The sequence below is a fragment of the Pongo pygmaeus genome, chromosome 23, assembly GCF_028885625.2.
Source record: "Pongo pygmaeus isolate AG05252 chromosome 23, NHGRI_mPonPyg2-v2.0_pri, whole genome shotgun sequence".
In the NCBI taxonomy this organism is placed as follows: domain Eukaryota; kingdom Metazoa; phylum Chordata; class Mammalia; order Primates; family Hominidae; genus Pongo; species Pongo pygmaeus.
The window spans coordinates 26,426,490-26,498,578 of NC_085931.1; the positions used below are offsets into that span (position 1 = coordinate 26,426,490).

A 72,089-nucleotide genomic window follows, 5' to 3' on the forward strand; every position below is an offset into this window, starting at 1 on the left:
CAACTATAATAAATTCTATTTTTTTTTTTGAGAAGGAGTCTCACTCTGTCGCCCAGGCTGGAGTGTAGTGGTGCCATCAGGGCTCACTGCAAGCTCTGCCTCCCGGGTTTATGCCATTCTCCTGCCTCAGCCTCCCGAGTAGCCGCTACCACACCCGGCTAATTTTTTGTATTTTTAATAGAGACGGGGTTTCACCGTGTTAGCCAGGATGCTCTCAATCTCCTGACCTTGTGATCCACCTGCCTCAGCTTCCCAAAGTGCTGGGATTACAGGCACGAGCAATAATTCTATTTTTAAACCAACACTATTTTTTCCATTAATTTTTGTTTAAATTAACATTTTATAATGATGTTTATTTCTCTATTAACATGGTATTTAATTCCCTTTTTATAAATATTGTATAGTTACCATAAGATTTACAATAAAAATTGTATGTAATTAGATTCTAATGTAAATCCTGTGATGGCCTTGATATGAAGAACAGTGTAACTGTGCTTTGAATTCCTCCTTCTTGCCACTTTTTCTTGTTTATTCTGTTTGCACTTACATATGCTGTAAAATACAATATGTAATTTTTTATTGCTTTATACAGTTATATCTTATAGCAATTACAAATGTTAAAAACTACAATTCATCTTGATTTTTCCATTTTTACAACCTTTATTTCTTTGTAGAGATTTCTATTTTGAGTGTATATCACATGGCTACTTGCAGAGAATCTTTGTAAAATGTGCCCTGAAACATGAGTGTGCTGACAACACATTTTCTCCAGATCTTTTTTCCTGACAGAATTTTATTTGCATTCACCTTTAATGAAATTGTAATGCATGTAGAATTTCAGTTTGCATTTCACCTGTAATTTATTTTCTTGTAATTATTATTATTTTTTCCTGGAGATGATAACACATTACATTCTGCTGAGCCTTTATTAACCACGTTTCTGCGAACCTAGTCAGGCTTGGGTTTCAAGTGTATGGTTGCCATGGCTATCAGAGTTGAAATCAGCTTCTCCTGTTCACAAAAAACTTCAGGTTCCTCCAGTGATACCTGTGTTTGTGTCCCTGTTTGGCTTTGGGTCTTCACATTTCATTCTCCCCAGAGAAAGGCTGTCTCTTTCAGCTGCGGCAGGTGCATCCTGCTGACACATTTACTTGGTGATTGTTTGTGGGGTGAAGGGGCTCGGACACAGGGGCACATTTTCCAACCTTCTGACTGAGCCTCCTTCTTAGCTATGGGTGGTGACACTGGCTCTGATGCATGATCTTCCAAGCGTTCCTGTTCCTTCCCTTCTCCAGTGTCACAGTGTCTCTTCCTAGTCATGCTGTTTTTTCATCAGTGTCCTCAGCTTCTGACCCACTGTCCTTACCCCACAGATTCCGGATTTCATTCCTCAGGAAACAGACGGGAGGTGATTCTGGGTAGAGTTTCCTTGATGTCCTCTGATTCGTTGTATTGCAGTTGATTCTACCAGTGCCCACAGGACACAAGATTTAATAAATGTCTCCCACATATAATGAAGGGGGATGCAGCATTGAACGGAGCTACTGTTTTTCTCCCCAGTCAACACCACAGGCCAGCAGGTGGGTGAGTTGTCTGGGGATTTCCCCAATTCTGTAGGAAAAGCCTGCAAGTGCCAGGAGTTTCACACTCTCACACCATTAGCACATACATCCTCAAGCAACGCATTAAACATTTCCAGGTTAGCTTTTTCCTATCTTCAATACCATGCCATGAGCGGCACCTGCCCCAGGTACTCTAATAAATGGGCCCTAGTTCTCTCTGCAGGACCCTATTTTCTCAGATTTCAGATATTTTTTTTCTCTGTGACATCAACTCAGATATGGTGAGGGGTTTATTTTTTGTAGTTCTTCATGTTTTTTGTTAACGAGGTCAGAATAATATCATTTTCTCAATTTTTACATTCTAACACTTAGTATCTGATTTCTAAATAAAATTCAGAAACTAAGACAACAAATGAAGTATCCATTATTTGGTGCATTGTTAAACAATTTGAGAAATATTCATGTACTGAAATACAATGAACCACTGAAATCAAGGCATGCCTCATTCACATAAGAACATGAGGACATTATCAAATAATTTTGCTGAGTGGAGGAAGCTAAAGAATTCACCGTCAATTTCATGTGATTTCATTTGTATAAATTGTAGAATATGCAATATTCTAAATTAACATAGAGAAGATCTGAATTTCTCTGAAAATAGGGTGGGGAGAGTAACAATGTGGTGAAATAAAATTACAGACAAGTGAGATAAAAAAATTAGAGGCTAACTTAATTGCTAAAACATGATTGAAGTGCTGATTCAATGACTGCACACATATATCAACATTTTCCAAATGCTGCACTATCAATTTGATTTCATTATTGACTTTTTTTAATAAGGCAGTAACAGAAATGAATATATTGGCTGAGAAAGAGCAAGAAATGGATAAATATTGACACTTGAATAATCAAGGACTCCTGAAAATACACACATGTGAACACTGATTGTAGACTTCAGGTAAACACTAGAAAAGGCAAAATTACATAAAGTTGTTATGACAGGAGGCACATCCTGAAAACCTCACTAAACATGTCCCACACCGCCCTGGAGTTGTCTCAGAGGAGCAGTCTCCTCCAGTGTTTACAGGCACAGGCACAGATAATAGGGCTAAGTCTGGCCAGATGTGTGATATTGGACACATTGCACAACTGCTCTGTTCTGTATGTAATTTATCTTCTCTACAAATGTAACATTGATGGTTGCATTAAATATATTCTGCAAATATGTAAAAGTTAAATAAGCTGATGTCTGCTAAATGATTACCAAGGCACAATCACATAATCTGAAGTGATATTTTCCAGAGTGATAGGATTACCTCCAGTGTTTTCCAGGACACTCTCATCTGCTCCGGGCACTGCCTTCTCCTCAGCCGTCCCACCCCTGAGCTTGCTGTATAGTAGGAGACATGGAAATAGGGCCCACCCTTTGCTGATAAAAACCAGCCCAGCCCTGACCCTGCAGCTCTGGGAGTGGAGCCCAGCCCCCGAATTCCCAGGTGTTTTCACTCGGTGATCAGCACCGAACACAGAGGACTCACCATGGAGTTTGTGCTGAGCTGGGTTTTCCTTGTTGCTATTTTAAAAGGTGATCTATAGAGAACTAGAGATATTGAGTGTGAGTGGACATGAGTGAGAGAAACAGTGGATATGTGTGGCAGTTTCTGACCCGGGTGTCTCTGTGTTTGCAGGTATCCAGTGTGAGATGCAGCTGGTGGAGTCCGGGGGAGGCTTGGCAAACCCTGCGCGGTCCCTGAGACTCTCCTGTGCAGCCTCTCGATTCACCTTCAGTAGCTACTACATGAACTGTGTCCGCCAGGCTCCAGGGAATAGGCTGGAGTTGGTTGGACAAGTTAATCCTAGTGGGGGAAGCACATACCTCACAGACTCCGGGAAGGGCCGATTCACTACCTCCAGAGATAACGCCAAGAACACACTTTGTCTGCAAATGAACAGCCTGAAAACCGAGGACACGGCCCTGTATTAGTGTACCAGAGACAGTGAGGGGAGGTCAGTGTGAGCCCAGACACAAACCTCCCTGCAGGGCCATGCGGGTGGTTTCCTTTCTCAGCTGCAGGAGGCGGGCTCATTGTTGCAGGACTCTGGAGACTTATTAGGTTGTGATATTTTACTATGGTTATTTATCATGAACTTTTTTATTGGGAATTGTGTTTTATTAATTCTTATTTTATATGTAAGGTTATTTTTTTAAAATACATACCTTCAAGAAATAATTCTTCCTAATAATTTGCACTTGTTCTTTTTAGAGTTTTGTTAACATCTGTTGATATCAGCTACTACATAGCTATAGGGACATTAATTTACATCTATAGACATATGTGTAAATACACAAACTTATACATATATGTGGTCTTGTATATTTAATAATAAAATTATAATATATAACAATTATAAAATATATCCTAAAGAATGAAACAGATAAATTATAGTAATCCATAATTCCTTTCAATCATTGCCTATAGTTTACATAAATTGATGTCTATTTGTAACCTTAAACATAGTGTACTGGTCATTTTCAAACAGCCAAGAACAAATTTCGAATGTCGTTGTCACACACACAAAAATAAAAATTTGAGGATTTGAGGTGATATACATGTCAATCAGCTTGATTCAATTATTCCATATTGCATTCATAAATCATAACATAGCTTTATTCACTATAAATACATACAACCAAAATTTCTCAATTTTCAATGAAATTTTAATTATACATATTTTATCTGTCCTAGATCATGAATGTTTTTCTGTCAGGATGTGATTAGATTGTCCTGAGAAACAAATTCAGCCTCCTGCCTCCTGAAGGCTTCAGGAAGCAGCTCCTAGATGGGGAGAAGCAGGCAACCCGTGTGTGTCCACAGGACCCGGAGCCTCTCTGTCCTTGGATTAGGCCCCCTCCTCAGGATTACAGGGCTCTTCAGTTTTCTCAACATGCTGTTATACCAGAGAAGCACAAAACACTTAATTTCATTATACTTTGCTTCAATTTTTCAAAACAACACAAAGGTAATAATTTTAACAATAAACATATTACAACCTACTATACATGAGACCCTTCCTGTGCTTCAAGGTTTCTTCCCAGGACTTTGTATGTATTACATATTTTCAGTTTTTTTCTGTGATGGAATGTTGACGTCTCCTTATTACAGATTATTCTTTTAATTTGTCTCTTAGAATGATTTTTTCCAGAGCCCCCACCCGCCCGCGCCTGGCGGAATGGAGCAGCGCCAGGGATGAGCCAGGCGCGCAGGGGCCGCTGCATGTGACGTGCGAGGAGCGAAGCCCAGCAGGCCGAGAGCCAGCGCGAGAGGCCGGGTCGGAAGCAGCCGCCAGAGCAGCATCAGAGATGGGAGAACAGCCCATCTTCACCACCCGAGCGCGGGTCTTCCAGATTGACCCCAACACCAAGAACTGGATGCCTGCAAGCAACAAGCGGTCACCATTTCCTGCTTCTATGATGTTGCAAGTAACAGCTATGGGATCATCAGTGTGGACAGAGCCAAGGTGACTATAAACAGCACAGTCACACTGAATATGACCTTCACCAACACGTCACAGCCGTCTGGGCAGTGGGCCGACAGCGAGCCAACACGGTGTTTGGTTTGGGGTTTTCCTCTGAGCAGCTGCTGACAATGTTTGCAGAGAAATTCCAGGAGGTGGAAGAAGCGGCCAATACAGCCAAAGACAAGACCCAGGAGAACATGGAGCCCTCGAGTAATCATCCTGAGAATCAGGGCGTGGAGCCCCATCTTCTACTCCGGCATCCAGTGTCAACGGGACAGACGATGAAAGGCTTCTCAGGCCACTGCAGCCGACACGCACCTGCAGTCTGGGAACCACAAGCTGAAGGCAGCCTCAACGCAGAGTGCTGCCGACGGGAAGAAGTGGGAGATGGAGCTGCAGACCCGGCGGGAGAGCGACGCCCGGCTGACCACGGCGCTGCTGGGGTCGGAGGCCAGTGTGGAGCAGAGGAAGAGGCCGTGAGACCCACAGAGAGAAGGACAAGAATACGCAGCTGAGGAGGAGGATCGAGGAGCTGGAGGTCAAGCTCCGAGAAAAGGAGGCAGAGCTGGAAGATCTCCGAAAACAAAGTGAAACCACACCTCAGCTCAGGTCAGAGTGCGACTGTCTCTGAGAAGATGGAGGCGGCAGAGAGAGGATCAAAACCTCGAAGACAAAGTGCGTTCCATAAAGACAGACACTGAGAAGAGCAAATCCCGACAGCGCCACCTGGAGGTGGAGGTGAAGAGCTTCCTGGAGGCGCTGGACGGGAAGATCCACTACCTGCAGGACTTCTGCCCAGGCCTCCCAAGCTGGGCACCAACAACTAGGGTTGGCCGAGGCCTGGGACCCCCACCGTGAGTCCCAAGCGTGTGTGGGAGACTAGATGGCGCTAGAACGTTCCCTGTGTGCGTTGCTTCTGTAAATGCAGGCGCAGTGTGTCGTGTTTTCAAACCAGTTGTGCCATCCACTCACTCCTTTCCAGAATAGAAATCTCCTCTCGCTTCTCTGGCCTTGTGAGGGTGTGGACAACTGGAAGATTCTGACTCAGGAATCCAGAACTAGGTCTACCTTCAACATTTACATAGTCAGGGCAGGGATGTTTGTATCTTTCATAAGGGTTGTTGGAACCATATGAACTGAAAAAAAGCATTTTCTCATTCAAATATTGATATTCTTTACACCAGACCATCGGGCTCCTTTTATCCAATAGCATTCAGAGTATTTGAAGGTCCTCCAGGCGCCAGCTTTGGGGCGCACAGAGAGAACAACATTCCCCTCCGACAACATTGGGAAGCTTTAAAATAACTGTCTAGTGGAGACTTACCCAGAGATGGAAAACAGGTTTCTGGTGAGTACATTTTCTGGCTTGGGAATCACCTGTATCCCTGATCCTGCCCCCTGCCCCCCAGTTTGTATGGTTGCGACAGTGTTCCATTTCTTGGTTTTAATTTCTGAGCAGATGATTGTGGTGTGAGAACAGCACACAGTGAGGGTGCCTAGCACAACGCCTGGCACAAAGTAGGTGCTTATTAAATATTTGTTCAATTAAAAAAAAGAGGGAGGCTGAGGCAGGAGAATCGCTTGAACCTGGGAGGCGGAGGTTGTGGTGAGCCGAGATGGCGCCACTTCACTCCAGCCTGGCGACAGAGCAAGACTCCGTTTCGAAAAAATACAATAAATAAATAAATAAATAAAATACAAAAACATTTTTTCCAAGCCCCATTCAAAATCATGGTATTGCTAGAGGTGTAATAGTTGGACCAACATTGAAAATACATTCCATTTAGTTCATGTGCGTGCAAATATCCTTTTTTCTTTAAGAATTGTTCTCAGTTGTAATATTACAAAAAATATTGGTAATTTATACTATTCTACATGTTTTATTTATATAAGAAAAAAATTACACATAAGAAAAAATGCATAGACCTGAAATGTATCACCAGAGAGTTTCTGTCAAATGTGAATGCCCTTGTTCCCAACACCTAAGGTAGCCTGAAGAGCAAGTCCTTCCCCTCTCAACCTGCATCTTTTTCTGTGCTTGCAGTCAACTCCTGCATGGGGAAATGTTTTGATTTCTGACACTATAGATCCATTTTTTTTCTGTTTTGAACTTTATATAAATGCAATCAAACATTGTAGACCTTAATTTGGTAAGGGGCTACATTGCTATATTTGAGGTTATTTCATGCTATTTAATGTATTAAATTAGATCAAGATATTATCATTTATTCAAGTAATGGGCTGACTCTGATATGAAACCTCAAAGTTTTCACATATATATGGAGAGAGAGAGGGAGAGAGAGAGAGAGAGAGAGAGAGAGAGAGATGAGGGAGAGAGGTTTTATATCTGAGTCAGTCTGTTAAATAAGTAAGTGACAATATTTTGATTTATTTTCCTGTAAATCGACTTTAAATTTGTTTCCAGTTTATGAATGTCATAAACAAAGCTGTTACAAATGTTTTAGTGTAAGTTTTCCTATGTTGTCTTCTTTTTATTGAGAAAATATGAAGTATGCATTTCTTTATTATAAGTTTAATTTTTTTCAGTTTTATTGAGGTATAATTGAAATATTTTAATAATGTATAGGCTTAAGGTGCCCCACTTGATGTTTTGATGTTGTATTAGTCCATCTCACACTGCTATAAAAAATGCCTGAGACTGAGGGATTTGAGAAAAAAGTATGTTTAATTGGCTCACAGTTCTGCAGGCTGTACAGGAAGTGTAGTGGCTTCTCCTTCTGGGGAGACTCAGAGAAGTTAGGATCATGGCAGAAGACAAAGGGGAGCAGGCGCATCACATGGCCAGAGCAGGAGCCACAGGAAGCGGGGAAGGTCTACACACTGTTAGGCAACTAGATCTTATGAGAACTCACACACTGTCATGAGAACAGCACCAGGAGTTTGTTCTAAACCATTCATGAAGGACCCACCCCATGTCCCAGTCATCTCCCACCAGGTCCCACCTTCACAATTGAGGATTATAATACAACATAAGATTTGGGCCAGGACACAGATCTAAACCACATCAGATACAGATTGTGAAATGCTCATCATGGCCAAGGTAATTTGTATATCCATTTTCTCATGGAGCTCCCATTTTATTCTTTTGAAATGTACTACGTGTGTGTGTATGTGTGTGTGTCTCATGAGAACACCTAAGATCTACCCGTTTAGCAAAAATCACTTTTACAGTACAGTATTAAATACAAAAACATTGCTGTACATTAGATCTGCAGAACTCATTCACCCTGCACAACTGAAACTCTGTACCCTTTGACCAACATCGCCCTATTTCCCTCTCCTCACAGGCCTGTGACCCACTATCCTACTCTCTGCTTTCAAGAGCTTGAATATTTTAGATCCCACACGTAAATGAGATCATTAAGTCTGTCTGCATCTGGCTTATTCCACTTAGCATCATGTCCTTTAGCCCCATACGTGTTGTTGCAAATGTCAGAATTTCCTTCTTTTCAAACCCTAATAAAATTCAGTTTTATGTATACACATTATCTTTATACATTCATGAATCTATGGTCATTAAATTATTTTACAAATCTACACTATTATAAATAATCTTGTAGTGAACATATGTTTGACATAATAATTTTATTTCTTTTGAATATATAACAAGAAGTGGGATCACCAGAGCATATTATAGCTTTATTTTTCAATATAATGAATAACCTAACCTACCACACCATGCTTTTGAAATCTTAGTCATATTTTATTTGCCTAGGCCAGTGTCCCAAAAAATTTCTCCTACATTTTCTTCAGTTTGTACCTTTAAATATTGAATCTATATTCAATTAATTTTTGTCTATGGTGAAAAACTAGAAATCTAGTTTTATTCTTCTACGTGTGGCTGTCCAATTTTTTCAGCACCACTTACTGAGTAGAGGGTTGTTTCTCCATTGTATATTTTTGTCAGTTTTGTCAAAGAACACATGGTTGTAGATACATGTCTTTGTTTCTTGGCTGTCTATTCTGTTACATTATTATTATTATTATTTTTAGTAGCAGTACCATGCTGTCTTTCTTACTATATCTGTGTAGTATAATTTGAAACGAGGGAATGTGGTGCTTTCAGCTTTGGTCTTTTTCCTTAGGATTGCTGTTGCTATTCAGGCTGTTTTTTGATTCCATATATATTTAAGGATTTTTTTAAAACATGTAATCAATTATATTGGTTACTTGATAAAAATTGCATTGAATACGTATCTTGCTTTGGATAGTGTATTAGTCTACTTTGCATTACTATAAATTAATGCCCAAGGCCAAGGGATTTACAAAGAAAAGAGGCTTATTTGACTTCCAATTTTGCAGGCTGTGTGAGAAGCATGGCACCAGCATCTGCTTCTTGTGAGGGCCTCAGGAAGCTTACAGTCACGGTGGAAGGCAAAGGGGAAGCAGACGGTGTCCTATGGTGAGAGGGGGCACAGGAGAGGGAAGGAGGGTCGCTAGACTGTTTTTAACAATCAGATTTCAAATTAGCTAATAAAGAAATAATTCACTAATTACCATGGGGTTGATACCAAGCCGTACCTGAAGGATCTTTCCCCATGATCCAAAAACTCCTGGTAGGACCCACCTCAAATATTTTGGATCATATTTCACCATGAGATTTGGAAGGGACAATCATCTAAAGTATATCATTTCACTCTGGTGTCCCCTGGTCTCAAATAGTTCTAAGATTGCAAAATCATCTGTTTTTTAAATAGTTGCCAAAAGTGTTAATTTGATCAACCTCCAACTGAAAATTACAAAGCCTTGTCGGGGTCTTAAGGCAATTTCCCTCCAGCTGCATGCTGGCAAAATGTTTTAAAGAGTTATGTACTTCCAAGGTGCAATATTGCTACAGGCATTGGGTAAATATTGTCAATACAAAAGGAATAAATTGGCCAAAGGCTCCCCACACACCTAAAGCCTAGTAGGACAGATATTAAATCTTAAAGCTACAAAATAATCTATCTTGACTTTATGTTCTTAGTCAGGGTATACCAGGACAAAGTGGGTCCCAAAATCCTCAGGCATCTCATCCTGATGGCTGGGCACATCCCATGGGGCTAATATCACAGGCCAGAGTCAAGTGCCAGAAGTATTTCCAAGTTGGGAGTTCAAGCTGCTTTTGGATCTGCCATTCTGGGATCTCGAGGGTTGTGGCTGCATTTCCATAGCTCCACTATGAAGTGCCCTAGTGGGGACTCTGAACGGGGCTCCAACCCCATCTTTCCCTATCTTGGGCACTGCCTTAGTAGAGGTTGTTTGTGGTAGGTCCATCCCTGTAGCAGGCTTTCTCCTGGGCACATAGGGTTCTCTGCACATCTTCTGAAATCTAGGTAGAAACTGCCCAGCCTCCTTCACTCTTGTATTCTGCATATCTGCCAGAACCCAGTTATCTCAGCACCATTTACTGAACACAGTGTTTTTTTCCACATTGTTTGTTTTTGTCAGCCTTATCAAGTATCAGATGGTTTAGGTGTGCAGCTTTATTTCTGTTTTCTATTTTGTTCCATTTCTTCTGCATATCTGCTCTGTACCAGTACCAAGCAGTTTTTGTTACCATGTCATTATGGTGTAGCTTAAAGTTGGGTATCATGATGCCTGGCATTGTTCTTTTTGCTTAGCATTGCTTTGGCTATTCAGGGTCTTTTTTGGTTCCATATAAATTTTAGAATAGATTATTTTTTCTAATTCTGTGATGAATGATGCTGATGGTTTTATGTAAATAGTATTGAATCTGTAAATTGCTTTAGACAGTATGATAATTTTTACAATATTCGTTCTTCTAATCCATGAACATGAAATGTTTTCCCATTTATTTGTGTTGTGTATGATTTATTTCTGCTGTGTTTTGTATTCTCCTTGTAGAGATCTTTCACCTTGTTTGTTACCTGTATTTCCAGGCATTTCATTTGTGTGTGTGTGACTATTGTAAGTGGGTTAGGATTGTGTTCTTGATTTCACTCTCAGCTTGGACATAGTTGGGTATAGAAATGTTAGTGATTTTTGAACATTAAGTTTGTATCCTGAGACTTTACCAAAGTTGTTTATCTATTTTAGAATTATTTTGGCAGCGTCTTTAGAATTTTCTAGGTATAGAATTATATCATCAGTTTGGACAGACACATCCACTTCTTTTCCCATTTGGATGTTGTATTAGTCTATTCACACACTATAAAGAAACACCCGAGACTGAGTAATTTATAAAGATTTTTAATTGTCTCATGGTTCTGCAGGCTGTACAGGAAGTATGGCTGGGGAGGCCTCAGGAACCCAACAATCATGACAGAAAGGGAAGCATCATGTCTTACCTGGCTGGAGCAGGAAGAGAGAGGAGGGAGTTGACACATACTTTGAAACCAGATATCCTGAGGGCTTTATCAAGGGAACAGCACAAAAGAGGGCGAAGCATCCCCATGATCTAATCATCTCTCACCAGTCCCCATCTCCAACACTGGGAATAACAATTTGACATGAAATTTGGGTGGGGATGCAAATACAAACCATATCAGCTCCGTTTTATTTTTTCTATTGCCTGGTTGCTCTGACTAGGATTTCCAGTGGTATGCTCAGTAGGAGTGGTGAGAGAGGGGATCCTTGTCTTATTTCGGTTCTCAAGGGGTTTGAGCTTTTGCTCACTCAGTATAATGTTGACTGTAGTTTTGTCATAGATAGCTGTTATTATTTTGAGGTATTTTTTGATGCCTAGTCTTTTGAGAGTTTTTATTATGAGTGAGTGTTGAATCCTATCAAAAGCTTTCTCAGCATCTATTGAGATAATCATATTTTTTTTTGCTTTTATTCTGCTTATATGGTGAATCACAGTTACTGAATTGTGGATGTTGAATGAACCTTGCCTTCCAGGGGTAAAGCCTACTTGATCATGATGTATCACATTTTAAAGTGCTTCTGGATTCTATTTGTTAGTATCTTGTTGAGAACCTTTAGGTCTGTGTTCATCAGGAATATTCATCTGATGTTTTCTTTTTAAATTAAATGTCTTCCTGATTTTGTATCCCAAGAACACACAGTGAAGGATGGACAGTCTCCTCAACAAATGATGTAAAAACTGGACATCCATATGCAAAATAAATAAAATTAGACCTTCTCTAACACCATATGCAAAAATCAACAAAAAATAAACATAATACGAAACCAGAAACTCATAGAGAACATGGAAAAATAATTCATGTCATTGATTCAGAAATGATTTATTTGAAGTTAATCCCAAAAGCAAGCCCAGGAAAAAACTATGTGCAGTTATATATCTGACAAGAAGTTCTATTGAAATGTATAAATAATCCATACAACTCAATAGCAAATATCAAATGACCTCATGAAAAGAGCAAAAACTTGAACATATTTTTTTCAGAAGACACAAACATGAAAAGCAGAGCATAAAAATATTCTCAAGATTACTAATTGTCAGAGGAATTCGAATCAAAAGCACAATGATATGTCACCTCACACCACTTAAAATGGCTATTATCAGCAAGACAAAAGATAACAAATGTTGGCAAGAATGATCCACAGCCATAAAGAGAGCTTTGATTGGCCAAGAGACTGATCTCAGTAACTTTCTCCTGTGAAGAGACCACTGACCATGGACTCGTCCTGGCTAATTTCTGGAGGCTGTGCACTGTGTGTCTTTCTGCCCCTGCACAAAGCCCTTTTGATATGCGGGACCCAACTGCAATTCATTTCATTCTTAATTCCTCACCCCAAAGCAAACCTGAAATGCATGTATCATGTGTGTTTGCTTATTAGACATGAGAGCCTCCACTCCATGTGACTATCCATAGCTCCTTTTATAGCCTGCTGAGTGTGTACACTTGGCCAATCCATTTGCACAAATTCATTTCTTCTCGTTCCCCCTCTTGAAGTGCCTGCTCACAGTCTCTGTGGGAGGCTTTCCTTCCCAGCCTGTTAAGATGGCCTTCCTGCAGCTTCAACCCTTTCTGAGAAATAAAGTCTCCTTTCTAAATTTATAAACTGGGTGATTCTTCCGTTGAAAGCACAAGCTGTTGGGAAGAGTTATATGGCAATTCCATAAATGCCTGGAAGACAAGTGTGGATAAGGTAGGGTAAGAAGTCCTGGGGGCCACACACCCCCCTCTGATGGAATTTCCCTCCAGAAACTTCTGGGTTCTCAAGATGAGAATCCAAAAAGATTCCCTCATGACTCCGTCATCAGGAGAACTATACTCTGATAAATATGCCCAGAACTTCCTCCAGACAGACCCTACAGGGAAAAAATACTTTTCAAGATCTTTATTCTATGTGAGGGGAAGGGATTCTTTTCCATCCCAGAGAGCTTCATCTTAGCCTTCCTGAGTCACGAAAAGGGGTATAATTAATAAAACATCTGGGGTCAGATTCAAGAAAATAATCTGTGGATGCTGCAGCCTGGAGGGGGAGTGGAGACGGAGGAAAATCAGCTGTACCACTGGAGACTCCTTGTAAATGGTGCAGCCTAGAGAAAGAACGGCAAGAAATCATTGGAATTAAATTTCCAGAACATATACTGCTTCCCTCCCCACCACGTCACCTCACCACCAATATGATTAATTGGGATTAAAGAGAAAAGTGTGGAAAGGCACAGACTCCATCTAAGGACTAGAATTTAGGGAAACCAAAGGTGGTGGGAGAGAGCAAGTCAAGGACAGTGAAGTGACTTAAAACCTCTTAGACCAACAGCTTCAGGATCAAGGTCACATCCCCTCCCTCAATGACATTAGATTTACCTCTCATGGGGCATCTGCAGGGTGCGCAGGGGAGAACTGGCAAAGAGAACATGAAGGCACTTTCCAAATCTCCATTAGTACCGAGCTTGCTTTAGCTCTATTTGGAAAAAACAAAACAACAACAAACATAACCAGGACTAGGATCAGTGTTGGAAGCACTTTTCACTGGCAAGACACTAGGAAGGAGCGCAAATTCCAGGCCAGTTACTATGCAAATATGCCACTGTGAGTGTGTGTGTTGGTGAGCTTTGAGACATAGGGTCTGTGCGTAAAGTTATAATCGATATAATATTCAACCACAGAATCCTAAAAAAAAAATTAGCCTCCCTCAAAGTCCCCATCAGTTCCTGGACTCGCTATGTGTCTGGACCGTATCAGTGGATCCAGGGAAGGGGCTCCCTGATGGCTTTTGTGATTCCTTGCTTGCAGTGCTGAGGTCTCCCTGTAGATTATGTTGGGTTTTCTAAGGCCTATTTTCTATTGTAAGAGGTGGTGGGAGAAGCAATTTCTGTCACTGAAAGAGCATTCTGAGCCAGGGCACAGCCCCTTCCTACTGGGCTTGAGATTCTGGGAGGAAAAAGTTCTCTGACAGGAGGAAAAATTTCCCAGACAGGAGCTTCCCTGCAGAGCAGGAGCTGAGCGACAGTGGGCGCTCAGGGAGCACCCAGCACAGGATACAGCTCTGGAGCAGGTGCACAGGAGGCTGGGGCAGGGTTTTCTCTCAGGAATTGAATGTTCCTTATCTCAAAGCAATAATGACCTAACATTTAAATAAGAATTTAGCAAGTACTGATGTGCCTTTAAGTATTTTATTGTATACGCAGCCTATACCTAACCCAATAATTTAATGCAAACCGGATTTAAAAGGAGAAATGTCTAGGTGTTTCAAATGTATTTGTAGTTAGGAATTGAGGGGTGGTTTTAGTAATTCAATGGGTGTTACTGTCCGGAGACACACTCATCCCAGAAGTTAGATGTGCAGAGGGCAAGGCTCAGGAAAAGTTCAGGTAGACGGTGAGCCATATGAACAGGGAATCACGTTGAGGACCATGTCCTGGGAGATTCTGGGTTTCTGTGAGAGGAGTTCTGTCTTCATGGACTTCTGGGCATGTCAGAGGACAAATATCATTAAACAAAGTTCAGGGCAGGGAGCTCAGCACCCCACTGTGGCGTGGTCCACGTGTCACCTATCTTCTTCCTCAGGGTGGCGCGGCCTGAGTTATGAAAAACCTGCGTCATGAATATGCAAATGCAGTCGTGTCTACCGAGGTAAATACAGATTTGTCCTTTCCCAGAAAGCATCACACAACAACCACATCCCTCCCCTACAGAAGCCCCCAGAGCATAGCACCTCACCATGGACTGGACCTGGAGGCTCCTCCTCTTGGTGACAGCAGCTACAGGCAAGAGAATCCTCAGTCCCAGGGCTGATGAGGGGACTGGGTTCAGTTAAGTGGGGTCTCATCCACTCCTCTGTCCTCTCCACAGGCGCCCACGCCAAGGTCCAGCTGGTACAGTCCGGGGCTGAGGCGAAGAAACCTGGGGCCTCAGTGAAGGTCTCCTGCAAGGTTTCTGGATACACCCTCACCAGATTATCCATGCACTGGGTGCGACAGGCTCCTAGAAAAGGGCTTGAGTGGATGGGAGGTTTTTATCCTGTAGATGGTGAAACAATATACGCACAGAAATTCCAGGGCAGAGTCACCATGACTGAGGACACGTCTACAGACACAGCCTACATGGAGATTAGCAGCCTGAGATCTGAGGACACAGCCGTGTATTACTGTGCAACAGACACAGTGTGAAAACCCACATCCTGAGAAAGTCAGAAACCCTGAGGAAGGAAGCAGCTGTGCTGGGGCTAAGGAGATGACGGGATTTATGAGGTTTAAAAGTATTTAGAAAATGGGTTAAGTAATTGAGTAAAACAGCAATGGAAAGATGTGTACACTGTCATTATGTAGGAAATAGTATTTTCAACTGTCACCCTATAAGTAACACTCACACAGTGGGAAAGGCAACAATCAATCAAGCTGATGCAAACATTCCCATGGAGGCTTTGTGGGGACATAAATTTTAAAATTGGATGTATAAATCATTAGAAACAGGAATGCTTGATCTCATGGTAAGACTAAATATAATTCCAAGAAGTGGCTGAAATTTCTTCCAAAATACCTTTGCCCTTCCTTTTACATTGAATTTATTTTAAAGGAGTTTTAGGATCACAGCAAGTTTGAGTAGAAGAAACAGAGTTCCCATGCACTCCTGCCCCCCCACGCTCAGCCTTCTCTGCTATCAACACCCTGCACCAGTGTCATAAATCGGTTACAGCAGATGAATCTCCACAGACACATTAGTTGTTTCCTTTTCTGGTGGTCCCTAGTATAACAAGCCTCAACTATCTTGAAGCACCCCAGTTTCAAGTGGATTCTTCAAGTGGGTTACTGGGAATGATGCCAGGTAGAGGGAAAGTGGGTGGGGCCATTCCTCTTTGCACTCTTTCCTCAAGGATCCATAAAATGTACATTTACATGGAGCTCCTCTTTCTCCTGGTTTTATATGCCCCTTCCCCAAGGGTAAGGTTTCCCAATGTTTACAGCAGGGGTCCCCAGTCCCCAAGCTGTGGATCCGTTAAGGTGTGCAGTGTGTTAGGAACTGGGCCACACAGCTGAAGATGAGTGGGGGTGAGCCAGCATGGCTGCCTGAGCTCCGTCTCCTGTTGGATCAGCTGTGCATTAGATTCTCCTATGAGCTGAATTCATTTTTTTATGTATATACTTTAATTCTAGGGTACATGTGCATAACGTACAGGTTGGTTACATAGGTATACATGTGCCATGCTGGTTTGCTGCACTCATCAAATTCTATTGTGAACTGTGCATGTAAGGGACCTAGGTTGAGCGATCCCTATGAGAATCTAATGCCTGATGACTGCAGGTGGAACAGGTTCATCCCAAAACTACCTGCTGCCATCATCCATGGAAAAATTCTCTTCCACCAAACTGTTCCCTGGTGCCAAAAAGGTTGGGGACACTGGTGTAGAGGCAGGTCTGTTCCTCGGAAAGCCAGCAGCTTCTAGGGAATCCCCTAATTAATGTCCTTTAATGAGAAGTGGAGACTGTGGTCATGAGGGCCTTTGTGAATAATGCCCTGCAGTTGGATTCAAAACAGTATAAGCTCTTGGGGGCTGTTTCTGGATAAAGCCCTTTGTGCAGAAAATGCAGACACATCCATGGGATCCATGCAGGAAAAAAGCTTCCTTTACAAAGTGGTTTGGCACCTGGAAGGAGCTCTCAGGGTTGGGCACTGTACCCTTTGCTGGCTGCACTTTAGCCAGAGGCCTGAGCCTGATTGGTCTTGCAGTGGGAGAGCCTTCCTGGGGTAAAAAGTTACAAAAATGCCTGTCATCTTCCAGCTGAGAAAGCCCATCTGTGTGCTTGTCAGTGTCAAACCCCATGAGGGGTGCACTCTAGAAGATGACAAGATGCACACAAACCTCCTCCCACTGATTATCCACTACCACACACTCAACTGCAACCCATGCTTCAGAAAGGGACAGGGGCCTGCAGGGATAAACAGAATGGAAGTATTTTCTTAACTGGGAAAGACACTGCCAAATGCCACATGTTTCAGGAAGGTTAACTCATAAGTGTTCAGGAAGTGACTGAAGGGCAGTGGTGGGTGAGGTGACGGGACAGCCTCAGGGCTGCACATGAGGAGAGCTCCGTCCCCCATGCAGGCTTTTCCTCCAGGAGCTGCACCAGGAACTCGTAGAGGATCAGGAAGGATTCTGAGAACATTCTTCTGTGGTGCTGCCTAGAGGGGGAAAATAAATTATAAAAAATAAATCAATTCTAAATAAAGTATGACATTTGTTATTAGAAACTATTTCTGGAATCTGTGGGAACCCTGACATAAGCCACCATTCTCTGTGAACAAATATATAAACCCTCCTTCCATGGGGAAGTCAACGAAGTTGGATCGGTTCTTTCATGGATAATATCCCCCAAACTCCTCTCCATTCCCTGCGTATCCCCGGGTCTCTCAGTGACAAGTTCTCCTCAGTGGAATGTGATTGATGTAGTGAGATCTTCAATTTTCCCGTTTTCTGTGTTCTCATGTTCTCCCCTCATCTGAGATTAAGAAACTTGCCTGCATGTAGTACATTACAGTCTAATATCTCTCATGGACAAAATAGTGGCCACACCAACCAACCCTGTGGCTGACAGCAACCACCGGTGTCCACCATCCCCTCCACAGCCTGTGTTGGAACATCATCTGAGAGATTGTATTAGCAACTTTCCTTCAGAATCATCTTAAAACTTTGTGTCCCATTTCACATGGAGATGTCATCTATCCATTTTGTCTTCACAGAGAAATAGAAGGAGAAGAATACCAAATACACTTCCTATCTCCAGATTATTCAAATATAATTGTCCCTTTATCACCTCCTGATTTCTGGTCTTCACAGAATACTCTACGATTTTTCTCACTGGTGTTATACCAAAAGTTGTGAAGCCCCAGATACTGGGATTAATTTAACCAACATTATTATTCTAATAATTCTTAGAATTTAGAATTACAATTATCCTCTTTTCATATATGAATAAACTAACCTATGCCTTTGAAAATAAGCGCTTACATGAGAGTGAAAAGATAAGCCATAGATTTGGAGAATTTCCTTGCAAATCCAATATCTGGGAAAGGGATTTTATCACAAATATACAAATTAACTTACAATTGAATAACAAAATCACAAAATTTATTTTAAAATGGGCAGAGACCTGAATAGAAACCATATCCAAAAAACAAACATAAAAAGTGATCAACTTGATTTTCAGTAGGTGTACTTATGTTTAATATTAAAAAAGTTCTACTAAACTATGAGAATGGGTAAACATTACAAAGTAGACAATATCAGATGGTGATGAGGAAGTTGAAAAACAGGAACTTTAACTCCTTGCTGGTGGGAATGCTGCAATGGCACATAGAAGACTACAGTTAATAATTTATTGTACATTTCAGAATAGCTACAAGATAAGATTTGGAATGTTCGTAACACTAATAAATAATCAGTGACAGAGATGAAGGATATCCTACTTATCCAGATTTGATCACTGCACATAAAATGCTTTTATGAAAATATCACTTGTACCACCTAAATATTTTGAAATGTTGTGTATCTATATAAATCAAACATTAAAAAACATCAATGTCGTGGAATCCAGATAATTGCAGATTCCCATTAGATGGGATGTTCTGCATAATCTGTAAACTAATCAGAATCTGTGGGTTTGTAAAGGACTTTAGAAATCAACTAGGCTGCTTGTTTCTAAAGATAAGTCTCCCAAGTTTAAGTATTTTCCTAATGGTTGGCAATTTTGGACATAGAAGAAATGTTAATATTTGTGTCTGGTAAGTTTTCTTCTTCTCGTGTCATGAGAAGAGGTTTGCAGGGAGGAATCTGGGACCATCTTTCAAGTGATTACCTCAGTAAATATTTTCTGATACCCCGACTAAGAAAAGCATCATATCTGTCCTAGAAACTAAAAGTAGAATTCTAAGCTTCTACCTGACCAGACGGACACTTCCTCTTCACCAAGGAGTTCCAGAGACACTTGAAAACCTACCTCAGGCCGTGTTAGAAATAGAGGATCAGAAATGCCACATTATACCCTCCTCACTTTGGAATTCAAGCACAACTAACCAGCATTTTTATTAAAACAGAGCTTAAGGCTCAGAAAACAGATTATTTGTAGCAGTAAGATATCAAATTCTAACCTTACTCAAGAATATCATCACATGACATAGAGCAGGCATTGAAATGAATCAAAGGCTTTTACCCTAAAATATATTCCTTTGACATATTTTAAAATAGCCCGGCACAGTTATCTATTGTGAGAGAAATTTACACTCTGTAGAGAATCTCCTTCCCTTTCCAGGTCTTTTTCTTATACCGAGGAGATGAGCTGAGAGTCTAGCTTCTTTTAAAGGTCTTAGGAGAAAACATTTCCCATCTATTGCCTCTAAAAGTGGTCACATAAGAGACTTCATCTACATAGTAAGAATCTTGTTCTCCAAAACCCATTATCTTAACCTAGAAACATTTTTCTACCGGTTTCAGGTCTTTAGAAAAAAGCTTAAATCTTTCAATCAATTGTCAATCAGAAAATATTTGAACTCACTATAAGTTGTAATCCCTGCCCCACACTGCCTCACTTCTAGCTGTTTTGTCTTTATGGACCAAATCAACATATATCTCGCATATATTGGTTGGTGACTGTCTCTCTAGTACATCAAATATAAGCTGCCATCAAGCCACTTTGGGCACATGTTCTCAAGATCTTCTGGGGCTGTTCACAGTTCATGGTCCTCACATTTGCCTCAGAATAAATCTCTCTAAATATTTTGCAAGGTTGCTTTTTCATCAATAGTTCTAACAGAACCTACTCTGTGGCTTTTGTTAAAAGCATGATATTAATATAGTATTAGTAATATTAGTATTAGTTATAACACATGTTGGCAAATTCTTTTGAAGTTATACATAGACTAACAATGGGATCAAGTGTAAATGTTTCAAAGTATTTATGCAAGTTATTTCAAAATTTATCTTCTGCAGATACTTCTATGAGATTCATTATATCAGCTAATTACTTGCTTTATGATTTTTGCATTTTATTGTAGATGATCACACCCTATATTTTCTTGGCCTTTATTGTAGAAAATTGTGTGAAACTAGTCAGGGCTACATTTGAAAGTCATTGTTGCAGTGGCTGCCAGAGTCAAAGTGTGTTTCCTCTGCAGCCACCAGACACTCAGATTACTCCAAAGACACCTTAATTTTGTTTACTGCTTGGCTTTGGGCCTTAGTCTTGTCCTATCCAGACAGACTCTGTCTTTCATCTCCCCCAGGTCAGGCCAGAGCGACGTGGACCTGATGATTGTCAATGTGGTGGGAAGGATTGCACTGAACAGACACTCTCTGTCCTTCTGAGGGAGCCAAACTGCAGGCAGACATCACAGTCCTGACTCAGGACACGTCCTTCCAAGTATCCCTGCCCCTCCTGCAGGTGTGATGCTGATCCATGCGTCTTCCTCCCATTCCTGGGTAGAGGGTCTCCTTGTTCTTTCCCCCATCTTCTTCCAGCAGCCACTATGTCTTCCCACTGATGTCTTCAGCTTCCTCTTTTCTGCCCTTCCCAGTAGGATGAGACTGTTATTCCTGAAGGAAGAGAGAGGAGGTGGGAGATGAGGCTGTTATTCCTGAGAGAATGGACAGAGCTTTGGAGCTTTTCTTTCTTCTACCCCAGTTTCTACGAATTCCTCCAGTGCCAGTAACACAGAGATGTTAGTGGCTTTGCCCCTGCATGTTAATTCTTTGGTAATGTAGTGGTGGTGAGGGAGGTGGGTCTGGATGCATTTCAGCCACAGCTGCTGTTCCGCTTCCCCACACAGAACCATCTCTGGAGGAAGAGGGTGGAGATTTTTGTGATGTGTCCTCAATCCTGGGAGAAAAGTTTTCAATAGCAATAGGAATCTCTCAGTTGGATGTCCGCTGAGAATTTAAACAATAACTTCTCTATTATACTCAATTTTAAACAATCCAATAAATATGTCTAATTTAATTTTGCATTAGCTTATATGACATTTGCTGGCCTCTCCCCCAGATAAGGTCATATTCTCTTCCTGTTTGTTCCTTCAAGTCACTGACTTTCACAAGATGTAAGGTCTCTTGATTTTACTATAACATCAATAATCTGGTGTACTAAAGAAAATGTGCTAATTTGCAGCTTACTAAAGTTAGTTGTTTTAGTAAAAATAATATATTTTTATGGCATGCCTACATCTCCAGGCTGAGTAGAAGCTTTATTTGTAATACTCAGAAACTGCAAATAACACAAATATTAAGGAGCTTTCTAAATAAATACTGTGGGTGCATTCTTTAACTGGAATACTGTTCCTCATTAGAATCAACACATTCTTTATACACAACCAAATTACTGACTCACAAGTAATTATGCTGAGCAAGAAGCCACACAAATGAAATTGAAAATATAAGATTCCACTTTAACAAAATCTTGAAAAATAGATCTGAATTAACAAAGATGAGAGGTTGACTCAGTATGGTAAGAGGGAAATAATAGGGAGGCAGGAATGAGAGGAACACAGGGAGGCTTTTAACTGTAATCATCGTTATCTCGATTGTTATTTTGGATGCACAGGTGATCACATGAGAAATTACATTCTTTTTTTTCCTTTGGAGACAGGTTCTTGCTTTGTTATCCAGGCTGGAGCTCAGTGGTGAGATCATAGCTCTCTGCAGCCTCAGACCCTGGGTCTCCAGCAATCCCTCTCCCTCTGCCCTATGTAGCTGGGACTACAGGTGTGCACCACCATGCTCGGCTTCAGTGCTTATTCAACTGCACACTTTAATTATGCAATATTTATTACACAGCAACAATGCCTCAATAAGGGTATTGTAAATAAGTGGATAGATGATTTGTTAAAGATTGATGGAAAGATAGATACCAACATGAGAAATGTATGACACTCAAGAAAATAAAACTGTAGGAAACTTGCTTTTCTTTATATTTGTTAGGTAATCACAACAGTGCACACACATCACACCATGTTCCCATTACAGAGAAAAAGTTCTGCAAACCTCACTAGCTGCGACCCCTGTGTGCTGGTCTTAGTTCAGGGAGAAGTCAGGTCCAGTGGTGAGAAGCACAGGTTCAGATAACCAGGCTCACTCTGACCAAATGTGAGCTCTGGGGACATTATAAAACCCACCTGTGCTTTTGCTGATAATTTTTCATCTTTAACATGGAAATAATATTGATACTGCATACCATGGTTTCTCTGCATATGTAAAAATAAAAGATGATTGATGCTAACTTTAAAAATATGCAGTTTATGTAGATCTATTGTACCTCAATAAAACTGTTTTAAAATAAAAATTACAAAATTATAAGATTTTTAGGTTTTAAGGTTAAAGTTTATCACAAAACAAACTGACAATAAGAAACCAGAATTTCCAAATGCTATCAATGTCACAAATCTCCCCCAGGACACTCTCACATGCTCTGAGCTGCATTCTCTCCTCAGACCTCTCACCCCAGAACTTCCTATATAGTAGGAGACATGCAAATAGAGCCCTCCCTCTGCTGATGAAAACCAGCCCAGCCCTGACCCTGCATCTCTGGGAGAGGAGCCCCAGCCCTGGGATTTTCAGGTGTTTTCATTTGGTGATCAGGGCTGAACATAGAGGACTCACCATGGAGCCATGGCTGAGCTGGGTTTTTCTTGTTGCTATTTTAAAAGGTAATTCATGAAGAAATAGAAAAATTGAGTGTGAATGGATAAGAGTGAGATAAACAGTGGATATGTGTGGCAGTTTCTGACCAGGGTTTCTTTGTGTTTGCAGGTGTCCAGTGTGAAGTGCAGCTGGTGGAGTCTGGAGGAGGCTTGGTACAGCCTGGGGGATCCATGAGACTCTCCTGTGCAGCCTCTGGACAGGCTTCACCTTCAGTGACTACTACACCTTCAGTGACTACTACATGAGCTGGGTCCGCCAGGCTCCAGGGAAGGAGCTGGAGTGGGTCTCACGTATTAGTAGTGGTAGTGGTAGTAGCACATGGTACCCAGACTCTGTGAAGGGCCGATTCACCATCTCCAGAGACAACGCTAAGAACACACTGTATCTGCAAATGAACAGCCTGAGAGCCGAGGACACAGCTGTGTAGTACTGTGCCAGAGACACAGTGAGGGGAAGTCTGTGTGAGCCTCCGTGCAGAAATGTTCAGGGGAAATCAGCTAGCTGCAGGGGGCGCTCAGGAGCCACTGACTGGAGTCATCCCCAGAGGCAGGTGCAGATGGAGTCTATTTCCTGGCAGGATGTGGGACTTCATCTTCTTCTGACAGTTTCTCTAGTGAACCTCTCTAAGCTCAGAATTCTGTGCGTACTAATGTCATCTCTACGTATTTTTTTAAAGATCATTTTAACACGAGGACCTATTCTCACATGCACCAAATGCAGATTGACACAGAGATGAAAAGTTCTCAACCATGGTCACCAGCATCAGAGTCCTGAGGAAACTCAGAGGTGCCTGGTAAGTTTTCTGCAATCAGTCCTGGAACAGAAACCTCAGGGAGATTCCCTGACTAGAACAGTTTTTAGGAATTCTGATCGCAGCCAACAGAGAGGCTGGGCCAGGGCCATGTCATGTAGAACCTCACAGGTTTCACATCTGACCCTTCTCCTGACACTAAAGCCAATCAGCATCAGCACTGACCTGGTGCTCCTTTGGCTCCCAGTCCGTGTTCTGTCTTTAGAGTGTTCTCCCTTTTTTATTTGCTTTTCCTGCTTCCTGAAAAAGAAACAGATGGTCTCCGTAGTCTACATTCCAGGGCTCAAGGCATTTTCCTGGAGCTCAGGTGGGGCTCAGGCTGTGGCTCCTGCAGCCACGTGGGAGAGGCTGATGGGACTTCCTTCTCTCTCCATTTTCTCAGGATGCTCCACTGTGTTGTGTGTAGGCTCCTCTGGGAATGCAGTGGGCAATTAATAGTGAAAAGGATAAACTTATTTGATCAAAATGGCATGTAGATGTGGAATTAACCCTGTTCCGTGCACAGTCAGAGTCATCTGTTCAGAAGTAGTGTTAGAAAGAGCTGGTGAAATTTATCAGAATCAAGATGGAGCCCCTTGTGTTAAAACCCTAATGAATGAAACTGGGTAAGGCCATGAAGGAGGGTTCTAACACACATATTCCTGATAGCAAGAATTATCATAAAGAGACTCTGCACAACCATAACCTTGCACAAAGGCTACCACAACATTAAAAGAATTACTTCTCCCAGTGTATCTGCCCAGGAACTGCCTGTCCCCTCTGTTATTGATCCTTCTAGCCCAGGACAATTGTCTTAAACAGCTGACGTTACCCTCCTCATTTTTCCTTTATTCTTTATCTTCCTATACCAACCTGAATGCACCCATACACATTTCAATTGCAATACACATCCTAGAATACATATTGTTATATTTTAGAGTCTCTCTCTGTCTGTTATTCAGGGTTGACAAGCTACAGATGGACATGCCACTTTTCCGTGAGATGTGGAGGATGACAGTTTTTGGAGATGTCTAGGAATATCCAGTGTCCAGAAGATCATCCATCAATAAGTGCAGGCTGGAGGTCCCAGAGAGAGGCGAAGCTGCTGAAACACCATGGAATTTCATTTTCTCCAGTTCTGCTCTGATGGAATCAGGCCCACCCATTTTGCTTGTCTTAAGTAAATTCACAGCACCACATATATTAGTGTTGGAGTAAATAACTACAAAGTCTACCCTAACCAAGTGTACCATAAAATTTACCATTATCCAGAGAGAAGAATCTTTAACATGAGATCTATGTTCATAATTTTTTTAAGGTGAAAAACTGATCACTATCCAATCAGGCAAATATGATTTTGCTAATGAGTTGTGGATGTTGCATGTATTTTTGGATGTCAACGCTTTTTCAGATGCGTGGCTTGCAATTATATTTTCCCATTCTGTAGGTTGGAATTCTTTCAACACTTTGTAGAATCTTTTTGTTTTGATGCAGTTCCACCTGTTTAATTCTGCTTTTGTTTTATGTGCCTTTAATGTGAAATATAGGAAATCATTGTTAATATTATTTTCTGGGTGGGGGAAATTTTACAATTGCAGGCCATATGTTTAAATATTTAGCCCATTCAGAGTGATTTTTGTGTTTGTTCTAACCTAAAATTCTTAATTCTTTGCATGTGTAGATCCAGTTTTTCTAACACATTCATAGGGAGAGACTTGGTTTATCTGTTTTATATTGTCGGTTCTCATGCTGAAAATCAGTTTGCCATTGATATATCCATTTATTTCTGAGCTCTTTCTACATGTTTATGCCAACTCCATCCTGTTTTTATTGTTCTACTTTTGTTATTACTTTTGAAATATGGGAGTAAGATGTCATCAAGTTTATTTTTGCCTTTTTACAGATACCATAGCAAAATATTTTTACCTTTCACTCTTCCATATTATAAAAATATGGCCTTAAATAATGACTTTTATTATATACAGGTTATATTCTTGTATTCCTACTTTTTAGAGGTTTTATTATGAAATCTTGAATTTTTTAAACGTTATTTTCTGTGTCTGGTGAGAAGTTAATTGATTCTTTTCCTTTATTCTCTTAATTTAGCACATGAAATTTATGGATTTGAAGATGATGAATCATCAGTGCATCTCAAAAATAATTTTGAGCTTGTCACGGTGTATAATCCTTTTTAAGTCTTATACAACTTAGTTGACTATGAATTGGGAGTAGTTTATTTATATATACTAAGAACATTTGTCAGAAGTTTGATTTTCTTCTTTTGCCTTTGTCTATTACTGGTAATACAATGATTAGAGCCTCTTAGAAAGAGTTTAGAAGGTGGGCACCGCATGAATTTTTTAAAAAGTTAGAGAATGGTTGTCACTACTTTTTTAAATGCTGAGAGTCATTTTTTATCTAATATATAACCCATCATGAAGAATATTTATACTGTGCTTGGGAAGCATGCATATTATGCTGCTGTTGGTTGGAATGTTCTGTAGATGTCTATTAGGGCAGTTTGTTCAACAGTGGTTAAGTCCACGGATTTCCTAAGAATTTTTCTGTGGATGGTCTGTACATTATTGAGGGCGAGGTTTTGAAGTCTCCTCATTTTTTTATTGTTTTCTATTTCTCCTTTTATACATCTTAAAGTTTCATAAATGTAGTTATGTTTCTATTTTTTCAAATACGTAAAAGAGAAATAAAAACTATTTGCTTAGTAATTTTAATGAGAAAATCACATAACAAGAAAGTATATTTTCCAAATGCTGCCAACAACACTAAACTCCTCCAGGAGTCTCACATCTGCCCTGGGCTCTGCTCTCTCCTCAGGCATCCCACCTCAGCGTTTGCTACAGAGGAGGGGACATGAAAATAGGGCCCTCCCTCTCCTGATGAAAACCAGCCCAGCACTGACCCTATAGCTCTGGGAGAAGAGCCCCAGTCCAGAATTAACAGGAGTTTTGATTTGATGATCAGCTCTGAAAACACATGGCTCACCACAGAGTTAGGGCTGAGCTGGGTTTTCTTGTTGCTATTTTAAAAGGCAAATAATGGAGAACTAGAGATATTGAGTGTGAGTGGATGTGAGTGAAAATACAGTGATTATGTGTGGCAGTTTCTGACCAAAATGTCCCTATGTTTGTAGGTGTCTAGTGTGAGGTGCAGGTGGTGGAGTGTAGGGGAGAGGCAAGAGGCAGAAAAGTGCGCAGGAGGCCGGGTGAGGCTGTAGACACTGTCAGCCCACTGTGCCAATCTCACAACGAGTGCTGGAGAGGGTGGGAGTCTGATGGAGCTTCCTAACAACCCTGTGGTCCAAACTAATTCCATCAAGGCCATTGGTTCTTCCCGGAGCATAGCTGTCCATCAGGAATCCCCCATGTGCCCAGCAGCAGCCACGCATTAGCATCTTCACTGTGCACAGTCATTGTTTGGGAGGAGCTCCAGGATGTGTCTCTGTCAAAACCTGGGTGATGATGTCAGAGAGCTGTGCCGGGTGCCTGGTCCAGGTGCTCCCTGACGTTGGAGGTATAGGAGGTGCGTTCTCAGGGTGGGAACACCTTTTATGGAAATGTACGTAAGAAAACATGATTTTCCTTGGTTCTCTTAGATGATATGGAGAAGCACGCACGCAGCCTGCAAACAATTGTAATTTCCTGCTTTACTCCAAGTTTATGATTTCTTGTAAACTTTGGTTTCTGTCCAAGTACAGAGATATTGATTAAAGTGAGTTTGGTTCTTTCCACACACTAACCCTCACCTCCCCCAGATAAAGAGCACACTGTCCTCACTCTTGAGTCTGAGGGAGGAGCTATTCCTGTACAACTAAGGCCTGCAGAGACCCCCGTGTGCAGCTTTGCAGAGTCAGATGTTTCCTCATGTGAGGCGACCTCCACTGCCCATGATTGCTGCTCAGGTCTAATTGTGGATTCAGGATTACGACACCCTTTAGGCTATCACAGGTCAATCTTATTCTGAAAATCACCCTTATCATAGATAGAGGTAATAACCTAGTACCCATTCTTCTGTCAGCAGTTTGTCTTTCTTATTTCGTTGAAAGTTGGAAGAAAAAATGTGACCATGTATTTGTCTAATTCTAACTTCTGAATCTGCTATTTGTTCTCAGGGACCTACAAATTGCAAAACAGTGAGTTCTTCGTTTTCATCAAAATGTGCATATTTGTGAACTTCAACATGTTGTTCAGAACCTGTGCATGCCAACAACTGTGATTCTCGGTGCACTCCTGGCCTGGTGAAGCCCCCACAGATCCTCCCCCTCGCCTGTGCCATCTCTGCTTCTCCATTACAACCAGTGCTTCCTGCTGGAGCTGGATCCATCAGCCCCCCAGGGAAGGGACGGGAGTGAAACAGGTGCACAAGACATGAGGGAGTGCACAGTCCAACCCACTCCTCAAGAGTCCAGTCACCATCTCCAGATCCACATCCAAAAAACTGTTTTTCCTACAGCTGAGCTAACTGAGCAACGAGTACACACCATGAATTTTTACACAAAAGACACAGTAAGGGGAACACATTGTGAGCCCAGACACAAACCTCCCTGCAGGGGACTCAGGAGCAGCAGGAGACTCTCAGGACACCAGGGGGCGCTCAGGACACCCATCAAGGCAGGTGCAAGGGGAAAAGGTGCTGGAGATGGGGTTTTGCATCACCATCGTATTTCACCACTGGACACCCGCCACTATGTTTATTCTCATGTACGTGATTCTTTGTATTATTAGAAAATGGCATTTATATAAATATATAACCAAATGTAGGTGCATCAAGTCGTCCTCTCCATCTTATGTGGACCTTTGCCATTAAGAATCTGAGTCCCTGTGTTTATTTGAGCTCCTCATAAATGATGGTCAGTTATGTAGGATCTCTTTCTCTTCTTTCTCCCTTTTTCTCTCCTCTCTCACTCACAAACTCACTCACACACACAGATTCCTAGAACTTCAATTACCTGATGTGTTGAAGACAATTGATTAAACTGCAGCTTTTCCAGTTTAGCCGCTATTTATATTGCTGCAAGAATAAGAACGTTGTGTTTCTCAGCTGTGTACTCCTCTAAGATGAGTAGTAGCTTTTTAAATAATACCCAGACACTGAAATCAATCCAAATATCAATCAACAGCTTAATCAGTAAACAAATTGTGGTAAATTCATTCACTTGAAAAGCACCCAGTGTTACAATCAGGTACTGCTGGATACGCTCAACAGCAAGGGTACATTCACAAGTATGTATGATGAATAAAAGAAGGGCAAACAAATACAAGTCCATACATACTATTCCACTTTTATAAATTCTATAAAATGAATACTAAGGTAATGTTACATAAAGAAAACCAGTAGTTGAGTCTGGATGTGGTGTGAGAAGGGAAGGTGGAGGAAGCAGGAGTTACAGGAAAACAAGAGGAAATTTTGAGGATGGTTGATTTTTTTTCTATATTGAGAAAAGTAATGGTTGTGTCACTATTTGTCAAACTGTACACGATACGGTGGCTATTATTTGCTACTTTCACCTCATTAAAATATTACAAATTTAAAAGCATACAATTTGATAGAAAATGAATTAGAGATGAATAAAACATAAGAGAAATAAAAAGGAAAATCACAGAACAATGGCATAAGGACTTCACTCACCAAACTGAAGAAATTTTAAATTTCTCAACACAGAATTAAAGATTTAATTATATATATATGAAATCAGAGAATCTGGAATACACCTGTGAATCAACCCTACACCTATCTATGTTTTTAGGGAAACACTAGAATACAACTAAGTAATCTCATGATTTCATTACATAAAAGGGGTTAATCAACCACACCAGGCATGTCCAGTTCTATCCTGGAGTTGGTTCAGGGAACAGGTGCATCCTGTGGTTAGGAATCGTGGCACCAAGCTCGCAGCATCAGTTCTAGTCCAAACAATGCAAAGGCCAAGAGATCTCAACTAAAATATAGTGTGGATGTCACATCTGTGGGTGCCGCACACTCCCCCGTGTGAATATAGAAAGGTTAATTACCTCAGGAGGTGTCTGCGGAGATTAGTGCTGGTCTCTCATGAATGTCCAAAATGGCTCAATAGAGCAAGAAAGGAGACTGGCTCAGGGTTTCTATAGTGGTTTGGTGGTGGAGGCAGAGTGAGGGTTCTCACTCAGGAAAGGAGTCTGTGGGGCTTGAACCTCAAAATGGTATCAAATGGGCGAGTTCCTGTGATTCCTAACTAGAGTACTCACCTCGTGTGGGAAAGAAAGAAGAAGATGGAGGAAGCGGCCTTAAGTAATCAGCAGTCAGACTCAAAATAATAGTCTGATGACTTATTCTATACGGCAACTATAAAAATCATGAACAAAAAAAGATCAGTGTCTAATATGGGTCGACAACAACGAGGTCTACAAAAATGAGAAGACTGCTTATAAGAATAAGCAATTAGTAATGAAAAGAATGAGGAAAATCAGGAGAAAAGGGTGAAAGGTACGGGGCAGGGAATTACACAAGGGTCCTTGTTCCCTTGTGTGGAGACTTTTCACTATCTAAAATCATCTGCTTATTCTGAATGTCTTAGGTCTGCTCCAAAACATCAGAAGCACCAGAGGATTCCAGAGAATATTTAGTTTAATATGTTCTATTTGAGGTGCCTTACAATTGTGTAACATTCTTAGTTATTATTATTATATAATTAGAGATAGGCTCTCACTCTGTTGCACAGGTTGGAGTGCAGTGGCACAATCAAGCTCACTGTAACATTAAAATCCTGGCTCACAAAATCCTTCTGTTTCAGCTTTCTGAGTAGCTAGGACTAGAGGGCTGCACCACCACACCCAGCTGATTTTTTTTAAAAAATTCTTTCATAGAAATGGGGTCTCCCTATGTTGCTCAGGCTGGTCTCGATCTCCTGGTCTCATGTGATTCCCCTGATTTTTCTTCTCAAAGTGGTGGAATTATAGGCATGAGCCACCACATCTGGTTGATCTGATTCTTTAATTGCAAAATATCACACAATAATTGATTCCCTGAATTTTTTTCTGCAGTGTTTTGGCCAATAGTGCCTGACAATATTTATTCCAATAGGTTTCAACAGCATAATTTTTTTCCTGATGTTTCTTCCAGCATATATAATGCCATGATTGAAGATTACAAAACCCTGGTAAAAGATGACATAAAAAGGCAACCTTAAACTTTTGGTGATTGGAGTGAGTATAATACAAAAATTACTTTCAATATTGTGTAACACATGCATGCAATAGGATGGAGGTGAGCAAAGAGGGTAATATTTTTGAATGTATAAATCCTACAGATTCCAAGTCATAGGATAGTAACTGATGTGTCCTGAGGGAGGGACCATAATGCCATAGTGCTAGTGGGATAACTCTTGACCAAGAGAGTCTTCATATTTCATTAGAAGTTTTATATTTTTTATTTAAAGATGTCATTTTTCAACATACCGATTTTGCTAATCTAGATTAAATAGATGGGAACACACTCTTAGTATCCAGCCATGTCTCTCCTGTCTACCACATTATTAACCACACAGTAACTGACATCACTTGGGGCTTATTCTAATCATCCAATTAATTACCGATTTACTTCAATGCCTCTGGATTATCATGTGTGACTACTTTAGCAGAGAGTGAAGAAAGACAACCTAGGCTGACCAAACAATGAGGAAAATCACAACCTAATGCAACAAGAAGCCTGGATGTGAGTGACTCCAGGATGGAAAGATTTGACAGCTCATGTGCCCAGGCAGTTTCTTTTCTCAATTTTCCACACTGATACATCCAGAAAGTCAGCTTTATTCCCCAGGTGACTCCCATCATGCAGTGACATGGTGACAATATTCCCATGGTCACATACATGTATTAAATATTGGCTGGAAAAGGGGCAGAGATAGTTCTGCAATTCTCCTCTGAAGGACCAGGAACAACTCAACAGACCACCTTCCCTGCCCCCATAACTAGAACTGCACCCCATGCCCACATGGACACTCATCCCTGATGGGGATAATAAGACTCCATTGATGAGGCCGACCATTTTATCACATAAATTGCTAAAGACTGATAGAAAGGTTTCAAAAACTAATTGAAGTCCATCCTTCCATGCCCACCAGAGACTACAGATCCTCCAATGGTACCTTCTTTGTCTTTTCTGCTTGACTTTGTCTCTTCCCCTTGTTCCATCCTCCAGAGAATCTCCTTCAGCTCCCTCAGGTGCATTCCTGTGTTTTATTTACTGACAAATTCTGACTTAGACTAAAGGGTCCATATTCCTAGGTCCATATTCCTTGGTCCATATTCCTAGGAAGGCATTGTGACCCGGAGTCTGGGTGTGACCTTCTAAGTGTTCCTGACCCTCCTCCAGAGGAGATGCTGGTCTGCGTGTTCTTGCCCCTTCCCCTGGGGTAGAGTCCTCCTGTTTTCCACACATGTTCCGTCCCACAGCTCCAGTGTTCTCCATCGGTGTCATCACCTTTCAGTTCTGCTGCCCTGCCCTGCAGACTAAGGCTGGGATTCCATAAGAAAAAGAGGGGAGCTTCTTCTCAATAGATCTTTGGTGGCGACCTCTGTTCCCATCTCAATTCCTGTGGGGTTGAACCAATGGCCCTAGCATTCTGGTTTCAGTGGCTTGCCTTTGCAGAATAAATTCTTAGTTCTGTAGTGGAAATAAGGGCATTGGGTCTGAATACATTTTAGAAGTGTGGGCTCTTCTTTTCTCCCAGACAGACACTTCGAGAAAGGAAGATTTTTGTGACTGACCCCTTTCTTGGGGAAAGGATTTCAAGAGGATAGGTTAGCTTTTCAGCATGTGGTCCCTTAAAATTTCACACTACAAAACACTTACCACACTATATTTCAAGCAATCCAATACATATTTTTATTTTTTTATTGGAATAGCCTATATTCCTATATATACTCTGCCTTAGATAATTTCATACCCTGGCTTTGTTACTTTCTACAAGAACTTGCTTCTTCCTAAACTTCAGGTTTATTGTTTGTTTTGAAACTGTACTTATCAGAAGTATTAAAGAAAATTTGCAAAATTCCATCTTCCATGTTTATCTGTTACTGTTGATGCAGTTTTAAAAATTATGAAAAATATGTTCATTTTGTAAGTACATTTCCAAGCTTAATAGCAGATTTTAAGACCCAGAATAATACAAAATTCAAATGTTGTTCAGCTGCTTAATAAAAAACAAATTATGATAAATTTTGTTTGCTAGAATACTACCCAGCATTTATAATAAGTGAATGTCTGATATACACAACTACAAGGTAAAATATCTAATTATTTGTGCTAACTAAAATAAGCCAAACAAATAAGAATATATACTATGTTAGTTCATTTTTATGAATTACGATAAAATGAATCTGCAGCAATATAAAGATTAGTAGTTGCCAGGGAAATGGTAGAAGAAAGAAAGGGAAAAGAGGAAGAATATAGAAGAACAAAAGGAAATGCTGAGAATTCTCTTGTCCACCTTGATAACGATGGCGGTTACATCATGTTTATCAACTGTAGACTTTAAATAAGTGAAAGTTTATTATCTCCAAATGGAAACTTACAAAATTTCTTACAAGCAACAAATGGAAGCTTAGACAAGGAAAGAGTGACAGAAACACAGAAAAAATGTATATTAAATTTCAGAAATACTTAAGAATTTCTCTACCTGAACCGTAGTTCTCACCATATTTTAGGTGAATGCTAGAATGCAGCAAAATCACACAGGTTCTCAATACAGGAAATGGGTTCCACAAACCACACTAGGCACGTCCAGCTCTGTCCTGGGGTTGGTTCAGGGAGTAATTGGGGCAGTGATGAGGAGCACAGGCCCAGGTACCGGGACTTACCCATCCCAGACATGAGCTCTTAGACACATACTTAGCAACTGTATATGGAGAAACCATTGACTCTGACAAAACATAATTTACACAAATGTGTACAAATAAAATAGGGTGATCATTTCATAGTGTTTATCACAGTATAATTTTATAATAATACAGCATATTTCCCAAATACCATCATTGTCACCAAACTCTTGCAAGGCACAATCGTCTTGTATGGGCCTGTCCTCTCCTCAGGCGTCCCACCCCAGAGCTTGCTATATAGTAGGAGACATGCAAATAGGGTCCTCCCTCTACTGATGAAAACCAGCCCAGCCCTGACTCTGCAGCTCTGGGAGAGGAGCCCCAGCCCTGGGATTCCCAGGAGTTTCCACTTGGTGATCAGCACTGAACACAGACCACCAACCATGGAGTTTGGGCTGAGCTGGGTTTTCCTTGTTGCTATTTTAAAAGGTAATTCATGGAGAAGTAGAGACACTGAGTGTGAGCGGACATGAGTGAGAGAAACAGTGGATATGTGTGGCAGTTTCTGACCTTGGTGTCTCCGTGTTTGCAGGTGTCCAGTGTGAGGTGCAGCTGGTGGAGTCTGGGGGAGGCTTGGTACAGCCAGGGGGGTCCCTGAGACTCTCCTGTGCAGCCTCTGGATTCACATTCAGTGACTACTACATGAGCTGGGTCCACCAGCCTCCAGGGAAGGGGCTGGAGTGGGTAGGTTTAATTAGAAACAAAGCTAATGGTGGGACAACAGAATACGCCGCGTCTGTGAAAGGCAGATTCACCATCTCAAGAGATGATTCCAAAAGCATCGCCTATCTGCAAATGAACAACCTGAAAACCGAGGACACGGCCGTGTACTACTGTACTAGAGACACAGTGAGGGAAGGTCAGTGTGAGCCCAGACACAAACCTCCCTGCAGGGGCGCCCGGATCCACCAGGGGGCGCTCGGGACCCACTGAGGACGGGACAGGTCCCAGGAGCAGGTGCTGGGGGAGGTTTCCTTTCTCATCAGCTGGAGAAGTCAGGTTTGTGTTTGCAGGACTCTGGAGCATTCTAGGCTGTGACGTTTTATTACTTGTGTTTATTCTTAATTTATTATCGTTGGTATTTAAATTTTAGTAATTTAAAAATTATATATATATTTACAGTTTAATGAAATAAACATTCCTATTTGCATCGATTCTTCCAGAGTTTTATTAACATTTGTGGACATCAGCAGCTACAAAGCTATAGGGACATAAATTTATAACCATAGAACGATGTATAGGCCAGGCGCGGTGGCTCACGCATGTAATCCCAGCACCTTGGAAGCCCTAGGTGGGCTGTACACTTGAGGCCAGGAGTTCGAGACCAGCCTGGGCAAAATAGTGAAACTCCATCTCTACTAAAAACGCAAAAATCAGCTGTGCGTATTGGCGCGTGCCTTTAATCCCAGCTACTCGGTAGGCTGAAGCAGGAGAATCACTTGAACACAGAAGGCAGAGATTGCAGTGAGCTAAATGGCGCCACTGCACTCCAGCCTGGGCAGCAGACCAAGATTTGATCTCAAAAACAACAACAAAAAAAAAAAAGAAAAAATATATAAATACATAGACATACGCATATATGTGTAGGAATTCATAGTAAACATTACAATAAAGTAATTCTAAAAATATGTCCTAAAGAATCAAACTTAATGATGAGCTAAATGTAAATTATTTGAGTATTTCACAATTGATTTTGGTTATTTTTAATTCTTTACATCAAGTGATTTATATTTGTTCATTTAACCACTGTTAAATAATGGTTATTTCAAATGTGGTTGTCACAATAAATAATAAGAATTTGAAGTGATAAATGATAATTATCTTAATCATTTATTAATTATCTTAGTTATTCCATATGGTATTCACAAATCATAGCATTGCTTCTTACCTTGTAAATATAAACAACCGTAATTTGTGAATTTAAAATAAAATTTTTTATTTTAATTTTTTAAAATGTATCCCGATCATTATCTTTTTCTTCAGTTCCAGCTCTCATTTGATCGTCTCAAGGGCCCATCCGCACCCCTGTCTCCCAAAGGCTTCTGGGAGTGGCTGCGGGATGGGCAGAAGCAGGCACCCTGTGTGAGTCCACACGACCTGGAGCCTCCCTCTCTCCTTGGATTAGGCCATCACCTCGGGATCACAGGGCTCTTCATTATACTCACCCCACCATTGTACCAAACAAGCAACATCACACTTCAATTCATCACGCTTTGCTTTAATTTTCTAAAACATCGTGAAGGTGATAATGTTAACAGTAAATGTATCACTAACAAATAAGATAAGCCCTTTTCCATGGGACAGGGTTTCTTACAAGGACTTGACAGGTATTATGTATTTTCCATTTCTTTATAGATGAGATACTAATATCTTCATATTGGAGACAATTCCTTTAAGTCATTTATTAAAATTAATTTTTCCTAGGACTCCAAACAAATCCATGATATAGTTGAAAATTTCAGGTGTAAGAGCTGGGCCAACATTGAGAATATATTAACATTTATAACATGTGCTTGCAAATATTGTTATTTTTCTGTTGGCTGTCCCCAGTTATGGTTTGACACAAAATGTCAGTAATTTATCCTAATAAAACAGTTTACAATATTGTATCAAGTTTGTTAACTTTGTATAACTAATAATGTAAAATGTTCAACATATTTTAGCCATGTTTTACTTATTTGTGAAATGTGTGCTTATTAATTTTTCATTTTAAGAAGTCACCTTTATCTGTCTTATTTCTGGGGTTTTATTCTAGTAGATATAACTAAATGTCTTTAAATAATTATTGTAATAATCACATTTACATTTTCTATTTGAATTTTCACATACATGTTATTAAGATTTTAATTTCAATAAAAATATTTTCCTACAATTGTCTATTTCCTGTTTTTATGAGATAAAATTAACATATACAAAAATGCATAGATCTTCAATGTACAGTTTGAAGATTTCTGGCAAATATGCACGTTTGTCTCCAGCACCTAAGTTAGGGTGAAGAGCAAGTCCATCTCCACAACAAATGTCCTCTCAGTGCTTCCAGTCAGCTCTCACGTAAGGATTTTTTTTTTTATTTCAACTTTTAATTTAGATACAGAGGGGACATGTGTGGACGTTGTCACATGGGATTATTGAGTGAGGCTGAGGTTTGGAATCCAGATTCCATCACCCCCTCCCTCCACTCTCCGGCAGTCCACAGTGTCTATTGTTCTTCTATTTATGTCCATGTGTGCTCAATGCTGAGCTTCCGCATAGGAGAATATGTGGTATTCAGTTTTCTGTTCCTGCATTAATTTGTTTATGATTAAAACCGACAGCTCCATTAATTTTGTCGTAAGGGACATGATTTCATTCTTTTTCATGGCTGTGTAGTATTATATAGTGTAGATGTACCACATTTTGTATATTCAGTCTACCGATGATGTGCATCTGCGTTGAACCATGTCTTTGCCACTGTTAATAGCACAGCAATGAATATGCCTGTGTAGGTGTCTCTTTGGTAGAATTATTTGCTTACTTTTTAATGTACACCCAGTAGTGTAATTGCTGGGTAAAATGATATGTCTGTTTTAAGTTCTTTGAGAAATCTCCAGTCTGCTTTCCAAAGTGGCAAGACTAATTTATATTCTCATCCACAGTGTATGAGTGTTCTCTTTTCTCCAAAGTCCCACAAGCATTCGATGTTTTTTGACTTTTTCGTGATACCATTCTAAGTGGTGTGTTGCTGCTCACCTACAATCATCTCATATTGACGAAAACAAGCAATGAGGAAAGGACTCTCTGTTCAATAAATGATGCTGGGACAACTGGCTAGCCAGGTGATGAAGATTGAAGCTGGCCCTGTACTGTCAACATATATAAAATTAACTCAAAATTGATTAAAGCTAAGACCTCAAACCATAAAACTCCTTGAAGACAACCTTGAAAACACTCTTATAGACACGAGTTTTGACAAAAAATTTTTGGCTAAGTATCCAAGGCAAATTGCAACAAAAAGAAAAATAGACAAGTGGAACCTAATTAATTAAGGAGTTTCTGTACAGTAAGACAAACAAACAGACAAACAAACAAAACTATCAGCAGTGTAAGCAGACAAGCTACAGAATGTGAGAAGATATTCACAAGCATTGCATCCCACAAAGCCCTAGTATCCAGAGTCTATGGAGAACTCAAACAAATCAGAAAGCAAACAACAAATAACTCCTTTAAAAAATGGGCTGATATGGTTTGGCTATGTCCCCACCCAAATTTCAACTTGAATTGTATCTCCCAGAATTCCCACGTGTTTTGAGAGGGACCCAGGGGGAGGTGATTGAATCACGGGGGCTGGTATTTCCTGTGCTATTCTCTTGATAGTGAATGTCTCAACGAGATCTCATGGGTTTATCAGGGGTTTCCACTTGTGCTTCTTCCTCATTTTCTCTTGCCACCCACCAGGTAAGGAGTGCCTTTTTCCTCCCACCATGTTTCTGAGGCCTCCCAAGCCATGTGGAACTGTAAGTCCAATTAAACCTCTTTTTCTTCTCAGTTTTGGGTATGTCTCTATCAGCAGTTTGAAAATGGACTAATACATAGGCAAATGACACAGACACTTCTCAAAAGAATACATACAAGTGCCCAGCAAATATATTGTAAAAATGTTAAACATCACTAATCATCAGAGAAATGCAAATAGAAAAATGCTCTCATTTCTGTCACTATAGGAGGTCCCTTTTTCTTGTTTTGAACTTCATATACATGGAATAAAACACTATAGATCATTTTTGTAAGGGGCAACTTTTACTATTTGTGGGGTTCATTCATGTAATAGCATCCATCAAGGTTTTGTCATCATATGTATAAATATGTATGTACTCATACACATACAGATATTTCATACCTAAATCAATTACATTAATAAATGACAGATTATTAAATAAATAAATCAGTTTATGAAATAAATAAGTGACAATATGTATATCTATTTTCCTGTTGATGGGATTTAAATTTGTTTCCAAAATAAACACCATAAACAAAACTATTATATTTGTACAAGTTATTCTGTTTATATTCACACATTTTATTGATAAAATATGTAGAAATATAATTATGCATTATAACTTTTCAGCTTTATGGAGCTATCACCGACAAATAAAATTGTATATATTTAGGGTACACCACTTGATGTATTGATGTACCTGGGGAGACACTCATCACAATCAAGGTAAGCGGCATGTCCATCATCTCAGAGAGTTATCATTTTATGCCTTTCATTTACTCGTGTATGTGTGTGTGTGTGTGTGTGTGTGATAAAAACACCTAATATCTACTCTTCTGGCAAAAGATACTTTTACAATCCAATATTCATTAGTATAGTCACATTGCTGTACATTTGATCTCCAGAACTATTTCAACCTGTGTTTTAGTCCATTCTCACCCTAATGTAAGGAACTACCTGAAACTGGGAAATTTATGAAGAAAAGTGGTTTAGTTGACTCACGGTTCTGCAGTCTTAATAGGAAGCGTTACTGGGAGGCATCAGGAAACTTACAGACATCATGGAAAGTGAAGGGGAAGCAAGGACCTTCTTCACATGCTGGCAGGGGAAAGAGACAGAAAAAGTAAGGAGAGATGAGCCACACTTTTAAACCATGAGATTTTGTGAGATCTTGTGAGAATCGCAAAGGGGAAGGTCGCCCCCATTATTCAATAACTCCCTGTAAGACCCCTCCCACAACACTTGGGGATTAAAATTTAACATGAGATTTGGGTAAAATGCAGAGACAAACCATGTAATTCCACCCCTGGTCCATGACAAATCTCATGTCCTTCTCACATTGCAAAATGTATTTATCCCTTCTCAACGGTCTCCCAATCTTAACTCATTTCAGCATAATCATAAAAATCTATAGTCTAAAGTCTCCTCTGACAAGGTCAGTTTCTTCCCCCTATAAATCTGTAAAATTAAAAACAAGTTACTTATTTCCAAGATACAATGGGGGTGCATGTACTGTGTAAATGCTCCCATTCCAAATAGGAGAAATTGGCCACAGAAAAGGGATTACAGGTCCCATGCAAGTCCAAACACCAGCAGGGCAGTCATTAAATGTTAAAGCTCCAAAGTAATTTTTCTTTTACCCCATGTCTCACATCCAGGACACACTGATCAAGAGGTGGGCTCCCAAGGCCTTGGGAAGCTCCACCCTTGTGGCTCTGTAGGGTGCAGTCCCCATGGCTGTTTCATAGGCTGGCATTGAGTTCCTATGGCTTTTCTAGGCACACCATGCAAACTGTTGGTGGGTCTACCATCCTGGGGTCTAGAGGATGGTGGCCCTCTTCTCACAGATCCACTAAGCAGTGCCCCAATGGGGACTCTGTGTGGGGAATCCAACATCACATTTTCCTTCTACACTGGCCTAGTAGAGGTACTCCATTAGGGATCAGCCCCTTCATCAGACTTCTGCCTGAATATCCAGGCATTTTCGTACATCATCTGAAATGTAGAAGGAGGTTCCCAAACCTCAGCTCTTGGCTTATGTGCACCAGCAGGCTCAACACCACGTGGAAGCAACCAAAGCTTAGGGCTCGCACCCTCTGAAGCAATGGCCTGAGCTGGACCTTGGTTCCTTTTAGCTATGGCTGGCACACGACAGACAGGGGTGTAAGGTGCCATGTCTCGAGGCTGTATAGAGCAGTCAGGTCCTCGGCCTGGACCAGGAAATCGTCTTTCTCTCCTGGGCTTCTGGGCCTGTAATGGGAGGGGCTGCCACAAAGATCTCTGAAATGCCCTGGGAACATCTTTCCCACTGGGCTTCTCATTGCTTATTCAAATTTCTGCTGCCAGCTTGAATTTCTCCCCAGGAAACGGGTTCTTCTTCTCTACCAGATGGTCAGGCTGCAATTTTTTTTCCAACCTTTCATGCTCTGCTTCCCTTTTAAATATGAGTTTCAATTTCAGACCATCTTTTAGTGAATGCATATGACTTATGTTTTCAGAAACAGCCAGAGAAAATCTTGAATGTTTGCTGGTTAGAAATTTATTCTGCCAGATACCTTAAATCATCTCTCCTTTGTCCAACGTAGCACAGATCTCCAGGGCAGGGGCAAAATGCCACTAGTCTTTTTGCTAAAGCATAGCAAGTGTGAGCTTTACTCCAGTTCGCAAGAAGTTCCTCATCTTCATCTGAGACCATCTCAGCCTGGACTTTATTGTCCATATAACTATCAGCACTTTGGTCAAAACCATTCAGTAAGCCTCTAGGAAGTTTCAAACTTTTCCACGTCTTCCTGTCTTCTTGTGAGCCCTCTAGGCTTTCCCAACAACTGTCCATTACAAAGTCACTTTCACATTTTCAGGTATCGTAATAGCAGTACCCCACTCCTGGTGCAAATTTTCTGTATTAGTCCATTTTCCCACTGCTATAAAGAACTACTTGAGACTGGGTAATTTATGAAGAAAAGAGGTTTGGTTGGCTCACAGTTCTGCAGGCTAAACAGGAAGTGTTACTGGGAGGCATCAGGACACACAATGATGGTGGAAGGTGAAGGGGAAGCAAGAACCTTCTTCACACGGTGGCAGGAGAAAGACAGCAAGTGAGTGGGGAGGTGCCACACTTTTAAACCATCAGATATCTTGAGAATTTTATCATGAGAACAGCAAAGAGGAAGATCACCTCATGATTCAATCACTTTATATTAGGCCCTTCCTTCAACATGTAGGGATTAAAATTTGACATGAGATTTGAGTGGGAACACAAAGCCAAACCATATCAACCTGCATAACTGAAATTTGTACCTTTTGACCCACATCACCCAATATTTTCCTCCTCCTAGGCCCTGGGAGCTACTATTCTACTCCGCTTCCAAAACCTGGAATATTTTAGATTCTACATATAAATGAGATCATGCAGCATTTGTCTTTCTGTGTCTGGTTTATTCTACTTAGCATAATGTTCTCTATGATACTGAAAATGTAAGAATTTCCTTCTTTTAAAGGCTGAATAATATTCAATTTCATGTATGTATATGTCACATTTTATCTGTTCATTCATAAATGGACATTTACTTATTTTCCATATCTAGGCTATTATGAATAACCTCACAATGAACATATATTTGATACGCTCACTTTATTTCCCCTAGATGTATACTTAGAAGTGGGTATACTTACTGTATGTTCAATTCATTCAGTAATCTTCATGTTATTTTTATAATGGCTGTACTAATTTACATTTTCTTCCAAACCATACATGGACACCTTTGTACCAAATTTTCAGATCTATGTTGAAGTCTTAAATCCATTTTTAGTTGATTTCTGTGTATTTTGTGAGGTAAGGTCCTTTTTTTTTTTCTTTGAGATAGAATCTTTCTCTGTTGCCCAGGCTGGAATGCAACGGCATGATCTTGGGGCACTGCAACTTTCGCCTCCCGGGTTCAAGCAATTCTTCTGCCTCAGGCTCCTGAGTAGCTGGAACTACAGGTATGCAACAGCATGCCTGGCTAATTTTTGTATTTTTAGTAGAGACGGGGCTTCACCATATTAGCCAGGCTGGTCTCAAACGCTTGACCTTGTGATCCACCTGCCTCAGACTCCCAGAGTGCTGGGATTACACACGTGAGCCATCATGCCCAACCAGTCCATTTAATTTCTTCTGCATATATATACCCAGTTTTCACACCACTTGTTGTAGATACTGTTCTTTGTCTATTGTGTGATCTTGGCAACTTGTCAAAGATCAGTTTATTGGGAAGAAGTGGGTTGATTACCAGATGTCTATAATGTTCAATTGGAGTATATGTCTGTTTAAATGTCAGCATTATACTGTTTTGATTTATATAGATTTGATTTTGAAATTATAGAATATGATATATTCAGCTTTGTTATACTTTCCCCAAAATTACTTTGGCTATTGGAAGGCTTTTGTATTTTTATATAAATTGGAGCATTTAAAAAATATTTTTGTAATAACATGCCATGGAGATTATTTATTTATTTTATTGGCACATAATAGATATACCTAATTTATGGGAACATGCAATATATTGACACATTTACAAATGTGTAAAGATCAGATCAGGATTGGTATAGCTATCACATTAAGCAGGTATATTTTCTTTATGCTAGGCACATTGGAATGACTCTCTTCTAGTTATTTTAATGTGTACACTAGATTATTGTTAATTATTGTCACCTTACTGATCTATCGGACATTTAGGTTTTATTTCTCCTATATAACTATATATCTGAATTCAGTAATCAACCTTTCTTTATCCCCTTCTCTCTTGTATCCACCCAGGCTTCTGGTAACCAAAAATCTACTCTCTGTCTTCAGGAAATCCAATTTTTTGTTTTGATGTAAAAGTAAGAAGATGCAATATTTGTCTTTCTTTGCTTGGCTTATTTAACTTAACATAATGGCTTCCAGTTCCATTCATATTGCTGCAAATGACAAGATATCGTATTTTATGGCTGAATAATATTCTACTGCATACATAGGTTACATTTTCTCTATCCATTTGTCCACCTGCAGACACTGAGGTGCTTTCATATCTGGGCTATTGTGAATAGAGCTGCAAAGAACATGGAGTGCACATGCCTTTATGAGGCAGTGATTTTATCTTCTTTAGAACATGCCCAGAAGAGGATTTGCCACGTCGTCAGGTATTTCTATTTTTAATTTATTTTGGAGTCTTCATATTACTTTGTACAATAGTGGAAATGCAATAGGAATGACCATTATAAAAAGCGGTTTCAGTTTTGAGGTATGATCCATAAACAAATAATGTTTGACCATGATTCTCACTGGGAGTCCCTAATGAATCTGGTGGAAATACAGGAAGTTTTCTAACCTTGTTAAGAAAATTATGAATTTGTACCTTTTTCTTTTTAAGGCTGGTAATTGGCGTGATTCCAGATGCATACTGTTGGCAGGTTTCAGAATGACACAGAAAATCGTTATGAGAAGGCAAGAAAGAGAATGACAGAGAGAGAGAGAAAGAGAGGGAGAGAGAGAGAGAGTCATGCCAACAATAAGAAAAAATAAATTTCACAAGAGGAGAAAGTGCTGGATATTAGTGTTGGGTTTTGGTCATAGACACATCTGTACTGAGTGAGAAACTATGAAGTCAAGGGAGGGCTCTAGCACTTGTTCAAGTGAAGCATCAGCATATTTCTCCGAGGCACATATTGTCACCCCATCATAAGGGTGATGAATTTTTGAATGCCATGAAATATGAGTTCCCAGTAATTAATCATGTTTCCATGAAATTCAGTTAAAATGCCAAGAGTGTGTCCAGATCTCTCATGCACAAATACACAAAATTTGCCTTTGCATTTATGGCTATCTAGAGAAAAAGTGCATTGAGACATCAGCAGGTTACAGAGATCTGTTTAAGTTTGGGATCCCATAGGAGAGTGTCTCTTAGTGAAGGTTGGTCTATTAATTAAGTAAGAACTCTCAATGGGAGTAGCTTCCAATTGTGTGGCAATTTCAATTCCTTATTGAGTTTCTAAAAAATATCTCAGGGACTGATTCCATGGAGTTTTACTGCTGTGTTGATAAAAATTATCATCAATGACCAAAGGTAGATAAAACCACAAAGATGGGGAGAAACCAGAGCAGAAAAGCAGAAAATTCTAAAAACCAGAGCACCTCTTCTCCTCCAAATGAACGCAGCTCCTCGCCAGCAACAGAACAAAGCTGGATGGAGAATGACTTTGATGAATTGAGAGAAGAAGGCTTCAGAAGATTGGTAATAACAAACTTCTCTGAGCTAAAGGAGGATGTTTGAACCCATTGCAAAGAAGCTAAAAACCTTGAAAAAAGATTAGACAAATGGCTAACTAGAAGAAACAGCATAGAGAAGACCTTAAATAACCTGATGGAGCTGAAAACCAAGGCTCAAGAACTACGTGAAGAATGCAGAAGCCTCAGGAGCTGATGCATTCAACTGGAAGAAAGGGTTTCAGTGATGGAAGACGAAATGAATGAAATGCAAGAAGGGAAGTTTAGAGAAAAAAGGATAAAAAGAAAGGAACAAATCCTCCCAGAAATATGGGACTATGTGAAAAGACCAAATCTACATCTGATTGGTGTACGTGAAAGTGATGGGAAGAATGGAACCAAGTTGGAAAACACTCTGCAGGATATTATCCAGGAGAACTTCCCCAATCTAGCAAGGCAGGCCAACATTCAGATTCAGGAAATACAGAGAACACCACAAAGATACTCCTCGAGAAGAGCAACTCCAAGACACATAATTGTCAGATTCACCAAAGTTGAAATGAAGGAAAAAATGTTAAGGGCAGCCAGAGAGAAAGGTCAGGTTACCCACAAAGGGAAGCCCATCAGACTAACAGCGGATCTCTTGGCAGAAACTCTACAAGCCAGAAGAGAGTGGGGGCCAATATTCAACATTCTTCAAGAAAAGAATTTTCAACCCAGAATTTCATATCCAGCCAAACTAAGCTTCATAAGTGAAGGAAAAATAAAATCCTTTACAAACAAGCGCATGCTGAGATATTTTGTCACCACCAGGCCTGCCTTACAAGTGCTCCTGAAGGAAGCACTAAACATGGAAAGGAACAACTGGTACCAGCCACTGCAAAAACATGCCAAATTGTAAAGACCATCGATGCTGGGAAGAAACTGCATCAACTAATGTGCAAAATAATCAACTAACATAATAATGACAGGATCAGATTCACACATAACAATATTAACCTTAAATGTAAATGGGCTAAATTCTCCAATTAAAAGACCCAGACTGGCAAATCAGATAAAGAGTCAAGACTCATCAGTGTGCTGTATTCAGGAGACCCATCTCACGTGCAGAGACACACATAGGCTCAAAATAAAGAGATGGAGGAAGATCTACCAAGCAAATAGAAAACAAACAAACAAAAAAAGCAGGGGTTGAAATCCCAGTCTCTGATAAAACAGACTTTAAACCAACAAATATCAGAAGAGACAAAGAAGGCCATTACATAATGGTAAAGGGATCAATTCAACAAGAAGATCTAACTATCTTAAATATATATGCACCCAATACAGGAGCATCCAGATTCATAAAGCCAGTCCTTAGAGACCTGCAAAGAGACTTAGACTCCCACACAATAATAATGGGAGACTTTAACACCCCACTGTCAACATTAGACAGATCAATGAGACAGAAAGTTAACAAGAATACCCAGGAATTGAACTCAGTTCTGCATCAAGAGGACCTAATAGACATCTGCAGAACTCTCCATCCGAAATCAACAGAATATACATTCTTTTCCGCACCACATCACACTCATTCCAAAATTGACCACATAGTTGGAAGTAAAACACTCCTCAGCAAATGTAAAAGAACAGAAATTATAACAAACTCTCTCTCTCTCAGACCACAGTGCAATCAAACTAGAACTCAGGATTAAGAAACTCACTCAAAACTGCTCAATTACATGGAAACTGAACAACCTGCTCCTGAATGACTACTTGGTACGTAACGAAATGAAGGCAGAAATAAAGATGTTCTTTGAAACCAATGAGAAAAAAAACACAACACACCAGAATCTCTGGGACACATTTAAAGCAGTGTGTAGAGGGAAATTTACAGCACTAAATGCCCACAAGAGAAAGCAGGAAAGATCTAAAATTGACGCTCTAACATCACAATTAAAAGAACTAGAGAAGCAGGTGCAAACACATTCAAAAGCTAGCAGAATGCAAGAAATTACTAAGATCAGAGCAGAACTGAAGGAGATAGAGACACAAAAAACCCTTCAAAAAAAATCAATGAATCCAGGAGCTGGTCTTTGGAAAATATCAACAAAATTGATAGACCGCTAGCAAGACCAATAAAGAAGAAAAGAGAGAAGAATCAAATAGATGCAATAAAAAATGATAAGGGGATATCACCACCGATCCCACAGAAATACCATCAGAGAATGCTATAAACACCGCTCTGCAAATAAACTAGAAAATCTAGAAGAAATGGATAAATTCCTGGACACATACACCCTCCCAAGACCAAACCAGGAAAAAGTTGAATCCCTAAATAGACTAATAACAGGCTCTGAAATTGAGGCAATAATAGCCTACCAACCAAAAAAAATCCAGGAGCAGACAGATTCACAGCTGAATTCCACCAGAGGTACAATGAGGAGCTGGTACCATTCCTTTTGAAACTATTCCAGTCAATAGAAAAAGAGGGAATCCTCCCTAACTCATTTCATGAGGCCAGCATCATCCTGATACCAAAGCCTGACAGAGACACAACAAAAAGTAGAGAATTTTAGACCAATATCCCTGATGAACATCGATGCAAAAATCCTCAATAAAATACTGGCAAACCAAATCCAGCAGCACATCAAAAAGCTTATCCACCACGATCAAGTTTGTATCATCCCTGGGATGCTAGGCTGATTCAACGTATGCATATCAAAAATTGTAATCCATCATATAAACAGAACCAAAGACCACAACCACATGATTATCTCAATAGATGCAGAAAAGGCCTTTGACAAAATTCAACAGCCCTTCATGCTAAACACTCTCAATAAACTGGGTATTGATGGGACGTATCTCAAAATAATTAGAGCTTTTTACAACAAACCCACAGCCAATATCATACTGAATGGGCAAAAACTGGAAGCATTCCCTTTGAAATCTGGCACAAGACAGGGATGCCCTTTCTCACCACTCCTGGAAGTTCTGGCCAGGGAAATCAGGCAGGAGAAAGAAATAAAGGGTATTCAATTAGGAAAAGAGGAAGTCAAATTGTCCCTGTTTGCAGATGACAAGATTGTATATTTAGAAAACCCCATAGTCTCAGCCCAAAATCTCCTCAAGCTGATAAGCAACTTCAGCAAAGTCTCAGGATACAAAATCAATCTGCAAAAATCACAAACATTCCTATACACCAATAACAGACAAACAGAGAGCCAAATCATGAGTGAACTCCCATTCACAATTGGTTCAAAGAGAATAAAATACCTAGGAATCCAACTTACAAGGGATGTGAAGGACCTCTTCAAGGAGAACTACAAACCACTGCTCAAGGAAATAAAAGAGGATACAAACAAATGGAAGAACATTCCATGCTCATGGATAGGAAGAATCAATATCATGAAAATGACCATACTGCCCAAGGTAATTTATGGATTCAATGTAATCCCCATCAAGCTACCAATGACTTTCTTCACAGAATTGGAAAAAAACTACTTTAAAGTTCATATGGAACCAAAAAAGAGCCCACATTGCCAAGACAATGCCAAGTCAAAAGAACAAAGGTGGAAGCATCACGCTACCTGACTTCAAACTATACTACAAGGCTACAGTAACCAAAACAGCATGGTACTGGTACCACAACAGAGATATAGACCAATGGAACAGAACAGAGCCCTCAGAAATAATACCACACATCTACAACCATCTGATCTTTGACAAACCTGATGAAAACAAGAAATGAGGAAAGGATTCCCTATTTAATAAATGGTGCTGGGAAAACTGGCTAGCCATATGTAAAAAGCTGAAATTGGATCCCTTCCTTACACCTTATACAAAAATTAATTCAAGATGGATTAAAGACTTAAATGTTAGACCCAAAACCATAAAAACCCTAGAAGAAAACCTAGGCAATACCATTCAGGACATAGGCTTGGGCAAGGACTTCATGTCTAAAACACCAAAAGCAATGGCAACAAAAGCCAAAATTGACAAATGGGATCTAATTAAACTAAAGAGCTTCTGCACAGCAAAAGAAACTACCGTCAGAGTGAACAGGCAGCCTACAGAATGGGAGAAAATTTTTGCAAGCTACCCATCTGACAAAGAGTTAATATCCAGAATCTACAAATAACTTAAATGAATTTACAAGAAAAAAATCAAACAACCCCATCAAAAAGTGGGCGAAAGGTATGAACAGACACTTCTCAAAAGAAGACATTTATGCAGCCAACAGACACATGTAAAAATGCTCATCATCACTGCTCATCAGAGAAATTCAAATCAAAACTACAATGAGATACCATCTCACACCAGTTAGAATGGTGATCATTAAAAAGTCAGGAAACAACAGGTGCTGGAGAGGATGTGGAGAAATAGGAACACTTTTACATGTTGGTGGGACTGTAAACTAGTTCAACCATTGTGGAAGACAGTGTGGCGATTCCTCAAGGATCTAGAACTAGAAATACAATTTGACCCAGCCATCCCATTACTGGGTATATACCCAAAGGATTATTAATCACGCTGCTATAAAGACACATGCACACGTGTGTTTATTGCAGCACAATTCACAATAGCAAAGACTTGGAGCCAACCCAAATGTCCATCAATGATAGACTGGATTAAGAAAATGCGGCACATATACACCATGGAATACTATGCAGCCATAAAAAAGGATGAGTTCATGTCCTTTGTAGGGACGTGGATGAAGCTGGAAACCATCATTCTGAGCGAACTACCACAAGGACAGAAAACCAAACACCACTTGTTCTCACTCGTAAGTGGGAATTGAACAATGAAAACACTTGGACACAGGATGGGGAACATCACACACTGGGGCCTGTTGTGGGGTGGGGGTAGTGGGGAGGGATAGCATTAGGATATATGCCTAATGTAAATGACGAGTTAATGGGTGCAGCACACCAACGTGGCACATGTATACATATATAACAATCCTGTACATCTGTCACATGTACCCTAGAACTTAAAAGTACAATAAAAAAATTATTTAATAGGATTCCTTCCATTGTTTCGAGGAAACTTTTTCTCCAAAATTTTTCCAATGTTTAAATTTTCCTGGCTGAATATTATAAAAGGCTATTGCAAAAAAGACATACCAGAATGGCAGCTTTAATCTGTTAGTGATAGGAGTGAGCATAATACATGAATCTCTTTGAATGTTCTGCCTCATTGAAATACAGTATGGCAAAGGCTAGTATTGGAGGTAAAACCTGTAAATGTATTTTTTCCAGCTACCAAGTCACAGGACAATAACAGATACGTCCTTGAGGTAGAGGACCATAATGCCACAGTGTTAGTAGCAGTACATTTGTCCAAGGGAGTTCTAGGGTTTATTAAAATTGTGATAATTTTAATGTAAGAATACCATTCTTTTAAACTTACGTGGAAGATTGTAGGAGGTTTTCACAATGTCATACTTTAGTATCAGCCATGCCTCACATAATCACTTTATAATACTTTCACGGGTGTGCTTCACTCAGTTCATGCAAACCCTGGCAGGTTACAGGCTAAAAACACAAAATACAGAAGCTTTTAATCAACTGAAAGGGCTGTAGCCTTTTCTCAAGGAATTATTTCAAGACACGGGGAACACAGATAGATGATAAATAAAATACATTCACATCCCCTTAAAGGTAGAAATTGAGGAAAATTTACCTAAACTTGTCCAAAGGGCCCTGTGGCTTGGTTTCTGTCTAGGTCCCAGTGTTAGGGTTCTCCCAGGATTTTGTGGCTGGCTTATCACTCCTCATCAAGAATTAACCTCTGCTGTTTCCTCGAAGTGTTTATTTCATCTGATAACCAGTTTGTCTATAAATTATAGAGTTGAAATGCAACAAATTTCATTTGAAATAATCTGGCACAAATTATCTAAGCAAAGTTGAAAAATGATGTTTTTTCATTCATTTGTATTTAAGATCAGTGGCTAAGCATTGATATTTTTGATAACATCCGTGGCTCTCTCAGCAGTTTTGTCTTCTGAGGATACGATCTGGTGTGGCAGTTTTCTTAGCTTCAGTGTTACCTTTTTTGCGTTGACTTCCACCTTCATATTTGCCTGGAATCTGGGATATAAGAGTGCCTCTAAGAGTCCCCTAACTTGCCCATTTTGGTGGGTGTTCCGGAACCTATGAGATGCTCTTTTGTTTACAAAGCACTCCAAAGCCATGTACTGTGCCAAAAGGTGTTCATTTCCTAGTTTGACAAATTAGAAAGTTCTAATAAATACAATCACTTCTGCCATCTGGGTTGATTTTTTATCAGATAAGAGGACTGTGTTCTAAAGGAAATTGTAAGAGCAATTTTAGTCATTAACCTAGAGTTGTACTATTGAGGTGCGAGTCATAAGAAATAATATTAGGTCGAGGTTCTCAGTGGGAGTGTCTAAATCTCTTGTGCGTACGGGCTCTTCTCTATTAACATGAAGCAGTTTTGAGCACAGTCATAGTTTCCAGCCATGCTTCTCCCTGTCTCACTATCACCACAAACTAACTATGACCCCACCTGGAACCTAGGTTAATAAGTCATTCTTTAATCTTTGTGCCTCTAGATTGTTATGTGAGTCAATTTCAGTAGACAGTTAAACAGAACATTTGAACAGATTAAACCACACAGAAAATCACTAATAAAATGCAAAGCCTAGATGTGAGAGGCTCCAGGCCTGGATAATGGAACAGTTCATGCATGCAGGTAGTTTCTTTTCCCAATTCAACACTGATACACCCAGCATATCAGCTTCATGCCCCATTTGACTCCTATTATGTAGAGATATGGCAATGACATTCTCAAGGGCCACACACACATATGAAAATTGGTAGGACTAGGGGAGGAGATGAGTCTGCACTTCTCCTCTGAAGGACCAGGAAAGCCTGGACAGACCATCTCCCCAGCCTCCATGACTGCACCTCCTGCCCACATGGACACTCATCCCTGATAGGATAAGAGGACTCCATTGATGAGGATGAGTATTTTATGATATAAGTTACTAGAGAGTGACATTCAGATTTCAAAAACTAATATTTATAACTTAAATTTAATTACCCCCAAATTGTTACCTCTTCCTTCAGTGAAAAATTGCTTGCCATGATTGAGATTTAGGTAGATTCCAAATGTTCACAACTGAGCTTCCAAGAGCGTATTGGGAGCAAAAACTGAATGAGGGCAGAGAAACCCGTCATCACTGTATTCACCACTAAATTCAAGTGGACTCAGCACTGCCTTTGATCACTGCTGCTTCTCTGCAGAGTTCAGGTTTCTACTTCTCACAATTCCAACACAGACGCTCTCTCTCGCAAATGTTTGGCCTCCACTTGATGTAAGGTCACACTCTGTTCTTAGTTTGTTCTCTGAACCATTTTATGAGGGTGGTGACGAGCCATTAAATGGAAATTTTATACCTTCTCAACATGAGTCCCACTGGCGATCATGAATTATTCTTCTGGTTATAGTAATTGATTTTTCTTGGTGTGTTCATTACTAGTAATATTCAAAGTCATTTCATTTAAATCTTTGATGCTTCATTTTTTGTTGCTATAACATTCTTTCTTCTATTGAATCTTCCCACTAGCATTATAACATGATCTAGTATCCAGGCTCAGTTGTCATCAATAATAACCACTTATGTCAAAAGCTACGTCTTCTTTTCACAGGAGACATATTTTTCTCTTTTCAGGGGATGAACGCACACTGCTGAGTGACACGCACTCACAAGTACATATACACAATTATGATATTTTCATTTATTTGACTAATAAGATGTATCATTCTCCCTTAAAATTCTTCACCCCCCAGAAGGCCGTGACAAACTCTTCTGCATCTGTTCACAGCATAAACTGAGAAAACAAACCAGATGGTGAGTAAAAGCTCACATGGTCTGGATATTGGGTCCATCTCTTCCCCTCCAATGTCCCGCAGCACGTCAGCCCACCTGCCCTGGTTCTATCAAGGAAGTTTACCTCCAGCACAGTAAAGAAAACAATTGAAGGAGGAGAGAACCTGCAGATGATAGACAATATTGAAAACTACTCACATGACAAGGGATTACTATCAAGCACATAAACTCAACTGAACTGCAAATAACAATATGGTTAATAATGGGCGAATAACATGGATAAACATCTCTCAGAGGAAGACATGCAAAAGATAGATAGATGGATCGATAGGGATATATACGTACATATATCACTAGAAATAACTAATATCAGCAAAATGCAAATTCACAATGAGCTATCTTTTCCTTAATCTTTGCTGGAAAGTCTGTTATTAGAAAGACAAAATAAGGAAAACAAAAGCTGGCCAGGCTGCGTAGAAATGAACACTTTTATACACCACTTGTGGAAATGTAAATTAGTACAGCCATCATGGGAAAAAAGAGACAACTACCATATAAATCAGCAATGTAACTGCTGAGTGCATACATATATATATATATTTAAATAATTAAAAGAAAAAAACTAATATTGAAGAGATACCTGTCAACCCATGTTTATTGCAGCCCTAAACACAATTATGATATGAAATTAATGTATGTGTCCATCAACACATGAATGGGTAAATAAAACGGGGTATGTTTATACAATGGAATATTATTCAGCCTTAAAAATGAAATTCTGCTGTTTGAAACAACATGGATGGAACTGGGCACCATTGTGTTGAGTGAAACAAGCCAGACACAGAAAAATAAATACCTCATTTTCTCAATGCTATGTGGAAGTTTAAGAAAGTTCATCTTCTAGAAGGAAATAGTAGAGTAGTGGTTATGAAATATCGGAAATGGGTGGAGACTGACAGATAAAAAGTGGTTTGTTAACAAATGCACAATTACAGGTAGACAGGTGGGATATGCTTTAGTGTCCTACAGTGCAGAAGGGTGACTACAATTAACAATATATTGTACACTTTGTGTTCACAAGTAGCCAGAAGAGAGAATTTTGTATGCTACCAAGCAAAGAAATGTTAATGTCTGAGCTGATGAATTAGCTCATTGTTCTGATTTGGTAAAACCACAATGCACAGATGTATTGAAATATCGCACTCTACCCCATAAATATAAACAATCATTATCTGCCAACTTAAAAAATCCTTTAATTAAAAAAGATTTTATTTGCATACATTACAAATGATTCAACACAGAGCCAGGAAAATATAACACTTTTATTTGAAATAGTGAAATTCCTAACAAAATAGTTACATTCTTTTGCACCAAACTGTGTATTTGATCATGGTAAGTATAGACAGACTTATGCAAAGAATAATATATTTTAAATTTAGACTTCTCCTTAATACTATAAATAAAAATAATTTTAAAACAGCTAAGTAAAAGGAATAAAGTTGAGGAAATGTGTGTGTGGTGTGTGATGTGTAAGCTTTTTCTTGTAACCACGCTGTCCATGGTGGATGTACGGTGTGTGTGTCTGTGTCTGTTTGTATTTCCTCTGCTAGGGGTTCTCTGTGATACTAGGATCTGTAGTTCAGTGTGTTTCAAAAAATTGGGAACATTCTTAGCTGTAACTTTTTCAAATACTTTCTCTGTATCTGTAATTTCTCCTTTTCAGAATTAAAATATACATACACTACACTTTTTGATATTAATGTTTAGTTTCTTCACTCTCCGTTCCTTTGCAGTTTACATTGTGAATTTTCTAGAGACAATTTAAGTGCATGGTTTCATTTAAAAGCTAAGCCAGCTCTACTGAGGGGTGTGCCCAAAGCTTGCTCAATGTTTATACTGCATTGCTTTTGGTTTCTTATGCACTTCCATTTGATTCTTTCTTAATATTTATATCTCTCAGTTCCCTATCTAGTCCTGCATTATGTCCACAGTTCCTTTAAGAGATTTTTACATATGAATTATAGTTACTTTACATATCTTGTTTAATCAGATATTTCTAATATCTGTATCATTTACAAATCTCATTCTGAACATTTGTTTATTATGACTTTAGTATTTCTCATTAATATAGGTAATAATTGTTGTTGATAACCAGACAAGTTGGGTCAGACAGTTGATATTGTCTTATTATTTCATTTTATCCATTTTCTGCTTGTATTTGACCACACTTTATCATTGCCAGGCCTTTATTGTGGAAATGTCTGAATATTCTCACAGCCACATTTGACATTTACTTTTGCAGTGGACTTCAGAGTTGAAGTCTGTTCTTCTGTGCCCACCAGAGACTTCAGATCCTCCAGTGATACCTTGCTTTTCTTTCCTCCTTGGCTTTGTCTCTTCACCTGTTCCCTCCTCCAGAGAATCTCCTTCAGTATCTTCAGGGGGGTTAAGATGTTATATTCAACTGACAATTGTGAAATTGTCATAGAATAAAGGGATATTTAGAATAAAGGGATTTTTAGAATAAAGGGATAATAAAATAAAGGGATATTTTCTGACCTTTCATGGGTTCATATTGTGAACATGAGTCGAGGTGTGAGCTTTCCATTGTTTCTGAACTTCCTCCAGATGAGATGTTGGTCTGCGTGTTCTTGCTGTTTTCCCTGGGTGAGAGTCGTCTTGTTTTCCCCAGTTGTTCCTTCCCACAGCTCCAATGTTCTATTTTGGTGTTATCATCTTCCAGATTTGCTGACCTGACCCATAGATTAAGGCTCTGATTCAATAAGAAAGGGGGAGGTACTTCTCAATGGAACTTAGGTAAAGACCTCTTTTCCCATCTCAGTTTCTAAGGGATTGTCCCAGTGCCCCTAAGATCCTGGTTTTTGTGGCTTGCCCCTGCAGAGTAATTTCTTAGTTCTGCAATGGGGATAAAGGAGGTGAGTCTGAATGCATTTCAGAGTGTGGGTTCTTTTTCTCTCACAGACAGACACATTGGCATGGAAAGATTTTTGTGACTCTCCACATTATTGGGAAAAGTGATTCAAGAGGATAGGAAAGCTCTTCAGTATGTGGTCCCTGAGAAATTCATACAACACCTTTACCACACTTGACTTCAAGCAATCCAATATATATATGTGTGTTTTTCTCTTGTAGTAGCCTACATTTTATAGGCCAGACTCTGCCCCAGTTCAGCTCATATCCTGGCCCTATTACTGCCTACAAGAACTTGCCTCTCCCTGGATTTCAGATTTGATGTTTTTCTTAAAATTTCAAGTATTTAAAGTTTTTTTTTAATTTTCAAAATCCCATCTTCTCTGTTTATCTGTTATTGTTGATGTTGTTATTGTAAAAAAAAGTAAAATATATTCTTCATCTATGTACATTTCAAAACTGAGTTGCAGAGTTTTTTGGTAAGACCCAGAGTAATAAAAGAATGCAAATACTGTTAAGCTGCTTAATAGAAAAACAAATTACGGTAAATATGTTCACTAAAATACTACCCATCATTTATAATAAATAAATGTCTGATACACAGAACTACAACCTAAAATATCTAAGTATTTATACTGAGTAAAATAAGCCAAACAAATAAGAATATATACTATGTTATTTCATTTTTATCAATTCTGATGAATAAAAAATGCATCTAAAGTAAAATAATGAAGATCAGTAGTTGCCGGGGGAAGTGGTAGAAGGGAAGGGGAGAGGAGGAGGAATACAGCAGAACAAGAGGAAGTGTTGAGAAGAATTCACTTGTCCACTTTCTTGATAATGATGACAGTTACATCACATTTATTAATTGTACATTTTAAATATGTGAAGTTTATTATCTTTCAATTAAGCCGCATAAATTGTATTACAAGCAAATGGAAATTTAGACAAGCACGGAGTAGTAGAAAGATACAAACATAGGTTAAATGTCAGAAGTCTCTGAAAATTAGTGTGTCTGGACCCTAGTCCTCTCCATATTTTCAGGTGAGTGCTGGAGTGTGGCAACATCACACATGCTCTTATTACAGAAAGTGGGTTCTGAAAACCACACCGGGCACGTCCGGCTTTATCCTGTAGTTGGTTTAGGGGGATGTCAGAGCCAGTGACGAGGAGCACAGGGCCAGATACCAGCGTTCACTCATCCCAGACATGAGCTCCTAGATGCATACAGAGCCCCCACCATGTGTGGTTTCACTTCCACATCTGTAAAAGGAGAAAATATTGACTCCTACGGAACGTAATTTACACAAATATTTAAAGATGAAATAGGCTGATCAGGGCAAAGTGTTTATCACAGCACAATTTCACAGTAAGACAGCATATTTTCCAAATACCATCATCATCAGCAAACATCTGCAGGGCACCGTCTTATTATCTGGGTAGAGCCTATTCCTCAAGCGTCCCACCCTAGAGCTTGCTATGTAGTAGGAAATATGCAAATAGGGCCCTCCCTCTACTGATTAAAACCAACATGACCCTGACCCTGCAGCTCTGAGAGAGGAGCCTTAGCCCTGGGATTCCAAGGCATTTCCACGTGGGGATCAGAACTCAACACAGAGGACTCACCATGGAGTTAGGGCTCAGGTGGGTTTTCCTTGTTGCTATTTTAGAAGGTGAGTCATGGAAAAGTAGAGAGATTGAGTGTGTGTGGATACGAGTGAGAGAAACAGTGGCTGTATATGGCAGTTTCTGACCAGGATGTCTCTGCGTTTGCAGGTGTTCAGTGTGAGGTGCAGCTGGTGGAGTCTGGAGGAGGCTTGGTACAGGCTGGGGGGTCCTTGAGACTCTCCTGTGCAGCCTCTGGATTCACCTTCAGTAGCTATCGCATGAACTGGGTCCGCCAGGCTCCAGGGAAGGGGCTGGAGTGGGTCTCATACATTAGTAGTGATAGTAGTTACATATACTATGCAGACTCCGTGAAAGTCAGATTCACCATCTCCGGAGACAACGCCAAGAACTCGCTGTATCTGCAAATGAACAACCTGAGAGCCGAGGACACGCCTGTGTATTACTGTGTGAAAGACACAGTGAGGGGAAGACAGTGAGAGCCCAGACACAAACCTTCCTGCAGGGGTCCCCGAGACCACCAGGGGGCGCCTGAGACACTGTGCACGGGGCTGTCTCCAGGGCAGGTACAGGCACTGCTGAGGGCTGGCTTCCTGTCATGGCCTGGGGCTGCTTCATTGTCAAATTTCACCAGGGCACTTCTCCAGATTTACAATTCTGTACTAACATTTCATGTCTCTAAATGCAAAACTTTTTTGTCCTTTTTGTTTCTTTGTTTTGTAACAGGAGGACACACCCTCACCTCCACAGAAACCAGTGTCACTTTGGGGGCAGATAATCCTTCTGTGGTCAGCAGGATGAAAGTTCCGAGGAATCTCAGGGGAACCCGGAGAGTGTTTGCCAGTTAGACTCAGGGCAGAGACCTCCACGGAAATCTCTGATTAGAACAGGCTTTGAGTTCTGATGGGAGCCAAGAGAGAGGCTCCACCCAGGGTCAGGGTCCTTAAAGCCTGATGGTTTTCACAGCTATCCCCCCTTGTCTTGTAAAACTGTGTACATCTGACTCAGACTGATTCAATTGACCCTCTTCTGCTAATCCATTTTCCTTCTCTGCAGGCTTGATTCTCACAATTGCCTTTCTTCTCTCCCCTGAAAACTGAGGATGTGTTTTCTGTAGTCTAAATTCCAGGGCTCGGGTCTGCAGGACCTGGGTAGGCTGAGGGCGCTTTCTCACTCACCGTTGCCTGGACTCTTCTGTTGTCTTCTGCGAACAGAGACGTTTGGAAAATGAAGTGTACATTAGTCATGAAGGGAAGAATACTAGTTTTCTCCAATGGGATACTGATGTAGAACTGATCTTGTGCTTCTCACACTGTCACAGAGTTTGGACTCTCACCTGTGACTTTGAGGAGAGCTGAGGATGGACACTCCATTGTGCTGTGAGCTCTGGTAACAGTAATTGTAGGGTCTGGCCAGGCAGCCTAAGGTCAACGCTGCTGGCCTTCAGGAAAGACAGGCTGGAATTCCTGAGAAAACCTGCGTCTGCCATCCAGCATGGAGTCCCATCGTCTTCTACTATGCCCTGATTGAATCAGCCCCACCTTGATTATCTAGAACACTCTTCGTGACTTAGGAAAAAAAATGGGAGGCTCTCCCAACACCTGTATTATGCCATGGGAGCAACACCTAGGTTAGTTTGTGATTGAATAGATGAGACTATGGTCTAGTCAAAGTGACACGTAAAATTGATTGTTGCCATTATAATATTTTATTATATATTTGGCAAGATAGTCGTGCTCATATTATAAATATTTTTGCTACATTGTTTTTATGTCAGAAGCTTTTGAATAAGAGCAGCTTCATCTTGAATTGGGGCTAGGGAAAATAAGACTGAGACCTGCTGGGCTACATTCCCAGTAAGCTAAGGCGTTCTTAGTCACAGGATGAGATAGGAGGTCTGCACAACATCCAGGTCATAAATACCTTGCTGATGAAGGTTACAGTAAAGATGCTGGCCAAAGCCCGCCAAAACCAAGACAGTGACAAAAGTGACCACTGTTCATCCTCACTGCTCATTATATGCTTAGTATAATGCCTTAACATGCTAAAAGACGTTCCCTCCAGCGCCATGACAGTTTACACATGTCATGATAACATCAGGAAGTTTCCCTATATGGTCTAAAAAGGAGGGGAGTACTTAGGGAATTGCCTAGAGTACTCATGAATAATCCATCCATTGTAAGAAGTACATCCATCCCTTTGAGAGAAAATACACAGGGGGTGGAATGAGGCTGGGAAGCTGATGGCATACGATGGAAGCCTTTCCCTGAGTGAAGGAGAGAGGGAGGGTGGATTGGGTGAAACGTTCCTATATTTCTGTGCTGCGCAAGGAAGGTGCAAAATATAATTGAGCCTGGTGCAATCAGTGCTACCTCTCAAGGGATCCCCATGACTCCCAGAAACGGCTCTGATTACAAATCCCTGCGGAGTCACTCCTTTCATTAGAGTAGACCACAGGACATGGGCCTCAGCACACGCCATGCCACAGATGTCAGAAAGTAACTGCTGGAAACCTGATCCACCTGCATTTTGCTGCCTGTATGAGGAGGCAGGGAGGTGCATTCTCAGGGTCAACACACTGTGGATTTTTATAGAAAACACCTGCTTTTACTTTATTTTATTGGAAAATCTATTAACAAATGTGCACCTGATAACAATTGTAATGTTCACATTTATTTTAATTGCATTCATTTATGATTCTGCATGATGTCCTGGCACAGAGTTGCGTTTTTCATAGGTATTGTTCAAAGGATCAAGAACATGCATTTTTCACTTTCACTGGTTTTTCTCCATGTGCAGAGACCTTGAGTAGAACACGTCTGGCTCTTATCCACACTATCTCTTGTGTCCCCCTGGAAAAAGGAGAGATTTGTCTGACTGCAGGATCTGGGGTAGGAGTCTGCACACTTCAGAACCTGAAGAGAAGCCCAACGAAGTTTTATGGAGTCAGAGAGCTATCCCGTGTGGGGGAACCTCCAGCTTCCCCACTGCCAGAGATTGCTGGTCAGCTGTAATTGACTGGTTCAGAATTAGAGCACCTGGGAGCCCATCTCAACACAGCTCCATTATGCAACTCAGCACCATCAGACTGCGGGTAACAACTCCATCTTGATTTTTCTGTTCTCGTTTTCTCATCTTATTCATTTGTAAGTTTGGTTACAGAAAATGTTATCTTCTATTTTATGGTTAAAACCTCAGAATTTTATGAACTCATCTGGAATAGTAAAAAATGTGTCCAGTTTATGGGAAATGTAAATCAATGCCATACAGTTTATGTGTGTGTGTGTGCAGTGTGTGTGTGTATGTCAGTCACTTACACCCAAATGAACACGATTTCTTAATTATATAGTCGAAATACAATTAGATTTGCTGAAAATCGCCTGCAGTAATGTCTGTGAAGCTGACCCTGTCACCTTGTTGTGAGGAGGCTCAGTGCACAGGCTAGGTGGCACAGGAGAAATCCAAGGTTCAGCCCCCGGGACTGGCTGAGTTCCTGAACTGGAGCCAGACATAGGACTGGGCATCTCAGAAGCAGATCCCCCAGCCCTCCTTTATGTGCTGCATGGTCTGCAGAGGATCAACAGGAGAAGCTCAGAACTCAGCCAAGACAGAGCCCCATTTAGTAGCAGATGAATCAAGGAACCAGCCAGAGAATCTCTGACTACAATCTAGGGTTATCTTCTTCTGCTTCACAGCATCCAACACTAAGGAGAAAATCCACTATTTCATCTGTAACTCATAACTTTCCTGTTCCAAAGAAAAACACAAGTGAATATGACTCCGCAGTTAACTCCTTGAACCTGGGTCATTTGTCTGAGAATGCCATCATCTGTGACATGATGATTCTCGTGTTAAAATCAACACGCATTAAGACTGCTTTATCTTATGGTAAAAATGTTCATTTAATTAAAAATTACATTTTATGGGAAAAAGTCTGTATTAGTCTGTTCTAACACTGCCATAAAGATATCACCCGAGACTGGGTAATTTATAAATGAAGGAGGTTAATTGACTCACAGTTCTGCATGACTGGGGAGCCTCAGGAAACTTACAATCGTGATGGAAGGCAAAGGGGAAGCAAGTGCCTTCTTCACAAGGCAGCAGGATAGAGAGAGAGAAGGAGAAGAAGAAGGAGGAGAAACAGCCACAAACTTTTCAATCAGATCTCCTGAGAACTCTATCAAGAGAACAATATGGAGGAAACCACTCCCAAGATCTAATCACCTCCCACCAGACCCCTCATCTGACACTTGGGGTTTACAATTCAAGAAGAACTTTGGGAGAAAACACAGACCCAAACCATATCAGAATTTATAGGTGAGAATTGGTCAATTCATAAGTTATTAGTGAAGTGTCAGAAAAATAAGTGGCACCAGTGTTGTTGTTATCCAGTTAATCTATAAATCATCTCAATATTCATTTTATGAGAGGTCTAGGAAAAGTGTGAGATAGATGATAGATAGATAATTAATTATACCAAATACTATATATATTACTATATATACAATATATAGTATAGAAATAGAAATAGTATTTTACATAGTATTTGATAGAATTGATATTACAACTAATATTATATATATACATATACACATATGAAGTATTTGGTAGAATTAATATCATAAATATATACTATATGTCACATACACTTACATATATATAAAATTCATGACGTCTACAAAAATGTCACTGGGGATTTACTGTTGAATTTTTGAATATCTATATATATTCCAGGGTAAATATTGGTGACATCATAAAAATAGATTCTAATATTTATGTGCAAGATGATCACTTTCAAACAGGTTGTAACAACAGAAACCAGATGTAACTTTCTACCAGAAATTACTGGAAAACCCAGTGAAATTACTTAACCATGATTTTAAGATGCTTGACACCAGGCAACAAAGACAGCAATTACTGAGAGAGGAAATGAGCAAAATTAAGCAAAACAAGCCTGGTGAATGCAGACTCAGATACTTCCTTAAGGGAGTTGCCCGGCTACAGTGCTGGAGTGGAACCATGTGGATTTAGAATTAATAAAAGGAGCTGCAAACCCAGATAGGCCAAGAACTGTGGATACCACAGGATAACAAGTGGATTGCAGAATACTGTCAGTGCATGAACCCTATAGATGGCAGGAGGAACACGCAGACGTGACAGAGTGCAGAACAGTGTGTGGGAAGCAGGGAAAGTGGTACGTGAGAACACACCCTACTATGGGGAGGTCTCCTTAAAATCTAAAACCATGGTAAATATATGAATATATACTTACAAACTTTAAAATATACAGAAAGGCACCATAATAAAGTCAAATAAAGGAAAGGTGAGTTGGCTACACTAAAATATAGAAAGGTGTATTTCTGAGCAAATAATAATACTTATGAGGGGGACAATTTTGTTCTACCAAGGCAAATGATTTTAGAGAACAACATTCAAAGTGCTTATGGCCCTAATGAGGAAGCTTCAAACAAGTATATGAATAGAATTATTACCAGAGTGGCAGTACCAGAGCCCTCAGCTTTCTGATGAAAGTTTATTATTATTATGAAAGCTTATTATTGTAAGCTTATTATTATTAATACTAATTATGATTATTAATTATAATAAAATGTAATTATTATATTATTATTATGAAAGCTTATTATTATTATGAAAGTGATATTACTAGAGCCCTACGCTAAGTGACTTAGTGCTCTTATTACCAGAGTCCTAAGCTTTCTGATGAAACAACAACGTCTGATAAAAATTGTAATAACCAAAACATATAAAATCAATTCAAATTCTTCTAAGGATGCACAGTAAATAAAAATCATTGATTGATAAAGTGTGTTGCTATAGACTGAATGTTTATTTCCCGCCTCCGGCATGTGTTGGAATTCTAATCCCAATGTCATGGTGTTAGGAGGTGGGACCGTTGGTAACTGAATGGGTCGCCTTTGGAAGATGCTTAGGCTCCACCCTCACGAATGAATCAGTGCCCTTGTTGAGACTCCAGAGAGCTCCCTCTCCTCTTCCACCAGGTGAGGAAAAATTAAAAAGTTAGTCACCTACGAAGGAGGAATCAGGTTCTTACCAGTTACCAGTTTCAAAGCATGTTGGCCTTGCACTTGCTCACCTTGAGAATTGTGGCAAATACGTTTATGTTTTATCTGAACCACTCAGACTCTTACGGCAGCTAAAACATCAAGTCTCAGCAAGGGCAGTGAGGGCCCACAATACTTGAGAGACGAGCACCACCCTCTCCTTTCCAGCTCAGGATGACAGAAGCTTGATCTTGGGCTGAACTGGCAAGCAGAGGGTCCTTCCTCTCCCTCAGATCACAGTTGAGGCCATGGTGTCAGATCTCTGTGGTTGAGAGTGAATTCCAGTCTGTGATTTCACAGATGTCTTTCTTCACTCAGCTCCACTTACGAGACAGAGATTCCATGCTATGTGCTATAGGCCAAGAATAGAGGAACCCTAATTATTCTCACCAAGCTCACCTGTAAGGCAGAGGATCTGGAGAGCTTTCTGGGTGAGGCACAAAGAGGCTGTATGAGTCCACCCCTCCCATGGAGTTTCCTGTACTTAAAGCTGGAGTGTCCCTCTGACATATATGAACCCTTTCTTACGCACCAAGTCAGAGGCTGTTATATTTTTATAGCGGCAGAGGGAGCGCATAAAAACAGAGAGGCAGAGCTCTCTTTAGTGGATGTGACTTTATTTGCAGTAAAAGGAGAATAATTTAAACCCTAGGTTTTTTCTAAAATATTATAAATGTTTATGGTAAGTTATTAATAGAAAGCTGGTGGCTTCATAAGAGCAATACATTAAACAAGAATCCACTCATTTCAGCAGACAGAATGAGAAAAACTACAATTTAAGAATAATGAGCCGGGCACTGTGGCACTGCCTGTGGTTCCATCCACTTGGGAGTCTCAGGTGAAAATAACACTTGAGCCCAGAATTTCAAGGCCAACCTGAAAATGTAGCTAGACCCCATTTAGTAAAATAAATAACATTTTGGGGTCAGGACAAAATTCAAAAACTGCCCCTGAAATGAGGCCCAAATTTAATTGTGTAATACCGTAGATTAATGGATGACACAACAGTGTCACCATGCCTGCCGTGAGTGCAGTGTAACATCTGGATGACATATGAAGAGATACAGACACCCAAACAGAGACATCAGATAGCGAAGCTATCAAAGGCTGCACTGCTGAGCGTCAGGTTTTTTATGGAAACTGTGTGTACGTCTGGAACTGCACCGGGGAACGACGACATCAAGCCTTGAACAGGGTCGGGGAAAGAGACATCCCTGAAACAGACAAAGCAAAGGACTTAAGAAATAAATATGGTGATTGTTTTCACCAACACATCAGAGCGTTTTGGGTGATCACTATTCAGAGTTTCTGAATTATGTTACCTAACTTGTCATTCAGAAAATAATTATAAGATACACAAAGAAAAAAATAATGTCACGAATGTACAGGAAAATTTCCAGAAAACCCAAACTGTCTTTGAGTTGGTACAGATTTTGAACTTAACAGATGAGACTTCAAAACAATTATTATAAAAATGCACAAATCACAAAGGAATATTATGCCTAGAAAAGTTAAGGAAGGTATGATGACAGTATCTCACCAAAGAGTTAATATCAATAATGAGAGAGCGTTTTTGAAAGAAAGTTATAGACACTCTAAAGTTAAAAATACAGTAATTTAAAACTATATGTCAGAGGTGATAAGCAGTATATTTGAACCTAAAAGAAAAAAAAAACACACTTAGATATATATTAGTAGATATGCTATATTCAAAGAACAGTGAAAATTGCAGTAAAGTGAAAGAAGCTTAACATAAAAGGTGGACCCTGCTAGATGAATCAACATATGCTTGGTGTGAATACTAGCATGAGAAGACAGAAGGAAATATGTCACAAAAATATATCATAATATAATGGCAGATAATTCCATGATTGTTATGATAAATATTAATATACACATTGAAGTATGAATAGCTCAACAAACTCAAGGTAAAATAAGTTATAAGAGATCCTCAATAAAACACATTATAATACAATATTTTACAAAAAAACTACTGAGAAAATCTTGAAGGCAGTGAGAGAAAAACAACTTCTCATATACAAGATAATTCTATCAACAGCTGATTTCTCATCAATAACAGCTAATGCCAAAAGGCAGCAGGATGACATATTTTTCCCTTTGTATCCCATTTTATCCTCAAAGGCCACCTGCATGCAAAGTAGACCAGTCTTGCAAGAACATCACAGCCCTGGTGTTCTTCTCTCAAGGACTCTGGCTATGGACCTAATGGTGCCCTCCCCAAAGTCGTATGTATAATTCCCCACCTGCAATGTTAACGGTATTTGGAAATGAGACTTTTGAAAGTGATGTAGTTTGAATATTTGTCCTCTCCCAATGTTATGTTGAAATGTAATCACTAATGCTGGAGGTGGGGCCTGGTGGGAGGTATTGGATAATAGAGGCAGATCACTCAAGAATGGCCTCTGCAATCCATGTGGTGATGCGTGAAATTTCTGTTAGTTCACATGAAATCTGGTTGTTTAGAAGAGTCTGGAGCCTCCCCCATCTCTTCTCTTGCCTCTCTTGCCCCTTCTCTTGTCATGTAACGCACCTGTGTGCCTGCTGCCCCTTTGCCTTCCACAACGGTTATAAACTTTCTGAGGCTCTCACAAAGCAGATGCTGGCACCATGCTTATTGTAAGGCTTAGCAAACAGACAGCCAAAATGAAACCTGTTTTATTTATAAATTACCCAGCCTCAGGTCCTCTTTCCTAGCAATGCAAGGACACGGTAACGCAGAAAATTGGTATCAAGAAGTGGAGCATTGCTATAAAAAATACATGAAAATATGGAAGCAGCTTTGGAAGAGGATAACCGGCAGGGATTTGGAGGGTTTGGAGGGCTCAGAAAAAGGCAGGAAGATAAAGAAAAGTTGGGAAAGTTTTAGAGACTGGTTAAATGGTTTGACCAAAATGATGAAATAAATATGGACAGTGAAGTCAAGGCAGAGAATGCCTCAAATGTAAATGAGAAAGTTATAGGGAAGTGAAGTAAAGATTGCCTGTCAAGCAAATCACTTGACTGCATTATGTTCATGTCCCGGGGATCTGTGCAAGTTTGAACTTAAGAATGACGACTTAGGGTATCTGACAGAAAAAAAAAAAAATTGTAAGTAGCAAAGCATTCAAGATGGAGTCTGCCTGCTTCTAACAGTCTAAAATCAGGTACAGAAGTAAATAAATGACTTAAAGTTGGAACTTCTATTTAAAAGAGAAGTGGAACACAGAAGTTTAGAAAATGTACAGCCTGGTTCTCTGGTAAAGAAATAATCCAGCTACACTGTGAAGCAACTGCTTGCTAGAAAGATTAGCTTGACTAAAAAGGAGCTGAATGCAGTAATCTGAAACAATGGGAAAATAGCCTTGAAGTCAATTCAGAAATCTTTGAGGCCATTTCTCTCATCACAGGCTTAGGTATAGGAGGACACAATGTTTTTGGGGGTGAGACCCAGGGTGTAAATGTGCTGCATCACCTCAGGAGGCTGCTCAGCACATCCCCACTGCTCCATATCCAGCCAGTGCTCAAAGGTACAGCTCGGTTCACCACATCTGATGGTGAAAGCTGTAATCCTTGGTGGCTTTCATGTGGCATAAAGCCTGGATTTTCACAGTATGAAAGAGTCAACATGGCTCGGGTGGCTGGCCTCCTGATTTCAGAGGATGTGTGAGAAAAGCTAGGTGCCAGAAATGAGTCTACCTCAGGGTCAGAGTACACACAGAGTAATTTTTTAAGGGCAATGCTGAGGTGAAATGAAGAGCTAAATCCCCTAAAAAAGATCCCCACCAGAACACTGTGTAGTGGAGCTGTGGAAAGAAGGCCACTGGCCTCTAGAACCCAGAATGGAAGATCCAATAGCAGCTTGTGCCTCAAGCATAGAAACGATGAAGTCACTCAACTCTAAACTGTGACAGCAGCCACGTTGGCTGCACTGAGAAAAGCCACATAAGTGGTTTTGCTCTCAGCCTTGCAAGCCCATAACTTGCACTGGCTGTAAGATGTGGAGTCACTGGTCACTTTGGAGGTTTAAGATTGAGTGCCTGTCCTGCTAGATTTTAGACTTGCGTAGAGCCTGTTATTCATTTGGCAAATTTCTCTCTTTTAAAATGGAGATGTTTACCCAATGTCTGCACCAACATTGTACCTTTGAAGTAAATAAGTTGTTTCTAATTTTACAGGCTCATAGATGGAAGAAATGTGGGCATGAATCTCAGACAAGACTTTGGACTTTAAGTTAGTGGTGAAACAAGTTCAGATTTAAGGAGTATATTTGAAAGGGTGGGTATTGGGAAGAAAATGATTCCATTTTGCAGTTGAGAAAGATGTAAGATTTTGGGTGATAAGAATTATGTGGCTTATATGTATGTCCATTCAAAATCTCTTGTTTGACTGTTATTCCCAATGTTGGTTGGGGTTTTGCATTAAGGGGGTGGATTCCTCACGAATGGCTTAGTGCCATCCACTTGGTAATGAGTGAGTTCTCACATAGTTAGATCACTCAGAATCTGATTGTTTAAGAGAGCCTTGGATCTCCCCCTTTCCTTCTTCCCCCTGCTCACCATGTACCACTCCTGCTTCCCCTGTGCCTTTTACCATAAATATAAGGTTTTTGAAGCCCTCACCAGAAGCAGATAGCAGAACCACACTTCCTGTACAGCCCTCAAAACCATCAGCCAAATTAGAATTTATTTTTTATAAATTACTCATCCCCAGGAATACTTTTATAGCAATTAAGGAATTTCTTTTTTTATTTTATGAATGTTTCATTGCCACTTAAAAAAGAATGAGTTGTTATGTTCAGACATACACACACATATTTCTACCTTATCAATTACAATATTTAGGTATTTTTTAGTCTTGCTTAATCTTGGTCCTCTTGATGTTTAATGAACTAAAACACATGAATTAAATAATTAAGATGCTGTGTTTTCTATATTTTTTCTTGTTTGCCCTATAGCTCTTCTCTGTGTATGCTGATGCTCTGTTATCTGGTGCACAGTTATTCATAACTTTTTTTTTTGAGACAGACTCTCACTCTGTCACCCTGGCTGGAGTGCAGTGGCACAATTTCAGCTCACCGCAACCTCCGCCTCCCAGGTTCAAGCGATTCTCATACCCCAGCCTCTCTATATATAGACAGTTATATATCTATTCTATTATCAAGGTTTACAACTCCAACATTTAATTTTCAAATCATAATCCCTATATTAGTCTTGGCCTCCTATAGGTAATTAGATTCAATGCTTACTGCCATTTTTTATTGTTTTTTTTCATTAATCTCCTAGTTATCTAAGTTTATCTTCTAACAGTATTCAGAAGTAATCACTATGCTAACTTTTGACACTGGTCTTGATTGCTGTTTTTGAAATTTTGAAATGGAATGTACAACCTCTGCTTTGAGTCTTTCATTCAACATTGTTTGTGAGATTCATATAGGTAATACATGTCAGTGGTTAATTGATTTTCATTACTGAAAATCAGTAATATGTTTAGATAAATAGTAATATGTTTAGATGTTTTTCTAGTCTTTATTCTGTTCAATTGTTCTGTCTATATCTTTATATTAATATTAAACTACTGTAGCTGTAGAGCAGGGTGTCCAATCTTTTGGCTTCCCTGGGCTACATTGAAAGAACAATTGTCTTGGGCCACACATAAAATACACTAAAACTAACAATAGCTGATGAGCTAAAAAATAATAATAATAAAAATCACAACAAAAAACCTCATAATGTTTTAAGGAAGTTTGCAAATTTCTGTCAGGCTGCTTTCTATAAGAAAGAAAGTACTGAATTTTAAAGGAGATGATGAGGGTGAAACATCAGAACGAAACTACTGACCTCATAAGTAAAGACACCAGACAGCCTCTCTCTCTCTCTATTTCTCTCTCTCTCTCTCTCTCTCACACACACACACACACACAGACGCACACACACATGCCCTACAATGAAATGATCATATGAAAAAGTAACAGTATGATGGCTGGCATTTTGATCTTGGAGTTCACAGCACTGATAAATGAAATAAAATTAATGTTGCATGAGTCACCAAATATGATAGTTTGTAATGGCAGTTTAAACAGACAAAAGAAAATTTGGGGTTAGGAAGTGGAAATCTGATGTTACAATTATTTGAACGTTGTGAAAGTAGCTTGGAATTGGGTTATGTGTGAAAAGATGGGTACCTTTGACATATATGAAGAAATTTGTATATTGAGGGTCATGCTGATAGACAGAAATGAGTAGAGTGGCTATGGAAAATGGAGCAATAGTCATCCTTATTATAAAGTTTTTAAAAAAATCTTGGCTGGACAGTGATATAATATTTAGTGAAAGAGAACTTGTGACTAGTGAGAACTTGTGAGTAGCTGAGAATAGTTCTAAGTAAAGTGTTGAAGATATTTTGCTTGGTTCCCCCTGAGTGCTTATAACAAGTGAGGTAGATAAATTAAAATCAGAAAAAAATATAAATGAAAAAGAATACAAAAGCTGAGCGCTTAGAAAATTCTCAACCTATACATATTGCCAAAATCAGAAACTGTATTCTACAAAGAACACTGAGTATATGGCTGAAATATCACTCAGTAAGAAGCTTAAGATACTCTATGAAAAGAAATATTTCAGGTTTTAAAGAATGAGAATTGACCTGAGACAAATTTGATGAAAACTGTTAGATTTTTCAGATTTAATGGCCTGGATTAATAGAGCTACTTGGCTGCAAATGTACACGATTCTTCTAGAAGGGAGAAAAAATAAGCTTTAAATTTATTTAGAAACCATCAGACCACTGCCTTTATTTCAACAGACCAGAAAGCCAGTTTCTAAAATCTTGAGGAAGAAACCACCCAACAGAGGCTTGGGCTTGGGAGCAACCAGCAAGCCCTGTGTGTAGGGCTGCGTGAGGCCTTTGACATGGGAGCTGGGCCTAGCAGTGCTTCAGGAGCGGTGCCTCTGCCTGCAGCCTTGGAGCTGACTCTGCCACCCAGATAAGCTGAGAAGGAAAAAGATTGTTTCAGAGAAGATTGCAGCGGAGGCTTAAAGCATATGGCAATTTGTTTTCCTATGCATTGTATTTGCTGGAGACATACCACCCATTTTACCCCCTATTTTTTTCTTTGGCAATGAAGCTGTCTATTCTATGCCTAATTCAACAGGACACAGCCAAGGCTGTATCCCGTTTGACAAGATTCAGCATGAAAGGTTCCTATTACCTGAGCCAGATGCATCACTGATAGGCGGCCACCAGTTTCTTAGGTTCATATCACTTTAAGGGACCAAATACAAATGTCAATAGCGTATGTCATTCTTAAACTGCAGATATGGTGTCGAAGAAGAATGTGGAGATAAGAGAGCAGGAGGAATTATGAAAATCCAGATAGCATCTTCTCTTCTAGAGTGGAAGGTACACTAGTAATTTTATGAAACAATAAAATAAATGAAATGTGTCATCATCATGGAGTGTCTCACAGTGGCAGTGCACAAATAAATTTCTAAAAATTCCATAAGGTAGATGTGATGGATGAGGCTTATTTCCACACAGGGAGCCCATAAATACCCAGATAGGTAAAAAATCCAACACCTGGAAAGAAAAACGCCTCATCTTGACATCACAAACACATCTCAGTAATTCCGAGGAGTAATGTGGAAATGAAATGGAAAATTCTCAAACACATTTATTGTGAAATTTTTAGCACATGTTTGAACATTAAAACAGAATTGTCCACAATTTTAGGAAAACCACCCCATGACAACGAATCACTACACTCATAGAAACACTACTGAGTCAACAGAGTTCTAACTGTGAGCAGGTCAGTACTGAGGCCTCAGGAGAATCAAGGCTCTCGGGTACATTTTACAGAACCCAGAATTGAGCCACACAATCTACAGCCAAATGATCTTTGACAAACTTAACAAAAATTAACAAAAATATACACCAGGAAAAGGACACCCCATTCAATAAATGGTGCCAGGGAAATTGGAAATGAACATGCAGAAGAACAAAACTAGACCCCTACCCTCAACACATACATACTCAACACAAAATGAATTAAAGACTTAGATATAAGACCTCAAACTATAAATGTACTCAAATAAAATACCAGGACAACTCTTCTGGGCACTGGCCGAGGTGAAGAATTTATGACTAACACCACAAAAGCACACTCAAGAAAAAAATAGACAAATGAGAATTAAACTATAGAGATATTTCACATCAACAGAGTGAACAGGCAAGTTGCAGAATGACAGAAAATTTTTGCACACCTTGCCTGTAACAAGGAACTAACATGAAGAATTTACAAGGAATTAAACTATACAACAACAGGAAGAAGAACCAAATAACTCTGTTAAAATGAGCAAAGGACATGAGTAGACATTTCCAAAGAACACATACAAATGGATAATAAATATATAAGCAACGCTCAACATCACTAACCATCAGGGAAATGCAAATTAAAACTACAATAAGATATTATCTTACAAAAGCCACAGTGACTATTATTAAAAACTCGAAAGTATCAGATGTTGGTGAGGATGGAAAGTAACAGGAACTCACCGACACTGTAGATGAGGATGTGGACGAGGACAGCCTCTATGGAAAATGGTATGGAGTCTTCCCAAAACACTGGAAATAGAACTGCCATTTGATCCAGCAATCCCACTACTGGGTAACTACCCAAAGGAAAATAAATCATTACTTTAAAAAGATATCCATGCTTCTATGTTTACCACAAAACTATTCTTAATAGCACACATGTCAACCTGAGTGTCCACCAACAGATGATTTTATAAAAGAACATAGCACATATGCACAATTCAATACTAGTCAACAACAATAAGAAATGAAACTGTGTCTTTTGCAGCAAGACGCCTAGAACTGGGGACAATATAATTAGTGAACTAACTCACAAACAGAAAGTCACATGTCACACATTATTATTTATAAGTGGGAGGTAACAATGTGTCCACAAGGATATGGAGAGAGAAATGACGGACACCGGAGACTTAGAAGGATTGGAGGTGGAAGATGGGAGCATGAGGAGACATTACCTAGTGGGTACAATGTACATTATTTGGGTGATAGTACACTAAAAGCCGAGACCACTATGGAA

The 72,089-nt window shown here is 39.9% G+C and overlaps 2 pseudogenes and 2 gene segments (V, D, J or C); all 4 read left to right on the forward strand.

Moving 5' to 3' along the window:
- Positions 1-4,923: 4,923 nt before the first annotated feature.
- Positions 4,924-5,908, forward strand: LOC129023615 (homer protein homolog 2-like; annotated as a pseudogene).
- Positions 5,909-15,138: 9,230 nt separating this feature from the next.
- LOC129023659 (immunoglobulin heavy variable 1-24-like) lies at positions 15,139-15,630 on the forward strand. The segment is given in 2 exon segments: positions 15,139-15,228; positions 15,314-15,630. Coding segments are annotated over 2 exon segments (363 nt in total).
- A 7,473-nt stretch (positions 15,631-23,103) lies between these two features.
- On the forward strand, positions 23,104-23,571 carry LOC129023660 (immunoglobulin heavy variable 3-23-like; annotated as a pseudogene).
- A 10,550-nt stretch (positions 23,572-34,121) lies between these two features.
- Positions 34,122-34,739, forward strand: LOC129023662 (immunoglobulin heavy variable 3-49-like). The segment is given in 2 exon segments: positions 34,122-34,235; positions 34,339-34,739. Coding segments are annotated over 2 exon segments (447 nt in total).
- The last annotated feature ends 37,350 nt before the right edge of the window (positions 34,740-72,089 follow it).